This window comes from Carcharhinus amblyrhynchos, chromosome 15 (assembly GCF_965287045.1).
Source record: "Carcharhinus amblyrhynchos chromosome 15, sCarAmb.v2.hapA, whole genome shotgun sequence".
NCBI classification, from domain to species: Eukaryota; Metazoa; Chordata; class Chondrichthyes; order Carcharhiniformes; family Carcharhinidae; genus Carcharhinus; species Carcharhinus amblyrhynchos.
Window position 1 is genome coordinate 27,555,521 of NC_137338.1, and position 72,089 is coordinate 27,627,609.

The 72,089-nt window shown below is 44.5% G+C and overlaps 1 protein-coding gene and 2 long non-coding RNA genes across 3 annotated transcripts; 1 reads left to right on the forward strand and 2 right to left on the reverse strand.

The window, feature by feature from the left end:
* Positions 1-16,881: 16,881 nt before the first annotated feature.
* LOC145352940 (potassium voltage-gated channel subfamily E member 2-like) lies at positions 16,882-24,528 on the reverse strand. The gene is made up of 3 exons (XM_080203246.1): positions 23,171-24,528; positions 20,279-20,399; positions 16,882-17,442 (listed from the first exon to the last, which is right to left on the reverse strand). The coding sequence occupies exons 2-3, from the start codon at positions 20,293-20,295 to the stop codon at positions 17,034-17,036; spliced, it is 426 nt and encodes a 141-aa protein (XP_080059372.1). The 5' UTR covers positions 20,296-20,399; positions 23,171-24,528; the 3' UTR covers positions 16,882-17,033.
* Positions 24,529-29,587: 5,059 nt separating this feature from the next.
* LOC145353180 (uncharacterized) lies at positions 29,588-52,978 on the reverse strand. The gene is made up of 3 exons (XR_013888656.1): positions 52,736-52,978; positions 33,143-33,227; positions 29,588-30,255 (listed from the first exon to the last, which is right to left on the reverse strand). It is a non-coding gene; the product is annotated as an uncharacterized LOC145353180 (long non-coding RNA).
* Positions 34,996-46,413, forward strand: LOC145353181 (uncharacterized). Its single transcript, XR_013888657.1, has 3 exons — positions 34,996-35,684; positions 37,675-37,750; positions 41,838-46,413. It is a non-coding gene; the product is annotated as an uncharacterized LOC145353181 (long non-coding RNA).
* Positions 52,979-72,089: the final 19,111 nt, after the last annotated feature.

Sequence of the window (72,089 nt, forward strand, 5' to 3'; positions counted from 1 at the left end):
ACGGAGGTTGAGGGGCGACCTGATAGAAGTCTGCAAGATTATGAGAGGCATGAAGAGAGTGAAGCTTTTTTCCCAAGTGGAAGAGTCAATTACTAGGAGGCATCGGTTTAAGGTGTTGTGGGGTGGGGGGAAGCAATGTTTAAAGGAGATGTGCGAGGGAAGTTTTTTACACAGAGGGTGTGGGTGCCTGGAACTCGCTGCTGGGGGAGGTAGTGGAAGCAAACACGATAGTGAGTTTTAAGGGGCATCTTGACAAATGCATGAATAGGATGGGAATAGAGGGGTACGGTCCCCGGAAGGGTAGGAGGTTTCAGTTCAGTCGGACAGCATGGTCGGTGCAGGCTTGGAGGGCCTGTTCCTGTGCTGTAATTTTCTTTGCTCTTTGAAATACCAGGGCAGAGAAAGAGGTCCCAGTTTCACAAATGTGCCACTGGAGAAGAGGACTCAGTCATCGAGGTGGACAGAAAGACAGATGCCATGGTTCCCTGAAGGATCAGAAGACCTTCAGGACCACGGCCAGAAGAGATTGGGGGTAAAAGGAGTTTGGCTCCAATGAGATAGCAGCAATGCCATGAAGAATCTCATGACTTCAGCTATGTGCTGAGGATAGGTGAATGCACCTCCTACCCACCACACCACCAAGCTCAAATTGCTGTTCCACGCAGTTCACACCCATAACAATACCTGGTGCTGAGTACCTACCGCACCCCCCCCACCACCCCTCCATCTACCTCATTCTCACACACATTCCAAAGGTGGCAGCCTCACACCAAGTTCCCCTGCCTCTACACTCCTTGGGCTATTCAGCTATCACAGGCATACCGTGCATATAAAGTGCAAAGCAATCACTGAGCAGCCTTCAAGCTCTATAGCGAGACAAGATAGTTCACAACAGGAGGGTATGAGTAGAGTCATTGGAGTAGAGGAGGAAGATGGGCTGAAGGTTGCCTGCAACTCCTGATCCGTATGGAGGAGGGACCTTTGCATGATGAGGCTGTGATTGAGTCTATGGTGGCAGTATGTTCCTGCCTTTCTGGAGTTCCCAACTCATCCTAAAAAAGTTAATTTATTCATCACAAGTAAGGCTGTCATTAACATTGCAATGAAGTTACTGTGAAAATTCCCTAGCCGCCAAATTCTGGCACTTGTTTGGGTCAATGCATCTAACCAGCACGTCTTTCAGATTGTAGGAGGAAACCAGAGCACCCGGAGGAAACCCACATGTACACAGGGAGAAGGTGCAGACTCCACACAGACAGTGACTCAAGCCGGGAATCAAACCCTGGTCCCTGGCACTGTGACACCGTGCAGCCCTATCCTGCTATCTGGTGTGATGAACAATTGTTGCTGATGGTGCGACTGTGGAGCTTTTCTTTTCCATTCAATCCATCCTCCATTCACCCACCCTGATGAAGGAGGACAACACCACAGCGTTGACAAAGAGGGCCCTTCACTTGAACTCCCAGCCACCTGCTCTGGACTTGGAATCAGCATGCGGTGAATCACCAAGTGTGAATGGGCAACAGTCAAACCAGAGAGAATTAAGACAATTTGTGAGCCCTCTCCCTGGGAGGGCGAGATCTCAGACAAGTTCTGCTACAGAGGGTCCAATGAGAACTGACAACATACAGGAGAACGCTGCTGGGAAGGAATATCAGAATGTTTGGTGCATTGGTCATCCAGCCAGACATCCTTCTGCCACCAACATGGACCATGGAGATGTCCAGCTCCAAGTTGGTAGAGGATATCACACAGAGCCTCACCTCTATGCACCCTCTGCTCCATCTCCTTGATCTGCTGCTGACTCAGAGGCCCGTACTGAAGGTGCTGTTCCATACCTGCTGTAGCCTCCATGTGTACAGAACAGGACAGCAAATCCTCTGCTGTTCACTCCTGTGAACAAGCAGCAAAATTGTCTGCTAAGAAATGAGGACCTCTCCATCAATACCTTCAAAACCACTCAAAAATACTTCCAAGAAACTTCACAATAGCAGGAGATCGCTAAATGACCTTACCTGCATTTAGGTAGCTGGCCCTTTAAATAGTTTTTAAAGTTTATTTATTAGTGTCATAAGTAGCCTTACAGGAGGAGGATATGAACCCCGAGTTTGCTGTCTCATTCACTTAGCTCATGACTATTCTGTACCTTTTTTTAAGTTTATTTATTAGTGTTACAAGTTGGCTTACGTTAACACCACTGTGAAAATCCCCCAGTTGCAACACTCTGGCGCAGTGTTCAGATACACTGAGGGAGAATTTAGTATGACCGATGCACCTAATCAGCACGTTTTTCAGACTGCGGGAGGAAACTGGAGCACCCACAAATCACAGGAAGAACATGCAGATTCCACATAGACAGTGGCCCAAGCTGGGAATTGAACCTGGACCCCTGGCACCGTGAGGCAGCAGTGTTAACCACTGTGCCACCCCACAAACACAAGTAAAGGGAATCGCCTGCAACATGACCTTTGGTGAGTGATAAGGGGATAATACACTTAATGGTTTGAAAGTTCCAAGATTGTGAATGGAGCATCAAATCCACAGTGACCTCTGAGCAATGTCATGGCAGTTCATAGAGATACACATGTGGGCTCTCTTCCCAGATTGAAGTGACAGGTTGCATGCCACTCTTAGAATACCCTCACCAGTGGCAATATGGAAGTCAATGACACACTCTTTATATTTGGCATTCCGCAAAGTACGTTTGAGCAGGAATTTGAGTTGTAATTTCATTTCGAGAAACAAACACAAGTTTGAGCACAGAATGATTGCGAATTGCATCCAAAACAGAAACTCTAGCCTGTTAAACTAATCACTGAAGAACGTTCAAGGGGAAAAAAAACCAAAGCTCTCGCACTTGCTATTTAATTCTTCAAGACAGGTCCTTATACAAACTCAGCTCTGCCCAAGTTCCTGTAATTACTTGGAATGAAATGGGAAGCTATGAATTAAAATGTATGTGCAAAGCAAGTGGTTCTCTGGCTAAGTAGAAGTCTAAGGATAAACACTAAAGAAAGCAAATGAGATAAAGATTTTTGCTTTGTATAGATATTGGATGCTGTTGAACCCAGAGAGACACATACCTTTTGTCCCATGTCCTGACTCATAAGGATTGTCCTTTCAGGAATTTATTGCCTGCAGTAACTTGGAAACTCACAATCAGATAGACAAATTTATGGAAACTTGCTGTTTTAATAAACAGAAGTACATCACTGTGCCTTTGTTAACAACTGCATCTCTGTTTATGTTAACAGTGCTAAGTGGTAAGAACACCACACCCTATAAGGTACAAAAGATAAAACCATTCAAAATAGGAAAATAATTCTTCCAATGAATGAACGATGTTAATGGGTCCAGTTCCCCCAGGGGTTTTTGTTTTAGTTCACCATTAATACATTCACATAAATTCCTGTTTTGTGCTGCGTGTGTGGCACGGTGATTAGCACTGCTGCCTCACAGCGCCAGGGACCTGGGTTCAATTCCTTGCTTGGGTCACTCTCTATGTGGATTCTGCACCTTCTCCCCATGTCTGTGTGGGTTTCCTCCCACAGTCTGAAAGATGTGCTGGTTAGGTGTACTGGCCATGCTAAATTCTCCCTCAATGTACCATACAAGCATCAGAGTGTGGCGACTAGGGAATTTTCACAGTAACTTCATTGCAGTATTAATATAAGCCTAATTGTTGCACTAATAAATAAACTTCAATATCATCTTTTAGCTTAGGTTTAAAACCTATATTCAAATATTCCTTGCAAATGTTTCGAGACAATTACAGTTTAAACACTATTAAAAGATTTTGAAGCATTAAACTGCACAGTAAAAACTGCAACAGAGTGTTGCAAAATACATAGGGTGAGCCAGCATTCCCACCTTATTTAAAACACACCCTGATGACCAAGAGAATGAGACAAAATCCCCCAAGCAATTCACAAGCAAGAGGTGGAGAATAGCTCAGGAGCAGTAGCTAACTGTGGTGAATGCCTCATCTGTTGCACAAATGCAGTGTTAATTTATTCCAAACTTCTCGCATAATTAAGGACCCCATGCAGCTTGGACATTCTGTCTTTCACCTTCTTCTGTAGGGAAAAAGATACAAAAGTCTGACGTCACATGCCAATCAACTCAAGAACAGCTTCTTCTCTGTTGCTGTCAGAATAAAAAGTCTGACAACACCAAGTTTAAGTCCAACCGATTTATTTGATAGTAAACTCACAAGCTTTCGGGGTTGGTCCCTTCGTCAGGTGAGGCCAGAACTCTCCATTCACCTGACGAAGGGACCAACCCCGAAAGCTTGTGAGTTTACTATCAAATAAATCGGTTGGATTTAAACCTAGTGTTGTCAGACTTTTTACTGTGTTTACCCCAGTCCAACGCCGGCATATCCACATCATGACTGCTGTCAGAATGGACTTACCTTGTATTAAGTTGATCTTTCTCTACACCCTAGCAATGACTGTAACACTACATTCTGCACTCTCTTGTTTCCTTCTCTATGAACGGTATGTTTTGTCTGTATGGCGCACAGGAAACAATACTTTTCACTGTATGCTAATACATGTGACAATAATACATCAAATCACTTGGGGGCTACATTTCCATTTTGTTCCCAATTGAGGGACGGATGACCAAATTTCAGAAAGATAACTTTATACAATTTCCAGACTCCCCAGCGTCAAATCTGGAGGGTACCCCAAAAATTGCTCTGGGGATTCCCACCTAAGGGTTTACATGGTAATTGTCCAGAAGTGCAAACCTCCTCTGGACAATTTAAATCGCTAACTTTGGATGGTTCTGCCATCTGTTGGTGTCATGCTAGTAGTTACACTGAAAACAAATTACAAAAAATAAAACACACACAAACACATAGACACACACACTCACTCACTCTGTGTGGAGTTTGCACATTCTCCTTGTGTCTGCATGGGTTTCCTCCGGGTGCTCCGGCTTCCTCCCACAGTCCAAAGATGTGCGGGTTAGGTTGAGTGGCCATACTAAGACATTGTCCCTTAATGTCCTAAGATGTGTAGGTTAGAGGGATTAATGGGTAAAATATGTAGGGATATGGGAGTAGGGCCTGGGTGGGATTGTGGTTGGTGCAGACTCAATGGGCCGAAAGGCCTCTTTCTGTACAGTAGGGTTTCTATGATTTCTAAAACCTTTTCTAACATCAGCATAGCGAGTTTAAGCACCCAGGCCCATCCCTGCATGAGACTCTTTCCAACACCCCAAATCGCAGGCCCAATTCTCATCCCCAATCCCCCAATCTGACGGGGACCCCACCCCCCAACCCGTTTCCTGATCCACCTGGGATCCCCCCAACCCAACACCCAACTTGACTGGAACCAACCTCCCCCCCCAACCTGATCCCCAATCATAATAAAAATGATTGTTAGAGTATGAGAGGGTCAGAATGTATGATTCCAGCTCACTCCCAGTTTCAGGGTCCTTACTTGCTCACCCTCACACATTTTGTGAATGGATGTGGGTGTGAATATGTCTTGGTGTTTGAGTCTGAGTGAGAAACCTAAGACTGGGAGTAATGCTGACACAAGCTCACACTCTCTCTCTCACACACAAACACACACACACACACACACACACACACTCTCTGTCTCTCCCAAAAGACACACACATACACATACACACACAGACACACACACTCTCTGTCTCTCCCAAAAGACACACACATACACATACACACACAGGCACACACACTCTCTGTCTCTCCCAAAAGACACACACATACACATACACACACAGACACACACACCCATTCACATACACTTACATGCACACATGGCTGAAAGGAAGGGCAGTGGACAGGCAGTGGCAAGGAATGAGTAGGCGAACTCTGGAACTTTTAAAATCCTATTTGGTGCAAGAGTGGACACGGAAATGTGGCCAAACCATGTCTTATAATGGAAATTAGAGATAGTATTAGATTCAAAGAAGAAACATACAAATTGGCAAGAGCATGAAACAGGCCTAAGGATTTGGAGCAGTTTAAAATTCAGTAAAGGCAAACCAAGGGATTGATTAAAGAAAGGGAAAATAGAGTATGAAAGTAAGCTAATGGGAAACATAAAAAACTGAAGGTAAGAGGTGCTATAGGTATATAAAGAGAAAATGATTGATAAAAACTGATATAGGCCCCTTACAGTCAGAAACAGGAGAATTCATAACAGGGAATAAAGAAATGACCAAGGAACTAAGTTCATACTTTGCTCCTGTCTTCACAAAGGAAGGCTTGAGTAGTGTATCAGAAGTTCTGAGAAACATAAGTTTTAGTGAGGAGCTGGAGGAAATCAGTATTAGTGGAGAAATAGTTTGGGGAAAATTAATGGAATTGAAGGTGAATGATGATCCCAGGGCCTGATGATCTACATCCCCGAGTACTTAACAAAGTCACTCTGGATAGTCCGCACAATTGGTGGTCATTTTTCAAAATTCTTTGGGCTCTGGACTGGTTCCTACAGATGGGAGGGTCGCTAATATAAGGCCACTATTCAAAAAGAAAGATAGAGAGAAAACAGGAGCCTACCGTCAGTATTGGGGAAGTTTCTACAATCATGAGTTCTATCTAAGAGGAGTGAATGAGAAAGGATTTGCAACATTCTACATTTGGATCTTGTATGCTTTTTAATGGACGAGATTTCACAACTCAGCATGTAGAAAACGGTGGTATAATCAGACAAAGTCAGCATAGATTCACAAAGGGGAAATCATGCATGACAAAGCTATTGTAATTTTTTGAGGATATAACTAGTAGAGTTGACCAAGGAGAACTGGTGGATGTGGTTTATTTAAATTTTCAGAAGGCTTTCGGCAAGGTGTCATATAGCAGACTACAATGTAAAGTCAAAGCGCATGGGATTACGGGTGGTGTCTTGTGATGGATAGAAAGCTGGTTTAGCAGACAGGAAACAAAGATTTGATATAAATGGGTGGTTTTCCAATTAGAAGGCAGTTATTAGTGGAGTATCACAGGGATCTGTGCTAGGACCCCAACTGCTCACATTATGTATTAATGATTTGGACAAGGGAATTAACTATATTATCTCCAAAATTGAAGAAGATATAAAGTTGGGTGGGAGGGTGAGCTGTGAGGATTTTGCAGAGATGCTCCAGTGTGATTTGGAGAGGCTGAGTGAAAGGACATATGCACGGCCAGTGCAGTATAATGAGGATAAATGTGAGGAAATCCACTTCAGTAGCAAAATTAGGAAGGTATTGAGAGAGGTGGATACTCAGCGAGACCTTGGTGCCCTTGTGTGTCAGTCGCTGAACTGATTGCAAACAGTAAAGAAGGCAAATAGTGAAAGGATTTGAGAATAGCAAAAAGGATGTTTTATTACAATTGTATAAGGCGCTATTTGTAAGATGAGGTAAATCCACCTTAATGGACATTAATACAATATGTGGGAATACAAACAAAACTGGCTGAAATCCAGACAAACTTAAAATTCTGTATTTCAAAACACATGGACTTAAAATGGCTGCAAACGAGAGAACAAGACATTGACAGACAAAGAGATACACAGCTTTATCAAATCCATCTAGGAGATGCTTGAGCAGACAAAGGACAATGAGTCACGGCAAAAGTCAACCAGCAAAGAAAGAAATTCAACAAATATTTGCCAGCAAAGATCCAGGACACAAGGAACTGCATTTTCAAGCCCAATCCCAGACTGAAGGCCTGGGTTGCACAACAAAGATTTTTATACGTACCTGACCACACGATCAAGGTGTGTGTCCCTTGAAAGCAAGACAGCCCTGACCTTTTCTTAAAGATAGCACTGCCTCTTTGACCCCAGGTCTAGAGTCCCCGGAAATCCGCAATTCGGGAATTGTATAAAATTGTGTAAACCTAAAAATATCCATTTTGTCGTCATAGTTTCTTCCTTCCACAGCACAGTAACTGGTTATGTCTACATATTAGCAGGTTTGATTAATTTCATTCCTTCCTGAATAAAATTTGTGCTTTTGTGTCACCCAGTCGTCTCTCTTTCCATTCTAGTGGATCACAGCGCTAGAACATAATTCCAAAGTCTAGAACCATAGGATTCGGGCGCCTTGAAAATGCTCACGCAAGTAAGTTCACTGGTCAGGTATAAACAGTGGCTCACTTTCTCTCTCTCCTGCAAAATCATCCCAGTGTGACACTCCACCACTTCCTCCACCTGCAGGAGAGGCACACATGTCCAAGAGTGGTAGTGAAGACCACCGCATGTGGAGTAAAAGACCCCCTGCACAGTGAGGCCACATCTGCAGGATTGTGTGGACTTTTGGTGTCCTTATCTGAGGAAGGATGTCCTTGCTATGGAGGCAGTGCAGCAAAGGTTTACCAGGCTGATTCTTGGGATGGTGGGACTGTCAAATGAGGAGAGATTAAATTGGTTGGGATTATAGTCATTGGAGTTTGAAAGAGTGAGAGGGATCTCATAGAAACTTAATTCCAACAGGATTAGGCAGAGTAGATTCCAAAAGAATGTTCCTGATGGTGGGGGAGTCCAGAACACACATAGTTGAGGATAAGGGGTTAATCTTTTAGTACTGAGGTGAGGAGAAGTTTCTTCATCCAGAGAGTGGTGAATGTGTGGAATTCATTACCACAGAAAGTAGTTGAGGCCAAAACGTTGTCTGATTTCAAGAAGAAATTTGATATAGCTCGTAGGGCTAAAGGGATCATGGGATATGGGGGAAAGGGGGATCAGGATATTGAATTTGATGATCGGCAACCTTTGGGAATAGGAATAGATCATCCTATAATTTATTGGAAAATTTCAATCCAGCTCCGATGAACATTCTAGGGGAAAGTTAGGACCATATGGTTAATAATTGTAGTTTGCTTGCTTTCTTTTGGAGATGTTTGTATCCTTCCCATGAACCTTTTACGTTAACTGCCTTTGATAGGCTGGCCACTGTCCAAGTCATCTAGACCACGCAGAACGAGATAAGCAAATATCATCAGATAGACGCAACTTGACCTTTCAATGTGATTATGTAGAAGTCCAAGAACGGCTAAATGGAATGTGTTGCATATTATTGGGAAACGCCTGTTTGTGTGTGTGTATGTGTGTGTGTGTGTGTGTGTGTATCTGTGTGTGCATATCTGTGTGTGCATGTGTGTGTGTTGTTACATATGAAGTAACAGACATATGGGTATTCATGATAAATCTGCAGAGCAGCAAGACACAGACATGCTTATCTGTTTGATGACACTACAAGATGAATTGGTTAATGTGGCCAGCAGAGCGAGACATGTTAAATCAACAGGTAAATGACACATAAAGAAATCAACTTCCAAACAATCCGGATGGAGTGAAACACATTGATATCTGTTAGAGGGCCATATCTGGATTACAAAATAGAGTTTCACAACACCAGGTTAAAGTCCAGCAGGTTTATTTGGAACCACAAGCTTTCAGAGCGCTGTTCCTTCATCAGCTGAAAGCTTGTGATTCCAAATAAACCTGTTGGACTTCAACCCAGTGTTATGAGACTTCTTACTCTGCCCAGCCATGTAAGCTTGAAGCTGAAAGAGGACACACATTAATGCCATCTGAGCTTTAAGATAATGGCTCTCTCAATCAGATACAGTAAATAGTGCAAATTCATGAACGGGCTGAAGGCCACCATGTTCTGTCTGAAAAGTTCCCAATCTACCTTAGCTTATTCTGGTAGGGTAAGGTGACTCAGAGATTTTAGCGACAGGTGAAACTAGCCATTTCACACTGCTGTTACACAGCAGCAGTGGCCACTCACCACTAACAGGATGTTCTGACAAGACAAAAATAAATCCTGCCTACCACACAAATGAAAAATGTGCTCCGTGAATTTCAATACCGGTGTGATGTCAAGTATATAGGTTATACACTCCAAAAACTGGTGGATCATATCAAATAGCAGAGTAACTAGGGAGAGAGAAGGATTAACTAGGCCATCTAAGTGCAGATCCACAAGAGATGGGTGAATCCTAAATGAATATTTCTCATCAGTATTTACTGTTGAGAAAGACATGGATGCTAGGGAACTTGGGGAAATAAATAGTGATGTCTGGAGGAGTGTACACATTACAGAGAAGGATGTGCTGAAAATCTTAAAGTACATCAAGATAGATAAATCCATAGAACCAGATGAACTGTATCCCAGGATGTTGTGGGAGGCTAGGGAGGAAATTGTGGGGTCCCCTAGCAGAGATACTTGAATCATCCACAGCCACAGGTGAGATGTCTGAAGATTGGAGGGTGGCAAATGTTGTGCCTTTGTTTAAGAATGGCTTCAAGGAAAAACCTGGGAACTACAGGCCGGTGAGCCTAATGTCTGACGTGGATAAGTTGTGAGAAGGTATTCTGAGAGACAGGATCTACAGGCACTTAGAGAAGCAAGGACTAATTAGAAACTTTCAGCATGGCTTTGTGAGTAGAAAATCATGTCTCACGAATTTGATTGAATTTTTTGAAGGGGCAACTAAGAAAACAGATGAGGGCAGTGCAATCAATGTTGCCTACATGGACTTTAGCATGGCCTGTGACAAGGTAGATTGTTGCATCAAGTTAAAAGTTTATTTATTAGTCACAAGTATGGCTTACATTAATGTTGCAGTGAAGTTATTGTGAAATTTCCCTAGTCGCCACACTCTAGTGCCTGTTGGGCCAATGCACCTAACCAGCATGTCTTTCAGAATGTGGGAGGAAACTGGAGCACCCAGAGTAAACCCACGCAGACACAGGGAGAATGTGCAAACTCCACACGAACAGTGACCCAAGCTGGGAATCGAACATGGGTCCATGGCACTGCAGTGGCAGCAGTGCTAACCACTGTGCCAATATGCCAAGGTTAAATCTCATGGGAAGAGGTAGCCAATTTGATACAAAATTAGCTTGATGACAGAAGGCAGAGGGTGATTGTAGATGGTTGTTTTTCAAACTGGAGGCCTGTGACTAGTGGTGTGTTCAGGGGTCAGCGATGGATCCACTGTTATTTGAAATTTATATTAATGATTTGGATGAGAATGTAGAAGGCATGGTTAGTAAGTTTGCAGCTGACACCAAGATTGGTGGCATAGTGGATAGTGAATAAGAAAATAGATGATTATAGAAAGGATATTATTAAACTAGAAAGAGTGCAGCAGAGATTTACTAGGATGTTCCTGGGACTTGATGGTTTGAATTATAAGGAGAGGCTGAATAGATTGGGACTTCTTCCCTGAAGTGTAGGAGATTTAGGGGTGATCTTATAGAGGTCTATTATGAGGGGCATAGATAAGTAGATAGTCAGCATCTTTCCCCAAAGATAGGGGAGTTGAAACCAGAAGTCATAGGTTTAAGGTGAGAGAGGAGAGGTACAAAACGGTCCAGAGGGGCAATTTTTTCACACAGAGGGTGGTGAATGGCTGAAATGAGCTGACAGATAATAGTAGAGTGGGTACAATTTTGTCTTTTAAAAATCATTTAGACGACAACATGGGTTAGAGTGGTATAGAGGGATATGGTCCAAACACAGCCAATTGGGAACAACTTAATGATAAAAAAATTGGGTGGCATGGACAAGTTGGGCCAAAGGGCCTGCTTCCATGCTATAAACCTCTATGGCTCAATGTTTCTTCAGCTATTTGCGCAGAGTACTGACTCTACTCAACCAGCTCCCACTCATAAAAGTCAGAATATAACGTCTAATATTGGATGTGATCCCATGACTGGGTAGCACTTACTGAATAATCCCGAATCTGCCAAGAATTATACTAATAACCAATTTAAGATTATATAATATTGGGTGTGCACAGCTCCCTTTCAATTAAACAAAAACTTGGAGGACAAATGTTCCCTGGCACATTCCCCATGACAATGCTTTGGCCAATCAACTTTCCAACTAATTGGCACTCTTTTCCTAATGTGATATAAATTGGTGTTCCCTTGAAATTTGATATTCTTGTATTTGTCCTAATGAGTGCAAGACTTCAGCAAAAGTCTCTCTTTTCACCAGTGCTCAAGTTCAGTGCTAACCAAATGACTGTGATAAAATAATCTTGGTCCATATCTAGAGCAACTGGTGAATCTTTTACACATCTCAGCACCCGCCTGCTCAAAAATGACCTGGGGGTAAAAATCAGGGCTGTATGCAGACTACAGCCGGAACTCTGCCACCTCACCCACCACTGATTCGGCGCAGGTGAGGGTCTGACAACAGAAATCTCCCTTGACTTCAGGCAGGAATTTCCAGTCTCACCCAAGCGAGGCTGTAAAACCCTACCCCACTTGTTGGCCATTATGCAGAAGGCCTTAACTCAATAGTGTTCTTTCTTCAGAACTTTCCTCTAACTGTCACATTACTTTCATCCTTCGCTGTGTTTAATTATGCATATCTGCGCTATGTTTAATTTTTCATGTGCAATTCTTTACACAGCAACCCCTGTCTAACTAAGTTAAGGTCACAGATCCAACTGAAAGCTTCACATATGAACTGTGGGCCAAAGCACTGTGTATAATTATCAAATGGATTTGTGTATTACTCTCAAGGAACTTTCAAAGTGACACATCAGGCTCAAGACCTTGGTAACAGTGTTTGTTGCAGTAAGTCAATGAATAACCCAGTTGCACAATTGACTGGTTGACATTGTAAAATTTATTTGGGCACCATGCTGACATTTTGACTCCTTATCTTGGTGCTGTGCACAAATACAAAAACAAAACTCCAGTGAGACTTTGACATGGGCTCCACAGCAGCTTTAACTATTTCATGCTATTAAAAATTTCTTTTGAACCTGTGCTTTAATGATTGCAAAACAGTGCAATGGTACAAATCAATCAAGCAAGGAGACTGTGAAGCATAAGATTCTTGCAGAATGAAAGACTTCCCTTTAAAAGAAGCCTGAGTAGAGAAAGTTCAATTTAGAATTGAGCATTTCGCTATCGGCTCATTGATTTATATGGCACTATTATTCAAACTTCTTTTGCTGCATCCCTATGAACTGAAGTGATCTTGCACCCTTTTATCCTGTGCACTGACTACATCATTCATCTCTAGAATAATTGCACTACTATTTTTAAAATTTACTGCACTTTATGGTAATCTAAAGGTGATTCTAGGTACAAACACATAGCTCTGGAATTATTTTATGAGTAATTCCTAGTAGTCGTCCTTTTCCTTATTCATTCACACGCCGTGGACATGGCTGGGTAGGACATCTTTTATTGTCCCTGCATAACTGCCCTTGAGGAGATGATATTGTGCCACCTTTTTGAACTAGGTGGCTTGCTAGGCCATGTCAGTAGGCAAGAGAGTCCAACATATTGCTGCAGGTCTGGAGTCAAGTGTAGGCTCGACCAGATAAGCACAGTGGGTTCTTTTCCTGATGGACATTAGAGAACGAGATGGATTTTTCTGACAACTCAGAAGTTTCATGACCACCATTACAGATACTAGCTTTTTATTCTGGGTTTTTATTACATAGAATTTTTGAATCCCTACAGTGTGGAAGGAGGCTGTTCAGCTCATCGAGCTTGCCCCAACAACAATCTCAACCAGGCCCTATTCCCATAACTCCTCACTATTTATCCTGCTAATCCCCTGACACTAGGGTTAATTTAGCATGGCTAATCAACCTAACCCACACACCTTTGGACTGCGGAAAGAAACCAGGGCACCCGGAGGAAGCCCACACAGGCAAGGAGACAACGTGCAAACTCCACACAATGACCTGAGGCCAGAATTGAACCTGGGTCCCTGGCGCTATGAGGCAGCAGTGCTAACCACTGTGCCGCCCAAATCACTTTAATTGATTTATTTTTTATTCACTCAGGGGATCTGAGCAATCCCTAATTGCCCTCCATTTCAGTGGGTTTTCTTAAGAGTCAACCACGTTGCTGTGGATCTGGAGCCATATGTAAGCCAGACCAGGTAAGGGTGACAGATTTCCTCCCCTAAAGTACTTCAGTGAACCAGGTGGGGTTTTTTTTAATGACAATCATTTCATGGTCATCTTTAAAACTTTAATTCCAGATTCATATCATTGCATTCAAATTACACCATCTGCTGTGGACTCTGGAACTTGTCCTGGGTCTCTGGATTATTAGTCCAGTGACAACACCACTGCTCCACTGCCTCCCCTTAAATGTTCCAATTGCTATGGCAGGATTTCAATCCATGTCCCTTACTTATTAACTCCCCAGAAGTATAAAGCAGTAAAATAAATGAACAGTAAAACTGGTTCAAATTGGTCTTGCGTATCTTAAAATAGAACTCCAGCAACGCTGGTATCCATGTTACGAGCAACACGATGGCACAGTGGTTAGTATTGCTGTCTCACAGCGCCAGGGACCTGGATTCAATTCCCGACTTGGACCACTGTCTGTGTGGAGCACCCTGTCTGCGTGCATTTCCTCCAGGTGCTCTAATTTCTTCCCACAACTTGAAAGATGTGCTGGTTAGGTGTATTGACCCAAACAGGCGCCAGAGTGTGGCGACTAGAGGAATTTCACAGTAACTTTGTTGCAATGTTAATGTGAGCCTTACTTGGGACGAACAAAATAACTTTACTGACTTTTACTGGGATTTGAAAATTTTGAGCTTTTCTTTCTTCCTCTGGGGGTCCAGTAAAATAACCTCTGCACTAGCCAGCCCACTTATTCTGGATTGGGGCATAGCTGGAACTGTTCAAAAGAAGACTATCAATCTCTCAGTCTTGAACTCTCCCCACCAGATTTCAGCTTTAAGACAAATAATTGGAGGCAACATTGGAAACAGACTCACTTTTTAAAAAGTCCTTTTCGGGACGTTGACATCGCTGGCTACGGCAGCATTATTGCCCATCTCTAAGTGGTGGTGAGCTGCCTTCTTGAACTGCTGCAGTCCATGTAATGTAGGTATGCCCACCGTGCTGTTAGGGAGGGAATTCCAGGCTTTTGAGCCAGTGGTAGTGAAGGAACGGTGATATATTTCCAAGTCAAGTGAGTGACTTGGAGGGGAATTTCCAGGAGGTGGTGTTCCCATGTATCTGTTGCCTTGTCCTTCTAGATGGAAGTGGTTGTGAGTTTGCAAGTTTCTGCTTAAAGTGGCCTGGGAAGTAGCAGAGACCGGAAACCTTACAGCCTTTAAAAAATACTTGGATGAGCACTTGAAGTATCATAGCATTCAAGGATCTGGGACAAGTTCAGGAAAATGGGATTAGCGTGCCTTAGTGGTAGTTATTGTCAATGCAGACTCAATGGGCCGAATGGCCTTTTTTGCGCTGTATGACTCTATGGGCAGGGTTTTACACTCTTGCTTGAATGAGACAAGAAATTACCGCCCGAGATCAGTGGAGATTTCCCATGCCGGACTCTTACCCAGTCCGATTCTGTGGTGGGCAATGTGGTACATTTCCGGCATGTAACTATGACTATCAGGAGCTTTACCTGGCGGGAACTGGGTGGCGGGACAGTTAATGACAGCTTCTTCATCAGTCAGACTTACCTAGTGCTGAACCGTGAGCTTGAAGAGACATTTAGGGCCCTATTTTACCATTTTGATTCTAAGTGCTGGGCGGACTTGAAACTGGGTGTGTTTCAGATGCTAATTTTAGACCCGTTCTCAGGCGCCCCCATACGCACTCTGCCTGCAAAAATATCAGCGATTCCGAATCGTGCTGCACAAGCCTGTGGGCGGGGCTTAACACGTCCGAATTCCTGCAGTTCCAATTGGAGTCTCTAACTGCGCACACGCAGAGAAAAATGATAGAATGTGACTCCCCTCCCACATTGCTCCCTGGCTGGAAAATGCATTCCTCTGGCCCCTACAGACATTGCCCCAACCCCCACAACATTACTAACCCCCTTACCCTCCCAGCCCCTTTGCCACCCAGACTGATCACGGGTCCGTCCCCCCTTCCCCCGACTGATCACAGGCAGAGTAGCAGCAGAACCCCACCCCCCCGCCAATCTCAAGCAGAGAGCTGTCGGACACTCGGCATCTACCTCCTCAGTAGCTGGAATGCCCAAATCGGATGGGCGACTGCAGTGGTAAAGGGGGAAGTGCTGGTAAGGTTGGGCATGAAGCACTATTAAGTCAATTTAAATGCATGGTCCCCATTGCGGTCCCCATTGCAGCCATTTTTGGGCCTTGGTAAAGGAGGAACTGGCGTGGAGGCGGGCGTGGATCACACCACTCCCCTCACGCCCGACTTTACCAAATTTTCATACCCGAAAATGGGCACAATGTGATGGTAAACTCGGGCCCTTTCAGGTTTCCTTGTAGGTCCAGAGGTGTAGGAATTCACTTCCAGGCCTCACAAGTAGGCCTTAGTCCTACCTTACTCCAGGCTGTCCCCCACCACCACTAGCTGAACTGCATTCAGAGGCCACCTCAGCACCTACATGAGATCCACCTGCAGCCTCCTCTTGCTAAACTCCCTCTCAGGCTTCTGACAGTATTTGAACTGGTCAGGAAGAACATTCATGGTGGTGAGGACCAACCCTTATCAGCTGAGCCTCTGCACTCCAGGCTTCCCATGTTCACTGCACACTTTAGGGTCTGTGTAAGCCGTACTTATCTTTCACTCACCCCCACACACCCTAAGTTATTAAAACAGTCTTGGAAATTCTCCTAGAAGGAGACTACAGAGTTTTCCCTCTATGATATTATGACTGGGGCAGTGAAGCCCTTTCTCCCATTGCCTGTGCAGCTCTCCTTCAATAATATTACAGGATCATATTCATGGTCACACTTTCTGGGTGTGGCAGCGGGCGTGGGGAGGGGGGGTGGTTCTACCCTCAATTTCCATTACATGACTGCCTCTAGCTGTCTGCTTTTTAAATGATAAATAATGCGGAGGGCTGTAAGTCAAGCTCAGGCCCCATTTATGATGGTTTAATATGTAATTGAGGTGTGGCAGTTCACATGAGAGAAGAGATTTGAAGAGATTTTATTTGAATGGAAAGGCTCAAATTGCGGAAACAAATAGACAAAAGAGCCCATCATCATTTCTCGTATTTTAGTTCCTCTTGCCATTGTCGGAGGGGTTATTCCTTCATCGAGTGGCATCTTGCTGCAAGCCATCATCTGCCCTGGATTGTCACAGTCTCATCTTGATCTGACAGACTTTGGAGAGCCTTAACCACATTCTCATTGATGTAGAAGTTGGAAAAATCTGAATTTTGCCCCTGGAATTTCCTTTCACCATTCACGATGTAGGTGTGGTAGGGGTCTTCTGTGTGCTCCTGTCTTCTTGATCTCACAGTGCTGGCCAGCATTGTAATAATAATGAAGGTGAAGATACCAAACATTACCAGGATGTACAAATAAGCAAACAGAAACTCTTCCTCCTGGAGCGTTTTATTCAAGGCCGCTGCCTGCTTTTTTTGAGCCATGTAGTCTTTGTAAAACTGGATGAAAAGCTTCTCAAACGTGAGGGTTAGGTTCAACAGCTCAGCACTGTCCGTGTTGACAGCTTCCATTGCACCAGTTCTATTGGGAGAGAAATTGAGAAGGAATTCAGGTTAGTAATACAGCTCCCTTCCCTTTGTTTCCTTTATGCTGGGTGGGATTTTATGGCCTCACTGGTCCCAAAACCACAAAATTCCTCCCGAGATCAATGGACATTTCTATTGTCCACCCCTCGCTTGCTCCGATTCCACGGCAAGCGGGGTGGTAAAATTCCAACCGCAATCTTTTCCCAGTAACCGTATGGCACAGAAGGACACCATTGCCTCCCAACATATTTTCTCTCTTGCCTTCACACCATTTTTCTCCAGCAAGAACAAATTCTCAGCCTTGACCTCGTCTTGTGATGACAGTGACTCTGCAGTGCACTGACTTGCTTCATGCAAATGGTGGGCAGAAATTTCCTCTCTCCCCCTCCCCACCCCTGCCGTGGGAGTCATAGCGACTGGGACACAGACCATGCAAAGGTCCCTTGATCTCAGGCAAGATTTTCTGATCTTGGGGCGAGCATAACCAGAAGATCCCACCAGGTTTTTTCCATCATTATGTGGAAACTATACCCAGATAAGCAGCATGATGTTACATACATCCAGCAGTGTCCTAATCGGTATCCAGTTCTATAAACTCAAAGGCAGGCAGGTTTGTAACCAGGAAACTGGCAGATTTCATACAAGTGAATAAGGTACTTGGTGCAATGCATTTATCTACACCATGCTATATTAACACGTTTTACAATTATGCATCACAGCCTTGGGGGTATTATCTGCCTGGTTCATGCTCTGTAACTACAAATCAGAAAGAAGGGGCATATTTTTTATTCAGCGCTTCCATCTCGCTGTGGAGGCTTCAAGCCAATTCAAATCCAGCAGCCTGCTCTGAAAACTCTGCTCACATTTTGTCAGCTGTGGCAGGTTCCACCACAGCGGCTGAGATAATACATAGCATTTTAAAACAATCACCAACTGTGATAGCCCTCATGAGGTCCACGGGGAACCACTGATTGACCTCCCTACGAGGCTCATTGAGTATGAGTTCCCCTGGTAACAGGCAGTGGCTTGCCCAGCTGGAACTCACTGCCCAAGCATTTTATAAGGCAGGCCTAGGACTGGGCCTGCTGAATTGTAGACCCAGGCAGGGACTAGTGTGTGTACACCACGGTAGTGGTTTATTTTGCAATTCCGTAATAAACTATGTTCCTTTCCAGTCGGATTCACTGAGTCATTATGCCAATATTCCAAATGAAATAACATTCTAAAAAAAATGCCACTTCACACTTTCTCCCATACTAACGGATCCTTTAAAATATTCTAGAATTTGTGTCCGCATCTTCACCAAAAATTAATCAGTTCTTCTTTGCCTCCTTTCCCTTTCCGGCCACTAAGTTCTTTGAGATCTGTCCATTCGGTTCAGAGGTAACTTGTTTTTAAACAGACTGACAAATGGGCAAAATATGACCTCTGACCTGCTTCACTGGCAGAGATAATAATTTATATAAAAAACAGAGTTGAGATGAGAAGAAATAGAGTGTACTCTTGTGATCTGGAGTGCAATGGGGAAGTAGAAAATTCAGGAAAAACCTCTTTACTCAGCGAGTGGAAAGCAGGGGAATGGGACACATCGCAAACATCACTCTCTCTACCACCAACGCTCAGTAGCAGCAGTATGTACTATCTACAAGATGCACTGCAGCAATTCACCAAAAATCCTTAGACAGCACCTTCCAAATCCACAACCACTTCCATCTAGAAGGACAAGGGCAGCAGTCACATGAGAACACCAACACCTGAAAGTTCCCTTCCAAACGACCCACCATCCTGACTTGCAAATATGTCACCATTTTCTCGCAATCATTGAGTCAAAATCCTGGAATTCCCTCCCTTATAGCATTGTGGGTCAACCCACAGCATGTGGATTGAAGCGATTCAAGAAGACAACTCATCACCACCTTCTCAAGGGAAACTAGAGGTGGGCAATAAATGCTGGCCAGCCATGAATAATTTTTTTTAAAAAGCTCGATATCTCTCTCAAAGGACTGGCATTGGCACAAAGGGGGCTGGACAGCTTCTTCCTATGCTGGATGTTTGTACAACAACTAAAGGAGTAGAAGCACTGATGCCAATCCCAAGTACATGGGTGGTACAGTGGTTAGCACTGCTGCCTCATAGCGCTAGGAACCCGGGTTCAATTCCCGGCTTGGGTCACTGGCTGTGCAAAGTCTGCATGTCCTCCCTGTGTCTGAGTGGGTTTCCTCCAGGCCCTCCTGTTTCCTCCCACAGTCCGAAAGACGTGTTGGTTAGGTACATTAGCCATGCTAAATCTCCATCAGTGTACCTGAACAGGCAACAGAGAGTGGCAACAAGGGGATTTACACAGTAACTTCATTGCAGTGTTAATGTAAGCCTACTTATGACAAATAAATAAACTAAACTAAACTAATGTTGTCTTCCTGACATGAGTAGACAGTCTTATTGTGATGTGAACCATGCACCCAGCTCAGCAGAATATGGCGATTGGAGCATGGTTATACAATATAAATTATATGTGTAAGATCAAACATACAGCAGATCTTCAGCAGTCAGTCATGAACTGTGGGGATGTGAGTGGGGTGGCATTGACCCTACATCTACTGGAATTTGAGGCGTGACTGTATGCAACTGTAAAATTAACAAGTGGAGAATTGCAATATTCAGAACGTTCAGGATAGTTTCCCCACCTCATGGAAACAGATGCTAATGTTATTTTTCTGACGATGGCTCTGATTGGAATGAGTGTTGGCGAGGGGTGTTCCTAGTTGTGTAACTCAGCATAACGCAGCACAGTTTAGTTATCCACAGAGCCATTGGGAAAGGCCATCACTTACATTTCTTCAATTGCCATGCGGTCCTAATCTTCCAAAAAGGGTGTTTTGAACACTAACGCAATGTTGCCATCATGAAGGATCCTTTCTGGCGATATTATTCCCTCTTTTTAAGAATCCACCTCTACAGAACAAGCAAAGCGAAACAGCAATTGAGAACATATGAATTAGCAGCAGGAGTAGGTTACTCAGCCCTTCAAGCCTACTCTGCCACTCAGTAAGATAATGGCTGATCTGATCAACCCCACATTCCCACCTACCCCTGATAATCTTTCACCCCCTTTATATCTATTTAGCTCAGTCTTAAACATATTCAAAGACACTGGGTTGGAATTTTCCTGGTCTCTCCCCCGGCAGGATCTTCTGGCTCTGCTAAAGGTAATGGACTTCTCAATATCCCACCAAATTTTCCAGTCCTGATCCCACAGTGATGGAGCCAGAACATTCTGCCTTCACCGCCTTTTGAGGGAGTGAATTCCAAAAACTCTGAATGAACAATAATTTTCCTCATCTCTGTCCTTGAGAGGTAACTCCTTATTTTTAGACAGTGGCCCCTTGTCCTAGATTCTCCCACATGAGGAACACACTGACACTGTCAATATCCCCTTGAGACTGGGGCCTCGAGTTATAGTGTATGAATGAAAAATAAATGTTTCAAATAAATTGTGTGTGAGTGGGGGAAGGAATATCGAGGAGAGAGGACTTAGAGTCATTGAGTTGAAGGTTAGGGTATTCTATTAACATCAGGGTGACCTGCTGGAACACTCTTGCCCCTGTGCTTTCAAACCCCCACCAACAATAATCTGGGATGATACTTCAGTGCGATATTGAAGGAGTGCTGCCCTGTTACAAGTTTCAGATTAATTGTTAAATTGAGGCTGTATCTTCTCTCTTGAGTGGATGTAACAGATTCCCCAGCACAGTTTGAAGGGCCACAGAGGAGTTCTCCTTATATCCCATCTCTCTGGTATGGTTCAAGCTAAATAAGGAATGTCAGGGTACTTGGCTCTGTGCTGTTTGTGAGACCCTGAAATATACAAATTAGAGGGCACTTCCACCTACATTACAACAATAACCCCACTTCACAGGCTGCAGAATGGAGTGTCCTGATGTCAGGAAAGGTGCTTTAGAAACAAAAGTTGTCTCTTTATACAGCATTCTGATTAACGTGTGACACATGGCCTATCCCTGAACTACAAAAAAACACAATGTTCCCCCTTCGGGTAACATGTCCTAAGGGGGCATTGGGGACCTCGGTCTTCCATTGGATTGGCCTATGGTTATGCTTTGCAAAGTATTGTAATGGTTTGCCATTGTTTCCTGCAGTATAGCTACAGGAAATTCTCCTGCTCTTACTGCCTATCATCAGACCAGTTGGAAGCATTTGCAGACTGATAATCAATCTATTAGGCCACAGAACAAACACACATTCCATGTTCTTCAAGTTCTGAACTAGGGTTTGAAGGTAAGAATGCTACATGCTGTGCCCTAAGAAGTAAAAGTTTATTTATTAGTCACAAATAGGCTTACATTCACACTGCAATGAAGTTACTGTGAAAATCCCCTAGTCGTACACTCTGGCCCCTGCTCAGGTACACTGAGGGAGAATTTAGCATGGCCAATGCACCTAACCTGCGCATCTTTGGGCTGTGGGAGGAAACCAGAGCACCTGGAGGAAACCCACACAGACACAAGGAGAACATGCAGATTCCGCACAGACAGTGACCCAAGTCAGGAATCAAACACGGGTCCCTGGCGCTGTGAAGCAACAGTGCTAACCACTGTGCCACCGTGCCACCCCACCCTCCCTATAATCTCCCTATGCAATGCTATGTATAACAAAACACAATTTTCTAATTTAGGATTTATCCATCAATGAAATAGTCTTCTTTCTTCCTTCCCACACCTAGCGGTGCACAAGGCAGATTTTCCCATATTGAGTGTTTTCCCTCGAAAGTCGATAGTTTGAGGAGCACCGCTCCATATCAAACGTGGCTGATCAGGAGTCTCTCCTGCTTTTACCGCCAGACATCCAAGAGTGGTGGAAGGATTTTACAGGTTGACACTCAACCTACTTGGTCTCATTATGAATGTATTTCCCTTGGCCATTGAGTATTGGATTGGGATTCAAACCTGGCTCAGAAGCAGGGACACTGCCCACTGCACCTCAGGACCTCATTATGTAATGCTGTGTATAACAAAACACGATTTTCTAATTTTGAATTTACCCACCAGTGAAACAGTAGCACTAAAAAACAATTTGCAACCTCCATGTACAAGGAGTTCCATATGCTAAATTGCTCCTTAGCTTTAAGGGATTGGAAGGGTAAATACATGGGGTTATGGGGATAGAACCTTGTGGGATTGTGGTTGGTGCATACTCAATGGGCTGAATGGCCTTCTTCTGCACTGTAGGGATTCTATGGATCCTAGAGAAGATGAATCGGGCAGCAGGAAATATAAACATCGATAGAACTTCATTCTCTGGGCTTCACTGCCTGAGTTTGAGGGCTAGATATGGTCCACAGACACTGGTTTGAAGATAAGATAATTCTTTCCGAAATCATACTACTTCAATAACAGCACAGATATTTTGCCCCAAATAATAAAATGTTAATACAGTCAATGCTTATATACTTGCATTATAATCTGGTAAAACATCTTGTTTGCTAAGCAGGTTTATAATGGTTGAACAGTCAGATTACTGATTCAGAGGTTTTTTGTATCTTATATTTTGATAGCTAAATTCATAAAACAATTCCTTCTAGAAATATTAAGTAATAGACTTACAACTAACAACAAATGTAATGAAAGCTACAACAGACAATGGCCGCACTTGACTTCAAATGTACCAAATCTTTTTGATATAGAATATCTATTATACTGTACACTCACCAGTTTTCAAGCTGTTTCTTGTAAAGTAACCATGAAGACCTGAATGTTTAACAGCTGGAGTGACATCGAATTTGCTAGGCACTGTGGTATATAAGTGAGCTGTTCCACCAAGCGACCTTGAATGAAAAGGAATGATAAGCCCGTTTATAAACAGATGAAAAATTTCTTACTGCATTATAAACATATCTTAGTTATATCTAATCTGCTGCTCACTGGATAATTAATTATTACATAAGCTCGAAAACAAGGCTGACGTGCTACTGAGGAATGTTGGCCAAAGAGGCCCCAGCCTCTGGTTTCTTAGTAAGGGAAGCTGTTGACCTCAGAATTGCTTCACTAAGGAGAGGCAAAACCTCATCCAGAGTTCCCATTGGTGCATGCACCTAGTGTCATGGGAATGTCCCTGGGCTAGTAATAGAAGTGAATGCTCTGGGGACCTGGGTTCAAATCTCAACATAGCGGGTGGATGTTCAGTGAATGGATAAATCTTGAATTAAAAGCTAATCTTTGATAACAGTGACTTTGGAAGTGTCATCATTTGCTGTAAAAACCCATCTGGTTCACTAACGTCCCACTAGGGAAGGAAATCTACCATCTTTACCTGGCCTGGCCTATATGTGACTGCAGATCCACAGTGATGTGATTTCCTCTGAAATAACCTAGCAAACCACTCGGCTTGAGAGCAATTAGGAACGGGCAACAAATGCTGGCCTTATTAATGACACCCACTTCCCATGAAAGGTCATCTGCAAATCTATTTCTTCTACCAAAATGGTTTACTTCACATTTTTCCACATTATATTCCATCTGCCAGGTTCTTGTCCACTCATTAAGTCTACCCAGATCCCCCTGTTTATATCTTTCTCACAACACGTATTCCCACCTAGCTTTGAATTATCTACAGACTTGGAAATATTACAGTTGGCCTCCAAATCGTTGCTATTTACTGTGTACAGCAAGGGGCCCAAGTACCGATCCTTGTTCCCTGTTAGCAGAACCCCTGCCCGTTTATTGCCTCCTCTCCCCATGTGCTTTTATTTTGCTCATTATCTCTGAAATTCTTACACAATTAGTCTCAAATCACTATCTTTTTCCTGGGCCCAGTAAGACTTTTACTTTTGAGTTTTTACATAGAATTAAAAGATAATCATTATTAGTCCGGGTGCCTGGATTACTAAGTCCAGTAATGTAACCATTACACTAGCTGTGTAGGGGCAACACGGTGGTACAGTGGTTAATACTGCTGCCTCATAATGTCAGGGACCTGCATTCTATTCCTGGCTTGGTTCACTGTCTGTGCGGAATCTGCACATTCTTCCCATGTCTGCGTGGGTTTCCTCTGGAAGCTCCGGTTTTCTCCCACAGTCTGAAAGACATGCTGGTTAGGTGCATTAGCCGTGCTAAATTCTCCCTCAGTGTGCCCAAACAGGCGCCAGAGTGCGCAGACTCGGGGATTTTCATAGTAACTTTATTGCAGCGTCAGTGTAAGCCTACTTGCAACACTAATAAATAAACTAAACTAAATTAGTTAAATATTACAGAACCATTTGAATAGTGGGAGGATTGAAGCCATTGTTTTCAGTCCCTGCACCAAGCTATAGATACCAGCTCCACTCTGGCAGCAGTCTGAGACTAAACATTCTGTTCACAACCTTGTCACACCTGACCCAAGATGTGATTCTGACTTCAAATTTGTGCCATTACTAAGACCATCTCTGTAACATCCCCTGATTCTGCCCATCTCACCTCATCTGTTGCTGAAACACCCAATACCTTTAGATTTAATCATCTCAGGTCACCGCTAGGTGGTCTCACACTTTCTTCCCTGTGTAAACTTGATACATAGAAAGTAGGAACAGCAGCGGGCAATCCAGCCCTTCAAACATGCTACACCAATCAATATGATTGTGGCTAATGCCATATTCCCACTCTCACCTCATATCCTCTGATGCCATTAAAATCTAAAAGAATTCCACCTCTTTCTTGATTCTATATTCTCTGATAGATAGTGCATGGTGGTACAATGGTTAGCACTACTACTTCACAGCACCGGGGATCTAGTTTCAATTCCAGCCTTGGGGGACTGTCTGTTTGGAGTTTGCAGGTTCTGCTCATGTCTGCGTGCGTTTCCTCTGGGTGCTCCAGTTTCCTCACACAGTCCAAAGATGTGCAGGTTAGATGGATTGGTCATGTGTAGGTTAGGGAGATTAGTGGGTTAAATAGTGGGGCTGCAGGGATAAAGCAGTGGGGCGGGGGGGTGCCTGTGTAAGATGGTTTGCCAGAGAGTTAGTGCAGACCCAAATGGGCCAAATGGCCTCCTCTGCACTGTAGGGATTCTACGATTTGGTCTCTACAGCCTTTCGTGGTAGACAATTTCACAGGTTTGCTACCTTCCGAGTGAAGAAATGGTTCCTCATCTCAGTCCTAAATGATCCATTAATATCCTCCGACTTTGATCCATGGTTCTAGATTCCCCAACCAGGGAAAACGTCCTCCCTGCATCCAGTGTGTCCGGTCCTGTTAGAAAGTGATACATTTCAATCAGATCACCTCTCATTCTTCTAAATTCTAGTGAACAAAGGCCTAGTCGCACCAATCCCTCCTCATAGGACATTCCTGCCAATCCCAGTATCAGACTAATGAACTGCTGTGCTGTCCTCTGGTTTCTTAGAGGAACCAACTAGAGAGGAGGTTATATTGTATTGTGTAACATGTCAGGATTGATTAATGGCTTCTGAGTAAATACACCCCTTGGCAGCAGTGATGACAACGTGATTGAATTTTACATCTAGTTTGAAAGAGAGAAGAGTGGTTCCAAGACTAGTATTTTGAATTTAAATAAGCTGAGATAGCTGAAACGAACTGGGATACAAGGCTGGAGGTTAGGTCAATAGAACAGTTACAGGCACTTAAGGGACTATTTCAGAACACTCAGAATATTCTTACTATAAAGCAACATTCCATGGGGAGGATTCACCATCCATGATTAACTAAAGAAGCCTAGGAAGTGTTAAACTTAAGGAAATAGCATCTAACTGCACAAAGATGAGTGGCAAGTCAGATGATCCGTCAGAACAGAAATAACAGCAAAATGTGACTAAAATATTAATCAGGAGAAAGAAAGAGTATGAGGGGAAGCTAGTTAGTTATGTAAAAATGGATTGTTAGAGTTTCTACAGATCTTTAAAAAAGAAAATAGTAAGTAAAGTGAGTGTTTATTTATTAATGTCACGAGCAGGCTTAGATTAACACTGCAATGAAGTTACTGTGAAAATCCCCTAGTCGCCACTGTCCGGCCCCTGTTCGGATACACTGAAGGAGAATGGCCAATACACTTAACCAGCACGTCTTTGGACTGTAGGAGGAAACTGGAGCATCCAGAGGAAACCCTGCAGACATGGGGAGAACATGCACACCCTGAACAGCCAGTGATACAAGCCAGGAATCGAACCATGGTCCCTGATATTGTGTGGCAGCAGTGCTAACTACTGTGCCACCCTGAAAAGGGTGTGAGGGAGTGAGAATAGAGAGTTAATAGTAGATAATAAGTAAACGATGGATGAAATAGAAACATAGGAGGTAAGAACGAGCGGAGGCCATTTGGCCCTTCAAACCTGCTCCATTATTCATTACGACCATAGCTGATCGGCAAACTCAATGGCCTAATCCCCATAAATTTTGATCTCATACGCCCCAAAAGCTATATCAAGCCGCTTCTTGAAGACATTCAATGTTTTGGCATCAACTACTTCCTGTGGTGATGAATTCTGCAAATATTTGTGGGACAAATGGAAACAAATCGCAGAACAAATATTTTGCTTCTGTCTTCACTTTAGCCATACAGGAAATATTCCAGTAATTGCTGTAAATTGGGAGATGGAGAGGAGAGAGGAGCCTGGTGAAATTGTAACCACTAGGAGAACGGTACTGAGCAAACTGATGGAGATATATGCTGACAAGTCTCCAGGCGCAGGTGGACTTTACCCTAGGTGGCAAATGAGGTAGTAGATGTGTTGGTGTTAATTTTCCAAAATTACTAGATTTTGCAAAAGGTTCCATCAGACTGCAGAGGAGTAAATAGAACCCAAGGTAGGGAGGCAGAAAGCAGCGAATTATAGGCAAGTTAGCTTGATGTCTGTCATGGGGAAGGCATTAAAATCAATCATCAAAGAGCAGAGTACTTAGAAGACTCAGGGTAATTACAGAGAGTTAGCGTGGTTTTATGAAAGGGGAATCATGCTGAACCTAATTCATTTGAGTTCTTTAGAAGGAATAACATGTACAATGGAAGGTATAGATGTACTTAGTGTACCTGGATTTCCAGAAAGCATTTGATAAGGTGCCAGTCTGAACGGTCTTGACAAGGTGAAAGTAGAAAGGATGTTTCTTCTGGTAGGTGAGTACAGAACTGTTGGGCACTATTTAAAAATCAGTGATCGCCTTTATAGATTAGAGATAAGGAGAATTTTTTTTCTCTCTCTGAAGGTTGTGTGACCTTGGAACTGCCTGTCTCAGAGGCAGTGGAAGTGGGGTCACTAAATATTTTTAAGGTGGCTATGGATAGAATTGTATCAGGTAAAGGAATCGCTGAATAAATCCTCACAGTGCCAGGGACCCAGGTTCGATTCCCAGCTTGGGACACTATCTATGTGGGGTTTACACACTCTCCCCGTGTCTGCATGGGTTTCTTCCCCCATCCAAAGATGTGCAGATTAGGTGGATTGGCCATGCTAAATTGCCCCTTAGAGTCAGGGGACTAACTGGGGGAAATGCATGGGATTATGGGGATAGGGCCTAGGTGGGATTGTGGTCAGTACAGACTCCATGGACGGAATGGCCTCCTCCTGCACTGTGGGGTTCTATGATTCTCTGAATCAAAGGTTATTGGGGATAGATGTGGAGCTTTAAACACAAACAGATCTGCCAAGATCTTATCGAACATTAGGGCAAATTTGAGTGGCCGAATGGTCTACTTCTGATCCTATTTCCAATGTTTGTTGAGTTCCCCTGACAAGCTACATTTTCCACTCTTCCTCTTCCAACTGCAGGGTGCTCAGTATGAAGTGCTCCCTCTAGTGGTACAGTTAAGAGCCAGCAACACTAATATTTAACAAGCTGAGGCCAGGTGTGGAATCTTGCCGACATTTGTCTAAACATGGTTAAGTCCATTTCTGAGTCCTCACCCCGCTGGTGTCTGAGATCCACCAGCCTGCACAATCTTCCCGATGGCAGCCTCCAGGAGCACTGCCCTCCGAGGGTGGTGAGGTGAGTTGCACAAGTAGTGAGAGGGCCCATGGGAGCACCCAAGATTCTGGGTGACCAACTGTCCCACCTGGAGAGTGTTCACTCAATAGAGTTTAAAATGCAGGGAGATTGGATTTTGCCAATAATATAGCCTGGCAGTCCAGTGCAGTGCTGAGGGAATGCTGCTATGTCAAAGGATGAAACAGATTAAATGTCTGCCCACTCAGCTGCACATAATAGATTCTAGGGCATCATTTAAAAGAACAGACATATTCTCCTTGGTGGCCTGGTCAATATTTATTCCTCAATAATCTCTCCCTCAATGTCAGTAAAACAAAGGAGATAGTCATCGCCTTTGGGAAGTGCAGTGGAGGACATGCTTCTGTTTGCACCTATTGGCATGAAGTGGAAATGGTCGAGAGCTTCAAGTTTCTAGGTGACCAGATCACCAACAACCTGTCTTGGTTCTTCCACACTGACGCGACAGTTAAGAAAGCTCACCAACACCTCTACTTTCTCAGGAGGGTAAGGAAATTCGGCATATCTGCTAAGACTCTCACCAGTTTTTGCAGATGGATATGTAACAGCTTGGTATGGCTCCTGCTCTGACCAAGATCACAAAAAATACAAAGAGTTGCGAACTTAGCCCAGTCCATCATAAAAACCAACCTCCCATCTATTGACTTCATCTACATTTCCCACAGCCAGTATAACCAGGGACCTCCATGCACCCTGGACATTCTCTCTTCACTTTCTCCCACTGGTAAAAAGATACAAAAGTCTGAGATCTTGCACCAGCTGACTCAAGAACAGCTTCTTCTCTGCTGCCATCTGATTTTTGAATGGACCTACCTCATACTAAGATGATCTTTCTCTATACCCTAACTATGACTGTAACACTACATTCCGCACCCTTCCCTTCTCCCCTATGAACTCTATGAACAGTATGCTTTGTCTACATAGCATGCAAGAGACAATATTTTTCGCTGTATTCCAGTACATGTAACAATAATAAATCAAATCAAATTAAAATCTTTCAACTGTTGATAATGGCCCACGCAATCTCACCATGCCCAGCTCTTCCTCCAACCTTGATTCTGCCAACTGAACGGCTCCAGTCACATGTTGAAAGTTCCAGAACCTTCTTCTCCAGCAGGGCCAAGTTGGCTGCTCCTTTCCCTGGTATTGTGGGCCCATTTGTCCTGCAATGAGGTGTGACGATGTAATGAATTAGATTCTCAGGTACAGTCATTCCTTCACACACAAGCGGCGTGAGAACTCTACAGTCTGCACAATAACTAGTAGCCAATACCCTGTGTGCCTTTCGTACTCCACACCACCACCACCACCCTCAACAACGGCTCTGCAGAGGCCTCTGAGCCGCAAACAGTGTCATTTGTACATCATCTTATCTCACACTCCTCAGCAGTACTCAGATGGAGCCTTGTCATAACTTCCTGTGTCTGTTCATGTCTACTACTAACCCTTATGGGTCTTAAGAGATCATGGAGCCTCTTTTGGCTTTACCTTGATATTCTCAGTACCATGCCAACATCACTGCGCCCACAGCTGCTCCAATCATACTGAGAGGTCTTCTCTTCCTATTGGCAGGCATCAATACCTCCTCCTTCTTACTCATAGCCTTGAGGGGGGCTTGCTGGATCAAACTTTGGGAATAATTCTGGACCTCCTCTCCTCTTTATCATCTCATTCCCTCCTCTTTGCCATCCATAGAGGAGGGAAGACAGTTATGAGTTGGCGAGTGACTAGCCTCTGAGTCCCATTCCTTTTCAAGCCATCGAGCGTGCTATTCTGTCCAAGGTCAAAGGTCATCAATGTTCCTGACAAGAAAAATAATTTTTAAAATTTAGTCAGAAGATTCATGCCTTCAAAGTGGCAATGCTGCTACTCAAAAAGCCAACAGCAATGAGAAACAGATACATCCCAACAATATTGCAAAGATGTTTTTTTTAACAGTAAGTTGCTAATTCAATGATGCTCTCTCATAAGTACAATTTTAATAAAAGTTTAAAAGAAGTAAGACAAGCCATTGCATTAGTATAAAAACGGTTTTGACCAGTCAAGGCCAGGAGCTGACGGAGACCTTAATGAGGTGAGTGTGTCTCAGGAGCCACAGGTTATAGGCCCCTGGTCAAAGGAACATAGGCTAAAAATCAGAGCTAGGCCTTTCCAGATTAAAATTAGGGAAGACTTCTACACACCATGTTTGGACTTTTCTTGTGTAAACAGTAATTGATGCTAGACCAATCCTTAATTTTAAATCTGACATCAATAGATTTTTGTTAATTAAAGGTATTGGAAGATGTCATAGAATCCCTACAGTACGGAAGAGGCCATTTGGCCCATCAAGTCTGCACTGACTCTCTGATTGTGAATCATACCCAGACCTTATCCCCATAATCCTACCCATTTACCCATAACCTATGCACCTTGGGACACTACGGAGCAATTTAGCCTGTCAATCCACCTAACCTGCTGACCTTTGGACTGTGGGAGGAAACTGGAGCACCTGGAGGAAACCCACAAAGACATGGAGAGAATGCGCAAATTCCACACAGATAGTGACCCAAGCCGAGAATCGAACCTGGATCACTGGAACTGTGAGACAGCATTGCCAACCACTGCGCCACTGTGCCGTCCTGGTACGGACATGGAGCTGGGGCAGTATCTGCACTTGTACTGCAGATCAGCCATGATCTCATTGGATGTCAGAGGAATGTGCTCAAGGAATTAAATGGCCTAACAAGTTATTTAGCTATAAAACTGTCAAATAGCCCATTGCTCGCTGGGCTCGTTAGGAAGCATGTTTGGGGTGTTCTGGGCAGAAGAACCCAGCATTTGGGATTCCCCAGCATGCTGTGCAGGTTTACCTCCCGTGGGTTAGTGACCATCAGTGATTGGTTGGTTGTCTACCCAGAGGTCCAGCCTGGCAGACAGCTAGGCCCTCGGTTTGGCATGGAGTTTGCCTGTCACCGTCAGTTGATGCACCAGGTAACTCCATCCCAGGAACAGAGGCTTAACCGGAGCAGTGAGTCGGAGTAGCTGGAGAAGTAGGGGTGATTGGGACAGGCAAGATCGATGGAAAGCAGGATGATGGGGAGATGGTAGAGTGTTGAGGATGATGGGTGCAGGGGGTAGGTGGTGGACCAATTGGGCAGGGTAATTGTAGAGGGCACTGCGGTGATTGGTTGGAAGAAGTGGGAGGGACTGAACCAGGCAGAATTTAACATTTTTAAAGTTTATCTATTTATTAGTGTCACAAGTAGGCTTACATTAACACTGCAATGAAGTTACTGTGAAAATCCCCTAGTCGCCACACTCCGGCACCTGTTCAGGTATACTGAGGGAGAACTTAACATGGCCAATGCACCTAACCAGCATGCCTTTGGAGTGTGGGAGGAAACTGGGGCACCCAGAAGAAACCGAAGGTGCAGACTCCGTACAGACAGTGACCCAAGCTGGGAATCGAACCTAGGTCCCTGGCACTGTGAGGCAGCATTGCTAACCACTGTGCCACCCCCTGCTGTGCGCTGAGGGGGAAGTCGCAGGCCTCAGGTGTCCCTGATGACAGAAGGTCTTCAGGCAGGTAAGCATTTGAATCCACTAACTCCTTACTCCAGGGGGAGCTGCTGGCGGAGTACTCAATGCTTGGGAACCAAACCAACAATAGTTATATTTCAAAGGACAACAAGGTTCACGGCCTCATTTTCATATGCAAAGTTGAATCAGTCTGGTCACCTGTCCACCCACATAGGGCGGCATGGTGGTTAGCCCTATTGCCTCACAATGCCAGGGAACTGGGTTCGATTCCCAGCTTGGGCCACCGTCTCTGTGGAGTTTGCATGTTCTCCTTGTATCTGCGTGGGTTTCCTCCCACAGTCCAAAGATGTGCGGGTAAGGTGGATTGGCCAAACTCAGTTTTAGTTCAGTAATTTTGTTTATTAATGTCACGAGTAGGCTTACATTAACACTTTAATGAAGTTACTATGAAAATCTCCAAGTCACCATCAACACCTGTTCAGGTACACTGAGGGAGAATTTAGCATGGCCAATGCATCTAACCAGCACGTCTTTTGATCATGGGAGGAAACCAGAGCACCCAGAGGAAACCCACATAGACACAGGGAGAACGTGCAAACTCCACACAGACAGCAACCCAAGCCGGGAATTGAACCCGGGTCCTGAGCACTGTGAGGTAGCAGCAGGGCTAACCATTGTGTCACCGTGTACCCTGACAGGCGCCGGAGTGTGGTGACTAGGAGACTTTCACAGTAACTTCAATGCAGTGTTAACGTAAGCCTACTTGTGACACTAATAAATACATTGTTAACTTAAATCCTCAGTCAATGTAAATGGCGGTGGGAGAAGGTAGTGGCGGGGGAAATGGTGTAGATGGGTGGGTGTTGTTGGAGGCAGGTGTGGCTTAGGAAACAGGTTGCCGAAATTCTGAGATTCCATAACCCAGTCTACCCCAGGCCCCCTCCCCCCGCCCCCCGGTCCCACCTCCCCCAGCTACCACCCCCACTACCTGACCCATGTCTGACTCAGTCAGAACTGTGCTTCAAAATAGGCACCAGATCCCCCCCCCCAATGGTGTAGAATAGACCTGGCACTGTTTCCTCAGCCACTCTTTCCAAACGTGTTACGCATCACCTGTGAAGAGTAGTTGTGAAGCTGGTGCATATTGAATTTTATTCTCAATCTTACTGCTTGTGATGGTCAATATGACTTTCCAGCCACTGAAACGGCTGCTGTGTTCATCAGTACCATGAGATGGCGGTACTGCACCATCCTATCTAAAGATAAAACAACAGCAAGGTTAGAAAGAATTCTAAAGATCACTGAGGGAAAAATATCGATACATATCAACATGGCAATTTATTATTGGCGCTCTTTGTATCTCCTCAACATGTTTTAAATCTTAAGCCCTCAGAAAAATTTCTACCAAATTAAATATGTTTCAAAATGGTACAACTGCAAATGAAGGAAGGCGTGACTCCCTAATTCGATCCAGTTTTCCTTAATGGACTGTATGATCTCCACATGCATCCAATTCAGACCTCTTGAATATTCCCAATTTTAATCGCTCCGCCAGTCTGGGCCTCCTGCTGTCAAATTCCCTCTCTAATCCTCCCTGCCTTTCTTTGCTCCTTTTAGGGGCCTAGTGGTATTATCACTGGACTATTAATCCAAACATTCAACTAATGTTCTGGGGACCCGGGTTCAAATCCTGCCACAGCAGATAGTGGAATTGGAATTCAATAAAAAAATAAGAATCTATTGATGACAATGAAACCATTACCGATGGTTAGAAAAACCCATCTGGTTCACTAATGTCCTTTAGGGAAGGAAAGCTTTCCTGGCCTGGCCAATATGTGACTTGAAAGCCACAGCAATGTGGTTAACTCTCAATTATCCTTAGGCAACTAGGGCCGGACAATAAATACTGGCCAGCCAGTGACGCCCATGTCCAATGAATGAATAAAAAAGTCACTCCTATGACTAAGATTTTGGTAATTTGCCCTCATGTCTCCTTACGCGACACGGTAGCACAGCACTGCTGCCTCACAGTGCCAGGGACCCGGGTTTGATTCCCTGTTTGGGTCATTGTCTGTGTAGAGTTTACACATTCTCCCCATGTCTGCATGGGTTTCCTCCGGATGCTCCGGTTTCCTCCCACACTCCAAAGATGTGCAGGTTAGGTGCATTGGCTGTGTTAAATTGCCTTTTAGTGTTCTGGGATGTATAGGCTAGAGGGATTATTGGGGTAACTATGTGGTTTTACAGGGATTGGGCCTGGGTGGGATTGTTGTTGGTGCAGACAAGATGGGTTGAATAGCCTCCTTCTCCACTGTAGGGTTTCTAGTGTCAGATTTTGGTTGGTGACATTCCCACAGCGTGTCTTAGGTTTTTCTTTTAATTGCAAGGCACTATATAAATGCAATTTGTGTTTGTTATTAAATTAAATACCTGTTCAGAGTATCACCTGAGAACGTATAGGAACAGAGAGTACCAATAGAGTGCTGGAGCAAATATTATTCAGCCCATTGCCCCCCCCACCCCCGTTGCTTTCAGAGCTGGGATGCACCGTTATCCATGGAAACCCTACAGTACAGAAGAAGGCCATTCGGCCCATCGAGTCTGCACTGACCACAATCCCACCCAGGCCCTACCCCCACAACCCCATGCACTTACTCTAAAAAGTCCACCTGACAGCAAGGGGCAACTTAGCATGGCCAATCCACCTAACCTGCACATCAACCTAACCCGCACAGTCCAAAGATGTATGGGTTAGGTTGATTGGCCATGCTAAAAATTGCCCCTTAGAGGGATTAATGGGTAAACATGTAGGGATATGGGGGTAGGGCCTGGATGGGATTGTGGTCAGTGCAGACTTGATGGGCCGAATGGTCTCCTTTTGCATTGTAGGGTTTCTATGATTTCTACAATCTTTGGAATGTGGGAGGAAACCAGAGAACCCAGAGGAAGCCCACGCAGACACAGGGAGAACACGCAAGCTCCGCACAGACAGTGACCCGAAGCTGGGAATCAAACCAGGTCCCTGGCGCTGTGAGGCAGCAGTGCTAACCACTGTGCCACCATGCTGCCCGAATGAATGGGTTTCCCGAAGATCCTGTTGATTTTAACCTGTAGCTGCATTCTGCAGCTTCCCAATCCAAACACCGGCTGGACTGACAGACTGGCTGTCTGGGAACGCTTTGCAGATGTGGGGCAGGTCCAGCGGCAGTGAGGGGGTCATTGGAGGTCGCAGGATGGAGCGAGGGAGGAAGTCTCCCTCCCTGGTCAGGAGAAGTAGGCGTTGTTCAGGATGAGTGAGTGTGGGTGGGGGAGGGGGAGGGCAGGAGGTCACAGTGGGACAGAGATGGTTGAGGAGAAAGAGGTTAGTCAGTGGAAGTGGGATTGTGGATGCAGAGTGTGATGTTGGTCGAGGGACGTGAGGTGGCAGCACAGGAGTTGGGGAGTCTGATCATGGGATGGTGCATAAGATAGGTGGGGTGAGTACTTGGCATGCCAAAACATTCACGGCTCGGAGTCAAGTGCTGGCAAGTAGGATTAGTTGGGCTGGTCATGTGTCAGTGCAGACTTGCTGGGCTGAAAACCCTCTTCTGCACTGTAGTATTCTGAGATTTTACAGTCTCTCTCATCCCAAAACCATGAAATCCCGCCCATTGTCCACCCCTCGCCCACTCCAATTCCCATGGTGGTCGGGGCAGTAAAGTTCCAGTGGGTAAGTCTGTTGCGTCTGTGAAAATGTGTATGTGTGTGAGAGAATGTGTGTGTGTGTGTGTGTGTGTGTGTATGAGAGTGCGTGAATGAGTGTGTGTGTATGTGTATGTGTGGTGTATGTGAGTGCATGTGAGTGTGTGTGAATGAGTGTGTGTGAGTGTGTCTGTGTGTGACTGTGTGTATGCGTGTGTGTGTGTGTGAGAGTGAATGTGAGAGTATGAGTGTGCGTCTGTGAGTGTGAGTGTATGTGCGTGTGTGTGAGTGAGGGTGTATGAGTGTGAGTGTGTGTGTGTATGAATGAGTGTGTGTGTGTGAGTGTGTGTGAGTGTATGTGAATGTGTCTGAGTGTGAGCATGTGTGAGTGTGTGTGTGTGAGTGTATCTGTGTGTGAGTGTGTGTGAGTGTATGTGAATGAGTGTGTGTGAGTGTATCTGTGTGTGAGTGTGTGTGAGTGTATGTGAATGTGTCTGAGTGTGAGCATGTGTGAGTGTGTGTGTGTGAGTGTATCTGTGTGTGAGTGTGTGTGAGTGTATGTGAATGAGTGTGTGTGAGTGTATCTGTGTGTGAGTGTGTGTGAGTGTATGTGAATGTGTCTGAGTGTGAGCATGTGTGAGTGTGTGTGTGTGAGTGTGTGTGAGTGTGTGTGAATGTGTCTGAGTGTGAGCATGTGTGAGTGTGTGTGAATGAGTGTGTGTGAGTGTATCTGTGTGTGAGTGTGTGTGTGTGAGTGTATGTGAATGTGTCTGAGTGTGAGCATGTGTGAGTGTGTGTGTGTGAGTGTGTGTGAGTGAGTATATGTGTGTAAGTGTGTGTGGTGGACGGGGGTGTTGTGGGGGTATTGTGGTATGGGTGGGAATGTTGTGGGGGTGCAGTGCAGGACGGGGATGCGTGAAAACACCAGTGGTCGTTGAAGCTGCATTACAAAAGACACTTACCTTACAGACCCTCACATTCCAGCCTCCGGACCCAATGTTCATTAACCTGGCAAGCACAGGCTAGACAGAAAACACACTGTCTGAATAGTGGGCCCGCCTTGGAACATTTCAACAACTGACCCTCTTCGGACAGCTGCTTAGTCACCCTGCCCCTCAATTCCCCACTTACTCCCCTTCCCCAATTCTCTCCACATATGTGTCCCCCACCCCCACCACCCTATTAAAATCACAATGAGGTGACTATGATGCTGCTTTCAGAATTGTAACTTCAACTCAATTGGAGGGGCCCCTCACACTTGCGATATCCTACACACAAAGTCCCCTCATTGTGTGTAGATTTTCTAAGGCCACTATGTCCCTAACATATTAGAAAGACTTGCATTTACGGAGAGCCTTGGGGCCAATTAAACTTTGTGGAAAAAAAAACATCATTTATTTTGAAAAAAAGTATACTGTCCAAAATCTAAGGCAGATTCAACCAAATCCCAGTCAGTGGCAGGTTAATACACAAAACTTGTGACACTAATTGAATTGTTATGAATAATAACTCATTGGTTATGATGCAAGTAGGAACAGATCTCACATCACAAGACCATGACATAAGTGAAGTCTTTAACCGCTGCAACAATGTCCTTTTACAGAAGACAAGTTGTTAATGCACACTATTCTTTTATGCTGCATAAAAAACATTACTGAAATTCAGAAGTAGCTCGCATTGAGTTAACTTTGCAATGTCACCATGAACTACTTAAAGGGAATCACTTTCAAACTACTGTCAGAAAGCAGTTGTGTATTTCGAACGGCATGGTGGCACAGTGGTTAGCACTGCTGCCTCACAGCTGCAGGGTGCTGGGTTCACTTCCAGCCTCGGGTCACTGACTGTGTAGGGTTTGCACGTTCTCCCTGTGTCCGCGTGGATTTCCTCCAGGTTCCAACGCACACAAGTGGTGCAGATAAAGGCAATATGCTGCAGATACCGGAATTTGAAACAGAAAATGCAGGATCTGACGAAGGGTCATCCTGACTTGAAGTGTTGGCTCTATTCTCTCTCCACAGATACCGTCAGCCCTGCTGAGATTTTCCACCGAAGATGTGCAGATTCAGTGGATTGGTTGTGCTAAATTGTCCGAAGGTATGACTATTGCAATTAGCCATAGGAAAGGTGGAGGTGAGGGCCTGGGAGAGATATTCTGTCAGAATATCAGTGCAGACACGATAGACTGCATGACCTCTTCTGCATTGTAGGGATTCTATGAACCTTAGAAAAATATCTGAATATTTAACAAGTCGAAGGTTGAAAATGCAAAACAGTTCCTATGAATCTGACTGCAAAATGTACAAAGCTCTAGATCTGCTCTAGTTCTGTCTGAGTAGCAGTGAGCTGAAATTCTTCCCCTTCCGCTTCATATTTGAAGCTTGTATTATATTGGAATCATAGGCTTCTGGGGCACAGAGGAGGCCATTCGGGCCATCAGACCTGTGCTGGTGATTTGGTAGAGTTGTCCCTGAGTCACACTATTTCCCTGTAATTCCGCACGTTTTCGTTTCAAGTAATTATGCAATTCCCTTTTGAAAGTTGGGATTGAATTTGCTTCTGCCACCCTTTCAAACAACAAATTCCACATCATAACAATGCAATCACTCCCTCTGCTTAAATCTGTTTCTTCTCATTGACAATCCCCTGATAGCTATTTCTCCTTATTTACTCTGCCAAAACACATCATGATTTTTAACGCACTTATTAATTTTCCCCTTAACATAGTTACAACAGCAGTCTAACACTGCTATTTCTGTCCCACACTATGGGCACAATCTTACCAGCCATTAACACTGCTAAGATCGCACCCATAGGGTGGCACAGACTGCCAAATTTTCCACATACTGCACCGGGACCAGGGAATCCCATTGCCGTGAATGGCTGGAAAATTCCACCCCTATGTTCTTTATTATTTATTAATTAGTGTCACAAGAAGGTTTATATTAACACTGCAATGAAGTTACTGTGGAAAATTCCCTAGTCACCACACTCCAGTGCCTGTTCGGGTACACTGAGGGATAATTTAACATGGCCAACTCCCCTAATTGGCACACCTTTCAGACTGTGGGAGGAATTTGTGGGGTCCCACCTTAGTGGGACTTGGTTGGTACACTTTCAATGGGCTGAATGACCTCCTTCTGTACTGTAGGGATTCTATGATTCAGCGGATGATGAAATAATTGCTTGAAATTATGCATTCCATTTAATGTGAAGTTAGTGTCTGGATATATATATCCCCTTTAGCATCATCAGGGCATATAAATGCTTTGCAGCTAATTAAGTGCTCCAGCAGTGTGGTCACTGTTGTAATGAGGGAAACTTGGGAGCCAATTTGCTCACAGGAAGATCCCAAAACCACAATGAGATAATGGACATATGATCAGGTTAGGAGGCAACGAGCAGTTAAGATGGCCGTCCGACTTGACTGTCTTTAAATTTGTCCATTACTGTCACAAGTAGGCTTACATTAACCCTGCAATGAAGTTACTGTGAAAATCCCCAAGTCGCCTGTTCAGGTACACTGAGGGAGAATTTAGCATGGCCAATGCATCTAACCGACACATCTTTTGAAGTATGGGAGGAATCCAGAGCACCCGGAGCAAACTCACGCAGTCACGAGGCAAACGTGCAAATTCCATAATGACAGTGACCCAAGCCGGGAGTCAAATCCAGGTCCCTGGCGCTGTGAGGCAGCAGTGCTTCCCACTGTATCATTGTGCCGCCCTCTGTTCATAGACACATCTGTTTATAAAGATACTAAAACTCAACTTCCAATTTTCTGATGTCATATTTCAGTACACAATACATTATTGGGGGGGGGGAGTAGGGAATAAGCATTGGAAAAGAATGCTAATGCAATAATAAATGTTTAGTCAAAGATTAACCACATCAAGTCCAATGATGTACAGGTTAGGTTGATTGGCCATGCTAAATTAACCCTGGTGTTAGGGGATTAGCTGGGTAAATGTGAGGAGTTACGGGAATAGGCCCTGATTGGATATGGTTGATACAGACTCGATGGGCCAAATGGCCTCCTTTTGCACTGTAGGATTCTATGACGATGGCCAAACAAATTGAACAACTCAGAATCAATTCCTCCAGGTTCTTTAAGGATTGCTGTACTTCTTAAGAATCTCAAAACTTTTCCATGCAGATGTATGGAATGAAGGATGCTTTCACTGTTAAAGATCAATAATATCCATTAACAAAAGGATAAGGCGTTACTATAATTCATTGGCTAACTTAACGGACATTATGAAGGGAGGAAATACTTTATGTTCACAGTTGAACACAAATTCAATGGGGTTTGTGTTAGATGAGGTCACTTCAACCTAAAAATGTAAACCAAGGCCCATCTAGGTCAATGTGCTTTTTTTCCACATTACAATGCAGGTTTTCTTTTGAATGTACTATTTGCCTGGACGAATGCAGCTCCAACACTCAAGAAGCTCAATACAATCCAGGGTGAAGCAACCCACTTGATAGGCACCCTACATCCTTAAACATTCACTGTCTCCACCACTGATACACAGTGGCTGCACACCGTGTACAAGATGCACTGGAGCAACTCACCAAGCCTCCTTCAACAGTGCTTTCTGCAGTGGGCCCCCCCCACAACAGGCTAGAAAATCCAGGCCACTACCCCTTCTCTCTGGGCGTGCCTTTTTGGCCACGCTCACCCCATAACTGGAAAATCCTGCCCGAGGTCAATGAATCTTTACATGGTCCGTGTCCCATCCACTACGATTCCCATGGCGCCTGGGTTGGGAAGATTCTGTGCTCTCTTACTCTCTCTCCTTCTCCATTTTTGAGTCACCCCTTTGACCAAACTTTTAGCCCCTGTCCCAATATTTCTTTATGTGACATAAGGTTGCATCATTCGTGCCCCCACCGGGCTTGTTTTCAGTGAGGAGGCACATGTAAAAAGGCAGGTGCCCATCCATGGGTACCCACCCCACCACCTTCCCACTCACTCCCAAGTTCACCTAAAGGATTACAGAGGGCAGGGGGATGGGCACTGAAATTGAGTACCCATTCGCCATGTTGAAATAAATAATCACGGGGTGATTGGGCTGAGTAACAAACCAATTGACCCTGAGAATACATTGCCCATGGCATGAACCATGGGCCTTGGGCAGTGGGATGGCAATGGGCAGGTCACTTTTCTTATTAACAATTTTAGGGGTTGGGGTTCTATCTTGAGGAGCTGCCCTTTGCAGATCGGGGAACATGTCTCCTTGGAAAGATCACCCCCCCTTTCTTCCTACCCGCCTGCTCTAAAAAATATACCAACCCCCATCCAACTCCCACCCCTCTCTCCAAACACCTACCCAACCTGCACTCACCCCCCACACACACCTACCCAATCTGCCCTAACACCCCCCACATCCTTACCCAACTTGCACTAAACCCCCCCACACCCTTACCCAATCTGCCCTAATGCACCTACCTGTCCAAGACCCCAGGTTTATCCATTTCCAGGGACTAATGGGCTCTCTCCAGCTTCTCCATGGCAGCGCTCGCAGTGCCCACTAATGTGCACTTGTCGCAGCTGGGATTGATCGAGCTGATGTGGAGATGGCTGGCATTGGACTGGGGTAAACACAGTAAGAAGTCTCACAACACCAAGTTAAAGTCCAACAGGTTTATTTGATAGTAAATGCCACAAGCTTTTGGAACGCTGTTCCTTCGTCAGGTGAGTGGAAAATTCCGATCAGGGCATGTAAAGGCACACACAGTTTACAGAATACTGATCAGAATGCAAATCTTCACAGCTAATCTGCAATTCACATTGTCTGCACCTTTAAGACTTGAATTGCAGATTAGCTGTGAAGATTTGCATTCTGATCAGTATTCTGTAAACTGTGTGTGCCTTTACATGCCCTGATCGGAATTTTCCACTCACCTGACAAGGGAACAGCGTTCCAAAAGCTTGTGGGTTTACTATCAAATAAACCTGTTGGACTTTAACCTGGTGTTGTGAGACTTCTTCCTGTTGATAGAGCTGTCAGCCAATCAGTAAAATTAGTCTGGAGCGATAAGACGGACTTCCCGAGACTCTTATGGCCTTGACTGAATGAACAGATCTTTATTTAGGCTGTCTCAATTATACATTTTCAGACAGTTACATTCAGCAGTTATTGTTGCACACTTAAGCTAACTCTGAGATCTTTTCTTTAAGGTATTTCCTATGATATGATTCATCCCAACGAATACGGCCTCAGCAACAATCATGGCGTAGACACTGTTCTCCGTAACAGAGCGTGCCGGAATTCTACCGCCCCACCCACCACGGAATCGGAGCGGGCGAGGGGAGGACATTGGAAATATCCGTTTATATCAGGCTGAAGTTTTCAGTCTCGCTCGAGCGAAGCCGTAAAATCCCACCCCTCGTTCCAAGATTGTATTACCCACTCGGTGCCATGGTTCAGGACATCCCCTCACCGCTGGAGAGCTTCTGCAGTGGAAATTCGAGAAAATTAATTTCCAAGTCAAAAGTAGAACCTCAAGGGTAATATTCTCTGGATATTTTTCATTATTCATTTCCAGGATGAGGGAGTTGCTAAGTAGGCCAGCTTTTATTGCCTAATCTTCATTGCCCTTGAGAAGGTGGTGGTGAGCTGCCTTCTTTAAATTATGGGGGGGGGGAGATTTCCCGTCCCACCCACCAGGGAGTCATAGCAGGTGGGCGGCGGAACATGCAAAGGACCATTGGCCTCGGGTGGGATTTTTCCGTTTTGGGATGAGCACAGCTGGAGAGTCCCGCCCTCTGTTTCATAGCAGCCTGTGACTACTTGAGTAAAGTAGAATCATTGCAAGGAAATTGGGGCAGCACGGTAGCACAGTGGTTAGCACTGCTGCTTTACAGCTCCAGGGACCTGGGTTCGATTTCCGGCTCGGGTCACTGTCTGTGTGGAGTTTGCACATTCTCTTTGTGTCTGCGTGGGTTTCCTCTGGGTGCTCCAGTTTCCTCCCACAGTCCAAAGATGTGCGGGTTAGCTTAATTGACTATGCTACAATTGCCCCTTAGTGTCCTAAGATGCATGGGTTAAAGAGATTAGTGGGTAAAGTTAGTAGGGATATGGGGGTAGGGCCTGGGTGGGATTGTGGTCGGTGCAGACTCAATAGGCCAAAGGGCCTCTTACTGCACTGTATGATTCTATGAAACTGTAGACAAACATCAAGCCAGAAATACAAACACAGCAAGGTGACATAAAAACTGCCAAAGAAACTGGCCTAAAAGCAGGGCATGCTGGGATGACCTCAGTCTAACAGAGTGTGCCTGGACACAGGCCTTTATGAGATTTGAGCTCAGACAATTGAAAGCCAAAGATGCACCAGGTCACATTAGTATCTGTAAAAGGACAGTTATAGAGTTCCTGAGAGACAAATCTCCACTAGATACATGGGACAGACCTGCATCAGCAAAACAAAAAATTCAATACATATCAGAAGCTGAAACTAGACTAGTTATACAGGACACAAACACCACTGAAACCCATTAACATCCTTGGCCTAGCGGTATTATCACTAGACCATTAATCCAGAAACATCGGCTAATGTACTGGGGACCCAGGTTCAAATCCTGCCAGTAAAAAATACCTGGAATTAAGAATCTATTGATGGCCTTGTAACTATCGCTGCTTGTCAGAAAAATCTATCTGGTTCAGTAACGTCCTTTAGGGAAGGAAATTTGCCATCCTTACTTGGTCTGGCTGATTCCAGACACACAGCAATGTGGCTGACACTCAACTGCCCCCTGAAATGGCCTAGCAAGCTATTCAGTTCATGGGCAACTGGGGATGGGAAGTAAATGTTGGCCCAGCCAATGATGTCCGTGTCCAATGAATAAATAAAGAAACCCACCAACAATGAGGTGAAACCAATCAGACCTAAGCACCTGATAGGCCAAACCCTCGGAAGATTCCAAAAGATAGCTAGACAGATATAAGAAACTTATACTAGCAGCGTTCGAGAGAAACAACCTCTCCAGCCTTCCCAGAAGTATGTCAGGACACAACAGTGATAAGAACAGCTCATCTCCATACTAGAGAGAGAGAGAGAGAGACTTGAGAGTTCAACATACTGATGGGATCATGGGGATCCAGAGTAGTATAGGAATTTCTAAATGATCAATTAGCTAGTGAGAGAGAGAGAGTTATTAAAGTTGTAAAACTTAAGCCTTTTACTGTTTGGTAAATGACTTGGTTATTGACTGTTAGTTCATGTGTGTAGTCCATTTGCCTGATATATGCAAATGTGTTTGAATGAAATCCATTGTATGCAGTGCTGCTTGAGTGAGTCTGCAGGGTATTAGCAATACCCCGGACAACAGCTTCACCCCACACATTTCACCTGCCTTTGATCAAGGTTGTTGCGAACATATGAAGGTTGCCTGGCTGACTGGCCCATTCATCAACCATGAAAGTGGACAAGCCGTATAAAGGAGTGACCCCTAAATGGGTTTAATTGCCGGCAGGTTTACTGCTGAGTGTCGTGGGCTCCCGTCGAGCCGAATACTGCACCAGGGAATGATGACATCAGGAAACACATCCAACGTCTCCTCGTACAAGCTGTCGACTTAGGAGTACGACCTCTCAAACTCATGTCAAATTCTGGTCGGGGACAAGTTAACCGAGTGGGCAACAAAGTAACAGATGGAGAGTAATGTGGAAAAATCTAAGGTTAATCACTTTGGCCGTTATACAAAATACATTTTAAAAGGCAGGAAGCTCTCAAATGGAGACATTTGGAAAGGTTATCATATAGTCATAGAAAGAAAGCAGATAGTTAGCTGCAAGCAATTGGGAGGAATCTTGGCCTTTATTGCAAGAATATGGCAGTCTTACTCTATTTGTACAGCCTTTGATAAGATCACACTTGGATACAGTGCACAGTTTTGATCTCCATATCTAAGAAAGGATATACTTGCCTTACTGACGGAACAATGATTCATAGATTGGTTCCTGAGGTGAGAGATTTCTCCTGTGATGAGAGGCTGGGTAATTTGGACCTAAGTTATGCATATATATATATATATTTGACCTGTAGAGAAGATGTAATTGAAAACAAAAAAATCTTTTTTGTTATTCATTCGAGGGATATGTGCGTCGCTGGATGGCCAGCTTTTACTGCCCATCCCTAGTTCATTGTTCAGAGGACATTTGAGAATCAACCACATTGTTATCATTCTGGAGCCACAGGGCCTTATTTTACCATTTTTATTCTAAGTGCTGGGTGGACATGAAACTGGGAGTGTTTCTAATCCAACTTTTAGACCCGTTCTCAGGCGCCCCCATACGCACTCTGCCTGAAAAAATATCAGCGATCAGCGTGCTGCACAAGCCTCTGAGCGGGACTTAACACACCCGAAACCCTGCAGCTCCAATCGGCACCCCTAACTGCGCATGCGCAGAAAAATAATGATAGAATGTGGCTCCCCTGCCACATCCCTCCCGGGCTGGACAATGCCTCCCCCTGGCCCCCATAGGCATTGCCCCACCCGCACAACATTATTGACCCCCTTATCCCCCGCAGCCACCCAAACCGATCGCAGGTCCCTCACCACCATTCCACTTCACTAATCTCAGGCAGAGTGTCAGCGGACCCCCCTCCACTTTCCCCTCCACCGATCTCAAGCAGAGAGCCGTTGGACACTCAGCACCTACCTCCTCACTAACTGGAGCACCCAAATTGGGCTTTTGTGGAACATGTCTGTTTCACTCTGATTCTGTATGAGCGAACGCAGTGGTAAAAGGGGGGAGTACCAGTAAAGTTGGGTGTGCAGCTCAGTAAATCAATTGAAATGCATTCAACTACATTTAAATGGCCGTCGCGCCTGTTTTGGGCACGGTTCCAATCGTGACTATTTTCAAGTCTTGCTAAAGAGGCAACTGGTGCGGAGGCGAGCACAGATCACTCTATTCACCTCACACCCGATTCTACTAAGTTTTTGCAACTGAAAATGCGATGGTAAAATTGGGCCCATGGGTTGGCCAGACCCAGTAAAGATGGCAGATTTTCTTCCCAAAAGGGGCATTAGTGAACCAGATTGCTTTTTTTGACAATCGACAATAGTTTCATGGTCATCAGCAGATTCTTAATCCGAGATTGTTTTAATTGAATTCAAATTGCACCATCTGTTGTGGTGGGATTCGAACCCATGCCTCTCGAATATTAACTGAGTTTTTGGATTAATAATTTAGCAATAAAGCCATTAGGCCATTGCCTCCTCTCAAGCTGAAATCACTTGTCAGGGTAGGCTATGTGAGATTGTTTCCCCTGGTTGAGGAATGTAGAACACGGAGGCTAAGGCTCAGAGGTCAAACATTCAGGACTGAGATGAGGAGAACTTTTTTCATTTAGAAGATTGTGAATCTCTGAAGTTCTCTACCTTCATCACCTGATGGGGCTCCCTCATCCTGTAAATGGATACTATGTGGGGTATTGTGTGGATGCTCCACATTGGAGTATATTCAAGGATGACAGTAGTTCCAGGGAATTAAAGGAGGTGGGGAGCAACATGTTTGGTAGATCAGCCATGATTGCACTGAATGATGGAGCAGGGATTATGCATTCTACCACTTCTCCTATTTGTTATGTTTCTATTGATTTCCAACACTTTATTTTCTTGTTTACACTATGTTGTATAAGCCTAATTGCAAACATACAAAACAGATGAATTGGGAAGGACAAGGCTGTTTCCCACATGACAATAGCCGGACCATCACAGCTAAACACTTCACACCCCCACCCTCGCACCAACCCCCTGCAGCCCTGTGATCCCCCAGAGGAGGCAGAGAAGAACAAAGGAAAATAAGACAAAAAAAATCTCTCAAAAATTCCTCTTTGACCCATCAGACAATCAAAACCATTCCAGGCCAACAGTAGATTAAAACCATACCCGCATAGCTGCCGTGATGAATTTCCCAGCTCTCATATGGATACAAAGGGTGGGATTTTCCAATCATTCCCACTGGCGGGATCTTCCTGTTCTGCAAGCGGCAGACAATGCAAACAATGGGAAATCCTGATGTCGTCCAATGGCGGGTCACCGCCACAAAGCGTGCCACGCCAGGGTATTGCAATGCCCGCCAGATTGAACATTTTTGTTTTTTTTAACATTAACAATTTTTAGCTAATGATAACTTTCATTATCATTATTCTGTGTCCGTGAATTTTTAATTCTGTCAGTGTTTAACAGCTGTCCTATTTATTCATACCGTTATTAAATCATGGTGTGTGTTTTTCTCTCTATTGTGGTTAAATTGTTTATTATTTATTCATGTCACGAGTAGGTTTACGTTAACACTGCAAAGAAGTTGCTGTGAAAAATCCCCAGTCGCCACACTCCAGTGCCTATTCGGGTACACTGTGGGAGAATTTAGCACAGCCAATGCACCTAACAAGCACATCTGTGGGAGGAAACCGGAGCACCCAGAGGAAATACACACAGACATGGGGAGAACGTGCAGACTCCATGCAGACTGTCACCCAAAGCCGGGAATCGAACCCAGGTTCCTCGCAATGTGAGGCAGCAGTGTTAATCACTGTGCCACCATCAGCTTAGCTTCCGCCCTGTATAAATAATGCAGCATGTAAAACAGCATAATGTCTGAATACCAGAAACAATTTGATCCACACTTCAGGGTGGCTTTGCTTACAATTTTGGCTTTACATTCCACCTAAATTTAAATTCCTTTCAAGTAAACAGATTAATATTGGGTGGGGAGTAAAACTGATGCTCCATCCACTTAAAATGATCCTCTCTCCACCCACACCTCAGGAGAAAGCTGAATTATTTCTCTTCATTCCAATTGTTTCCTCATCTCTTTAGCTTGCTTCCACATGTGCCTGCCCTAATGATTACCACATGCTCGATCATCTCCATTCCCAGAGCCGATGACAATGAGTATCAGCACTAGAATAGCTCGAGCTTTCAATGAGGAGGCTGCTCACATTACATTGATTTATTCAACAACACAAAGTAGAACTCTATACTGACTGCAACACTAGTCTTCACATTTTAACTCCTGGGCTCACACACAGGATGGAATGTTCCCATCCCGACCTATCACGGGAATCGTAGTGGGTGGGACATGAACCATGCAAAAATCCGTTAACCTTGGACGGGGTCTTCCGGCCTTGGGGCGAACGCAGCCGGAAAACCCCCACCCACAATGGTTCCACAACCCCCCCACCACCACCCCCCCTCCCCCACACCCGCGGGGCCATGGGTTTCTCCACAATTAGCCGAGGTTTGCACACTTCCATACAATAGGCCTCAGGTGGGTCAGATAACTGCCCCTTAAAGGGGCCCCAATGACTGCCCCTTATAGGGGCTACACTACTACATCCCTCTCCCCTCAAGTTCTTCAATGCTATATACATAGCAGGATAATAATGAGTAACTATTTACAACAAGGGCTGAGTAACAACGGGTCTAGGGGAGGGGAGTGTTGGGGTAAAGCCTTTTATAAAGTTAGCCTATCAGGTGACTTCTGAGATCTGGAGGAGTGCCTCAGTTCTCTAACACTAACTTCCACTAACTGAATAGCAGTGTTTTTTTATATTCATTCATGGGACATGGGCGTCGCTAGTTGGTCAGTATTTATTGCCCATCCCTAGTTGCCAGAAGGCAGTTGAAAGTCAACTACATTGCTTTGGCTCTGGAATCACATGTAGGTCAGATCAGGTAAGGACGATAGATCTCCTTTAAAGGAGGGTTAGTGAACCGGATGGTTTTTCCTGCAATCAACAATGGTTTCAGGGTCATCAGTGGATCCTTAATTCCAAATATATTTTATTGAATTCAAATTCCACCATCTGCCGTGGCAGGATTTGAACCTGGGACCCCAAAACATTAGCTGAGTTTCTGGATTAATAGTCTAGTGATAATACACTAGGCTATCGCCTCTCTGTTTGTAGCAGATCATTGTTTTAAAGTTTCTGAAGGCACGTTAGTATAGACAGCCTCTCCAGTTCCCTCTGAAGGAGCAAGAGGGGCCTCTTCTGAAACAACCAGTTCCCTCATTTTTGCCTCTGGTGATGACGGAACATGAGTGACCACTGGTTCCTCTTGGTAGAGGTGACCCCATTACCCAAAATGGGGTGGCACGGTGGCACTGTGATTAGCACTGCTGCCTCACAGCGCCAGGGTCCCCGGTTCGCTTCCAGTCTCAGGTGACTGTCTATGCGGAGATTGCATGCTCTCTCCATGTCTGCGTGGGTTTCCCCCGGGTCCACTGGTTTCCTCCTACAGTCAAAGATGTGCGGGTTACATGGATTGACCATGCTAAATTGTCCTTTAGTGTCCCAAGATGTGTATGTTAGGGGTAATACTTGCAGTTATGGGGAACAGGTCTAGGTGGGATTGCCCCTTAGTATCTGGAGTTTATGAACGGCTACAAGGATAGGACTTGGGTGGGACTGTAGTCGGTGCAGACTTGATGCGTCAAATGACTTCCTTGTGCATTGTGGGATTCTATGGATTCTATGATTCTATAAACTCCAGAAGGCCTTATCTCACAAAAATCTGTCTTAATCTGTCAATGGTGGCTGCTGAAGTCATTGTATGCATTTCTTGGACATTTAACCACTTAGAGTGGGCATCCACCACTGCTCAGAATGCTGGCCCGATAGAGGACTGACAAATCTATATGTAATCTTGTCCAAGGGCAGCCTGGCCATTCCCAGGGATGTAGTTGATATGCAGGTAACGGGATCTGCCGCGGTTGGTAAAATGACCAACCAGATTTTCAATGTCTTTGTCCATACTCGGCCACCAGATGTAGATCCTGACCAATATCTTCAGTTTAGTTTGTCCAAAGATGCGCTGTATAGCTCCTCTGGAAGTGGCTCTCTGACTGGAAGTGGCACCATCACCCAAGACCCCAAAAGCAAAACCATACCTTCACAACTGAGTTGGTCTTTCCTCAGTTGGTAGAGCCAGTGCTGTTCCGATTTACCATAATGCCAACTAGATAAAACAATCTGCTTAACCTTGGATAGGACAATGTCCCTCTGAGTGCAATTTTAATGCGATTCGATGATACAGGTAAAGTATCCAAGAAATTTAAAGCAAGGTCAATCTCTTATGGCACTCCTTAATGCCATACTCAACCATTCTGCCTTGATATCAAGGGCTAACACTCTCACTTTGTCTCTAGAATTCAGCTCCTTGGTCCATGTTTGAACCAAGGCTGTAATGGGGTCTGCATGATGTTGTGTGGAGCCACAATGAAAGATGCAGGTTTAACTCATTGTTACACTGAAACCTCTACTTCATCTAACCCAATACGTATATCCTTCTATTTGTTTCTTGCTCACATACGCAACTGTCAATGAAGCAGACCAGATTGGGGCGTGATGAAGAATGTGCAGCAGTAGAAAGAAACAGACAAGTAGCAGAAGCAGCATGCCATTCTGAAGCTCGCAACTTTAGTTGGGCGGCACGTTGGCACAGCAGTTAGCACTGCTGCTTCACAGCTCCAAGGACCCGGATTCGATTCCCGGCTTGGGTCGCTGTCTGTGTGGAGTTTGCACATTCTCCCCGTGTCTGCATGGTTTTTTTCTGGGTGCTCCGGTTTCCTCCCATAGCCTGAAAGACATGCTGGTTAGGTGCATTGACCCAAACAGGCAGCAGACTGTGGCAACTAAGGGAATTTCACAGCAACTTCATTGCAGCATTAATGCAAGCCTTACTTGTGGCTAATAAATAAACTTATAAAAACTTTACAATTTATTCTCGTCACCAATGCAATAGTGCAAGGTACCCACAAGGGGGCTGCTTGAATCACAGTGGTGATTTATTCACCAACTATATACAGCAACAGCAATGATGACCTCGGTCTTCACTCTTTGACCTCTAGACTCACATGCAGGGTGTTGCTCGCTCCCCCGGATCGGTGCGTTTTCCCTCCCATTGGCTGAGGTTTGCGTGATTCCATAGACTCCAGGCAGGTCACTTGATCCGTGAACAATCGTCCCACAGAGGGGCCATGCTACCACAGGCTCACCAGTATGGGGATCAGAGCTGGGCTCGTTGCTGTCTCAGAACCCACACACATACCCATTCTAGCTGTGCTCCATGAACAGTAATCAGAGGTAGTAGCTCTAACTGATTTCTGCTCTAGTGCCTGAGACATGAAGACCAGAGCCATGCCACTGCGGCCACCACAGTTAAGATCAACTAATTCAACACACATTACATTTGGGCAAGTTGTGATAGTAAAAGACTGGATGCATTGATTAAAAGCATTCTTAAAATATTTTTTGGCCTTGAGGCTTAGCAGGATGCAGCAGAGAGCACAATAATCTTTTATACCAAAGAAGGCGCCTCTGATAGTTCAGAGAGGGAGGGCTTCTGAAATTGCCCTATAATTTGGAACAGCAATTGGGATGGTTTTTCGATTAGAAGAACGGTTTGTTCAGGAAACTAGGATGTAATAACATAGGGCTTCACCATATACGTTTGGGTAGAATGTTTCGGTTCATACTCAAGGTCACTGTAACTCTGCTGTAACAGTCACAGTATTGAAAAGAATAAACTGTGGCAGCTGGATTTAATGGAGGCTCGTGGAGAGGAGAGTTAGTTTTAATCTTGGGCTCCAAAGTGTCGGGCACCAGATAACATGTCTCACCGGACATTGGCGCTCCATATGTTTCAGGTCAACCCAGAGCTTTTTAAAGTTTATTTATTAGTGTCACAAATAGGCTAGTGTCACAAATAAGCTTACATTAACACTGCAATGAAGTTACTGTGACAATCCCCTATTGCTACACTCCAGCATCTGTTCGAGTACACTGAGGGAGAATTTAGCTTGGCCAATGCACCTAACTAGACTGTTGGGGGGGAGCTGGAGGAAACCCACATAGACACGGGGAGAACGTGCAGACACCGCACCAACAGTGACCCAAGCTGGGAATAGAACCCAGGTCCCTATCACTGTGAGGTAGCAGTGCTAACCATTGTGCCACCGTGCCGCTTGTGAATACTGTGCCTGGGCACCTTGATCCTGCATTCAGATCCTGCTGTGGCATTTTAAGCGAATCTGAGGTAATAAGAAATGTCAGCAGGTGTAGGCCATTTGTCTTCTCACGCCTGCCCCACAAGGCAATATGGCTGCTCTGATTATGGCCTTCACTCCAAGCCACTCAACAACCTGACTTGAAACACATGGCTGTTCCTCACTGTCATTGGGACAAAAACTTGGAATTCCTTCCCTAACCGCACTGTGGGCATATCTACACCTCAAGGACTGCAGTATTTCAAGAAGGCAGCTCACCACCACCTTCATGAGGGCAATTAGGGATGGGCAATAAATGCTGCCCTGTTAAACAACGCCCACATCCCATGAATTATAAAAAATTTTCTCCTCCACCTTGGACAGGATGGGTCCAATTTTACCATTGCATCGCTCCCGCTTCTGGGCTCAAAAACTTGATAAAGTCAGGCGTGAGGCAAATAGCATGATTCATGCCCGCGTCCACGCAGATGCCTACTTTTCTAAGGCCCGAAAATGGCCATGGTCCAAATACGCCCAAAACGAGCACAACGACACTTTGAGTGCATTTGCATGCATTTAAATTGAATTAATGGACTGCCACCCACTTTACCAGCATTTCCCCCTTGACCATCGCGTTCGTACATGCAGATTTGGCACGAAACAGACATGCTCAGCAAAGGTGTTTTCAGGCGCTCCTGCTTCTGATGAAGTAAGTTCAGAGCTTCCAATGTCAGCTTCTCTGACTCAGATCAGTGGTGGGAGGGAGGGAAAGAGGCAGGCCAGATCATTCTCTGGTGGAGTGGGGGGGGTGGGGTTGGTCTGGTGGGGAGAGAGGAGGAGGAGGAAAGCCAGATGGATCTCTTGAGTGATGGGGGAGGGGTGAAAGGCCCGATCATTCTCTGGTGGTGGGGGGTAGAAGGAGGGGGAAGGTGGGCCAGATGAATCTCTCGTGGGTTTGCAGGGGCCAGGTGCAGGGTGTGTCCACTGGCAGTTCAACCACAGGTCAAAGCAGTACCAATGAAGAAACAATGAAAATTCTGCAAGGGTATTGCTTTTAAATTTTGTTCCTTACCTCCAGTAGCTCACATAGATGTTTCATTAGTTACACTCTAAATCTATTGAATATCGCCTGTTGCAAATCTTCTCTGGGTCGTCCAGATTGGTTTCTCTTTGTACTAGAAAGTAATGAACAAGCAGTAAATGGCAATAATGTGTGAGTTCTTTGCTGCAAATGGACCAGTCTTTAGATAATAGAATCCTACAGTGCAGAAGGAGGCCATTTGGCCCAGCACTGACCACAATCCCACCCTAACCCCATAACCCCATGCATTTACCCTAGCTAGTCCCTCTGACACTAAGTGGCAATTTAGTGTGGTCAATCTACCTAGCTCACACATCTTTGGACTGTGGGAGGAAACGGGGGCACCCAGAGGAAAGCCACACAGGGAATGTGCAAACTCCACACAGACCTGAGGCCGGGAATCGAACCTGTGTCTCTGGCACTATGAGGCAGCGATGCTAACCACTGTGCCACTGTGCTGCCCAATGAAACATTGAGCACCAATGGCTTACTGGACATTAACAGTAGTGTAGAATACACTGTCTTGTCAATGCACCTGGATATATGGTTCATTTCACTCACTGCTGTTTTATACTCTTGTTTGGCAAGGATATGTTGCTGTCAGAAAATCTTGTGGCACAATGGGTAGCACACCTCCGTCTGAGTCAGAAGCTCTTGGTTTCAAGTTGTATTCCAGGAGTTGAAGGCGTCTTCATAACTTAGTCAAACAGGTTGAGCATCAAATTGAAAATCCTTTTAACACATGTGAATGGTAGCCATAGCAGTGGGAGAGATTTCTGGTCAGCCAGATAAATGGAAAGGGAATTGGACACTCCACTATCCATAGCTCTGGTCTACCACATGCGTGTAAAAACGTACGTTGCCACAGCAACCCATACTGCTTAGTTGACTGGATGATGATTCAATGTGGTGTTCTGGCTGGGGTGGAGATTGTGGCATTGTGACTCAGACCTGCAGAGAACTGAAGGTGAAAGCTGCTGTCATGGTTTCACATGAACTGCAGTGACAGAGAGTAACACTGGTCTCCAAGGAGACATCAGCTTTTCAGTTTTCTTTCTGGGTCTATTAGTGGGTAATCTGCAATTGCCTTATAAGACAAGCTCCAAGGCTGCTGACAAATGGTCACAGATAAACTGAGGGTCTGGAAACCCTCATAATAAAAACATAGAAGCATAGAAATTAGAAGAAGGAATAGGCCATTTGGCTCTTTGAGCCTGCTCCACTATTCAGTTTGATTATAGCTGATCACTAAATTCGACATCCCGATCCTGCCTTCCCCCATATCCTTTGATCCTTTTATCCCAAGAGCTATATCAAATTCCTTCTGAAATCACACAAAGTTTTAGTCTCACCTACTTTTTGTGGTAGTGAATTCCACAATAGCCCTCTATTCCCTGCATATTCATGTATCTATCCAGATGCTTCTTGAATGTTGTGACTCCTTTAGCAGCGCATTGCAGGCATTCACCGCTCTCTGGCTGGAACTTTACCGACATGCCAGCCCTGATTCCAGAGGCGGGCTCGGCTCGGAGAATAGCATTCTCCGTTGGCCTCAGGTGGGATCATGCGAAACTTGGGCAGACATGCCCGTAAAATTCCGCCCTCTGTGTGAAAAACTTGCCCCTTACATCTCTTTTAAACTTCCCCCTCTCACTCACAACCTATGTCCCTGAATAATTGGCCTTTTGACCCTGGGAAAAAGACTCTGACTATCCATTCTATCAAACCTATTATAATCTTGTAAACCTCTATCAGTCCCCTCTCATTTTCCGACACTCCGATGAAAACAATCCAAGTTTGTTCAACCTTTCTTCATAGCTCATGTCATCCAAACCAGGCAACATCCTGGTAAATCTCTTCTGCACCCTTTCTAAAGCATCAACATCCTTCCAGTAGTGTGGCAAGCAGAATTGTACACAATACTCCAAATGTGGCCTAAACAAACACTTATACAGCGGCAACATGATTTTCCAATTCCTCTGTACTCTAATATTTCTAAGGGCTGTAACATTTACTGTATACTTTCATTCTGCAGCAGACTTCCACATCACATCACTTCTTATTTGTCCAGGTTAAATTCCAACTGTCATCCTTCAGCCCAGGCCTCCCAATTTATATCTTGCTGTATCCGTTGACAATCCTCCTCACTGTCTGCTACATCACAATTTTTGTATCATCTACAAATTTACTAATCAGACCACCTACATTTTCCTCTAAATCATTTATATATATTATGAACAACAGAGGCCCCAGTACTGATCGTTGTGGAACATCACTTGTCACAGACCTCCAGTTAGAATAGTACCCTCCCACTGCTACTCTCTGCTTTCTATGCCAAAGTAAAAAGTCTGACAACACCAGGTTTAAGTCCAACCGATTTATTTGACAGTAAACTCACTAGCTTTCAGGGTTAGTCCCTTCGTCAGGTGAATGGAGAGTTCTGGCCTCAGACAGAGCACATAAAGCACAGACAGTTTACAGATTACTGATTAGAATGCGGATCTTTACACCTAACCTGCTGTTCAAGTCTTAAAGTGGCCGACAATGTGAGTGGAAGGAGCACTGATCACAGGTTAAAGAGATGTGTACTGTGTCCAGACAGCACAGTGAGTGAGGTTTTGCAAACCTCTCTTGGGTTCATGTTGCACTATCTGTAACCCCCGTGACTTGCCTGGTTTGCAAAACCTCACTTACTGTACTGTCTGGAGACAATACACATCTCTTTAGCCTGTGATCAGTGCTCCTTCCACTCACATTGTCGGCCACTTTAAGACTTGAACAGCAGGTTAGGTGTAAAGATTCGCATTCTAATCAGTAATCTGTAAACTGTCTGTGCTTTATGTGCTCTGTCTGAGGCCAGAACTCTCCATTCACCTGACGAAGGGACTAACCCCGAAAGCTTGTGAGTTTACTATCAAATAAATCGGTTGGACTTAAGCCTGGTGTTGTCAGACTTTTTACTGTGTTTACCCCAGTCCAACGCCGGCACATCCACATCATGACTTCTATGCCAAAGCCAGTTTGTATCCATCATATCAACTCATATGATTTCACCTTCTGTATCAGCCTGCCATGAGGAACCTTATTGAAGGCTTTACGAAAGTCCACACATATGTCTTCATTTCGGTCCTAAAAGTTCTACCCCTTATCCTCAAACTGTGACCTCTAGTTCTGGACTCACCCCATCAGGGGGAACATTCTTTCAGAATCTAGCCTGTTTAATCCTGTTACAATGTTATGGTCAATATACCACTGAAGTAAGCATTCAGTAACTGAGATCCTTTATTTAGGAAATCCCACGATGTGAGTAAAACCCAGCACCCCTTTCTGATTATGTGGATTGCCCATCAGGAAAAGCAGTGAAGGCCTTAGCTCTGGAAACTTGGTCAGCCACTTCATAAACTTGTGGACTGCAGAATGATAGACATCTGTGCTGCGCTTTGTAAAAACTTGCAATGAACCTGAGGTAAAAAAATAAATCAAAACTGAATGCCTGAAGAGATCTTGGCAACTGAGGCAACACAAAATTGCGGAAGCTAGCTGGAGGTTAGCCTACAGGTACACTGAGCAATGTTATCTCAGCCATCTGTGGTGAATCATACTTTGCATATATGTTGCCTTTTTAAATTATACATTTTTTTCATTCATGGGATCTGGGTGTTGTCAGCCAGGCCAGCATTTATTGCCCATCCCTAAGGTGGTGGTGATGAGCTGCCTTCTTGAACCGCTGCAGTTTAGGAGGCGTGGGTGCATCCACTGTATTGTTAGGGAGGGGAAGTTCCAGGATTCATCACTAGATGTGGGCGTCATCGACATGGCCAGAATTTGTTGCTCACCCTTAAATTGGCCCGGTGGCACAGTGGTTAACTCTGCTGCCTTACAGCTCCAGGGACTCGGGTTCGATTCCCAGCTTGGGTCACTCTCTGTGTGGAGTTTACCCGTTCTCCTCGTGTCCGCATGGATTTCGCCCAGGTGCTCTGGTTTCCTCTCACAGTCTAAAGATGTGCAGGTTAGGTTGAATGGCCATGCTAAATTGCCCCTTAGTGTCCCAGGATGTGTACATTAGAGGAAGTAGCAGTGTAAATGTGTAGGGCAATGGGGGTAGGGCCTGGGTGGGATTGTTGTCAGTGCAGACCCGATGAGCCAAATGGCCTCTTTCTGCACTGTAGGGATTCTATGATTTCAATGGAATTTCCTGGAAATTGAGTGGCATGATGGACTATTTCAAGGAGCAGTTAAGAGTCACCCACATTGCAGTCACATGTAGGCCAGACCAGGTAAACATGGCAGATTTCCTTCCTGAAAGGAGATTAGTGAACTTTTAGCAACAGTTGTTGATAGTTTCATGATCACCATTATTGAGAATAACTTTACATTCTAGACGTGTCTACTGGAAACATCCCACGAGCCGCACCTGAGCTGGGATTCTCCAGTCCCACTGGGAACAGACAGTGGCAGATTAACCATTCAGCTGAGTAGGCGTAAGCCTAGGGGGCCGGAAGGGAGGGGGGCCCAAGAGCGAAAGAAAATTGATTTAACTCTTTTAAGGTGAATTTTCATAACTATACCCCATGGGTGAATTAATATAACAAATACCTATAAATAGAGGAGCTTCACTTGCGGACTTGTACTACATGCAAATAAATACAAAATAAATGCAACAAAGAGTTTATTGTCATGCTATAACATGTATACACACTTATTTTAGTGCATACTTAGTTACATATAGTACTTTTTTCAACATTCACCCTTACATAGTATTAGTCCCACAGCATAATGACTATCACCACTGCCTCCAGTGTTATTAACATATCTACAAATTCACAATCATTATCTGATAATTCACCAATATCAACATCAAAATCCTCAGCATCTAAATCGCTCCCACTATCATCAATGCATAATCCATCATCAAAACTGTTGCTAAGTACATTTACCGCCTGTAAAAACGTCAAAACAGACTTTTGTTTGGGCGCCATCATTGTTCTTTACAACGCGACAAATGACTCGCTGTCACCACTCACCAATGAATAGCGGTAGCCATGTATACCATCTACAAGATGTAAAACAAATGCAAAAGAAATGAATAAAGGGGCTGTAATTGATTCATATAACTTTATGATATTATACATGTAGTACTTTATACATAGTTCAACGATATAAGTTATCTAACGTCACTTAACATCACTTTATTCTATTCAATGAAGGATGGGGCAGGGGGCAGGGGGCAAGGTCTGGGGGCCTTACTAAAGCTCAGCCTAGGGGTCCGAGTGGTAGTTAATTCACCACTGGAGACAGAGCACCAAATTCTCTGGTTTTTGCCAGGAATGGTTGTGGGCAAACGAGATCGGAGAATCCTGGCCACCAACTGAATTTAAACTCCATCAGCTGCCATGGTGGGATTTGAGATCATGTCCCTAGAGATTTAGTATCTGTATTCCCAGCTAAGTGACATTATCGCAATTTCCCCCAGAGCCAGTGCCCAAATCGAGCTCAGCTAAGTTCCACCATTGTGTTTATATATGCAGTTAGTAAGGCAACCATCAATGATTTCTCCTACCTCATATCAATCCATTCTTCTTCTCTTTCTCCTAATAGTCCAAGACTGTTTTTCTGTATTCATTTGTGAGGCCTGAGTGTCACTGGCTGGCCAGTATTTATTGCCTATCCTTAGTTGCTCTTGTTCAGAAGGTAGCTGAGAGTCAACCACATTGCTATGACTCTGTAGGCCTGACCAGGTAAGGATGGTAGATTTCCTTCTCTAAAGAACGTTGTGAACCAGATGGGTTTTTCCGACAATTGGCAGTGATTTCAAGGTCATCAATAAATTCTTAATTCCAGATTTTCGTTTTGAATTTAAATTCTACCATCTGCCATGATGGGATTCGAACCAGGTCCCCAGAACATTAGCCAAGTTTCTGGATTAATTTTCTAGCGATAATACCTCCCCATCTATTAGTCATATGATACAATGATAAGGGAACGATTGGCTAATCATAGCAATCAATCTCCATCACTTAGTCTACAGCAGACCCAACAATTACGGTAGAAAAATTCCCTAGGCCCTAGGTCACCTGTTCTGCAAACATTTCACACAGAACACAAAGACAGAGAGATATTCCAAGCTGGACACCCATTGTCCTAAACAAAACACCCTCAACAAAAAAAATTTAATGTACAAAGCCATGTGTTATAAGCATGCCCAGAAAACAATGAGGAAACAACAAAGCTCAGGAAAGCGTTTATTCATTTCCCAGACCTCACTGCCCAGAGAAGGCCTTCCAACATCTGTACAGAGAGAATAGTGCCAACAGGCCAAATTTTACCATCGCGTTGTGCCCGTTTTTCAGGTGCAAAAAATTGTTAAAGTCAGGCATAAGACACAAAGCACAATCCACACCCAGCTCTGTGCTGGGTCCCCCTTTGTCAAACCCCTAAAATGAATGCGATCGGCACTGCACCTGGAGCAGGCACGATGGCCATTTAAATGCATGGGGGAATAAGGGGGTCAGTAATGTTGTGGGGGTGGGGCAATGTCTGCGGTGGCCAGAGGGAGGCATTATCCATCCCAGGAGGGATACGGTGGGAGAACTGCATTCTATCATTTTTTCTGCGCATGCGCAGTTGGGGGCGCCGATTGGAGCTGCAGGATTTTGGGCATATTAAACCCCACCCACAGGCTTGTGCAGCACAATTCGGAATCACTGATATTTTTCAGGCAGAGTGCGTATGGGGGTACCTAAGAACGGTCTAAAAATCAGAGCTGAAACACTCCCAGTTTCAAGTCCGCCCAACACTTAGAATCAAAATGGTAAAATAGGGCCCAACTTTTCAGACCTGCTGAGATTTTCCAGCATTTTCTGTTTTGTCCCACAGTAATTTGCTTTTATAAATAGAAACAGGATATCAGCTCATTATCACATTGCTATTATTGGAAAGTTGCAGTGCTGAAATGTGTTTCCTCCATCACACCATTGATACTTGAGTTGCTGTTGACAATATGGGAATATTATTAACATTTTTGGGTGGTCACTTGTAAAGAGGATCATAACTTCTCATTTCCCGTCTCATCCATCATAGAGGTTACATGGGAAACAGTGTAAACGTCCAGTAATTGTGAACTACATTACAGAGACAAAACTCAGCCCAACTTATTTGAAAAAATGTAATATGCAACTTGGAGCATCATGAATCTTTGAAATATATGCAGAACATCATGTAATGAGAAAACTAGAAAGGCACCTTGAAGGATTACTACTTTTTGGGGAGAAAGAAATTAGATCAAACTTGCTGTTTAGGGGTGGCACGGTGGCACATTGGTTAGCATTGCTGCCTGCCAGGGACTTAGGTTTGATTGCAGGCTTGGGTCACTGTCTGTGTGGAGTTGGCACATTCTCCCTGTGTCTGCGTGGGTTTCCTCCAGGTGCTCCAGTTTCCTCCCACAGACAAACGGTAAAGTTAATGCTTTATTTATTCGTCACAAGTAAGGCTTACATTAACACTGCAATGAAGTTACTGTGAAATTCCCCCAGTTGCCACACTCCAGCGCCTAACCAGCACATCTTTCAGACTGTGGGAGGAAACTGGAGCACCCAGAGGAAACCCGTGCAGACAGGGGGAGAATGTGCAAACTCCACACAGACAGTGACTTAAACCGGGAATCAAACCCAGGTCCCTGGCATTGTAAGGCAGCAGTGCTAACCACTGTGCAACTGTGTCACTCAGTCAAAACACTAACCGTAAAGCTGTCAAGCCAGTTTTAACAAGCCATTAATCAGAATAAATTATTGACTTTAAAAAAAAACATTGGTTCTCACACAATCTGGAAAGATAAATATAAGAACATAAGAAATAGGAGCAGGAGTAGGCCATCTAGCCCTTCGAGACTGCCCCGCCATTCAATAAGATCATGGCTGATCTGTCGTGGCTCAGTTCCACTTTCCCGCCCTCTCCCCATAACCCTTAATCCCCTCGCTTATCAAAAACCCATAAGAGGGCAAATGATCGCATGTAAATGTTTGTGATGTTTCCATTTAACGAAAACCTATTCATGGAAAGTAGCAAGCCACAGTAAAAACATATGGTAAAGAAACATTTATATATCACACCTTCCACAGTCTCAGCATGCCCAAGTGCACTTCACTACAATTCAGCACTTTTTCTACAGTAGTGCAAACCCTGAAATTCAGGAAACAGTTGTCAATTTGCATACAGACAGCTCCCACAAGCAGCCACGTAATCTGTTTTAGTATTCTTGGCTAAGGGATGAACGTTGGCCGAGTGGCCAAGGACAACCTTTCTCTTGAGCTACTGCCAAGTGGCCTTTGACGTTCACCTGAGAGGTCAGAATATATAATGGTTAAAATTCTCATTGCAAGATCAACACATCCTCAGTCCTGCTCTGGAGCATCAACTGAGATTTTGAGACCAAGGGGCTGGATTTTCCCGTGGGCTTCAGGACCCCGATGTCAGGAGCAAGTGGGGGTCGCAAATGCGCATTTGCTAACTTGGGGATTGGCTGACCTATCTTCCCAGAGAACCTAAGAGATCTTAATTTGCTGGCTCGGGTCTAACTGTCTAGTTAAGGATGGTGGTTGGTATATAGGTACTGCTGGTCCGATCACAGGACTAGTAGGTGCTGCTGGACCGATCACAGGGCTGGTAGCTGTACACACTCAGCTGGAGAAGTGGGCATTGTTAGGTCAGGGGTCAATGTGACGCCCAATATGGAGGCATCTTTGGAAAACAAAGTAACAAATTAGAAATCAGACGGATCAGGCTGATAGACCCCATGGGATGACCCAGTCCAGCCACTGGCATGGCCTTGCCTGTTTGTGGGTACAGGCAAGGATAATGGAATGTCCAGCCCCAATAACCTACTGGACAGCAGCATGGAAGTCAACTACATGAAGTTGGAGAGCAGTGGAGGGCCAGGGGGGGTGGGGGATGGGGGGGGATGGCTTGGGGGGGGGGGGGGCGGTGACTATATAGTGGGAGACTGCTCTGCCAAAGGCAAAATACTGGGAGGCTGGAAAAATGACCATTTAATGACCCTGCCTACACCGTTCTAAAGATTTGCAACCCTCTGAGAGAAAAAAATCTTCTCATCTCCATTTTAAATAGGAGACCCCTTTCTTTTCAACAGTGTACCCAGTGCTCTCACAAGAGGAAATATCCTTTCAGCATCCACCCTGTCAAGTTCCCTCAGGATCTTATACGTTTCAATAAGATCACCTCTTCGAAGCTGCAATCAATACAGTCTGACTAACCTTTCTTTGTAAGATCATCCTCTCCCAGTGTCCCAAGTTTCAGTCGAGTGAATCTTCTCTGAAATGCTTGCAATGCATTTGTATCTTTTCTTAAATAAAGAGACTAAAAGCTGCACGCAGTACTCTAGATGTGACTTCACCAATACCCTGTATAACTGCGGCAAAACATCCTTATTTTCATAAAAGTAAAATACTGCAGATGCTGGAATCTGAAACAAAGACAGAGGATGCTGAAAAATCTCAGCAGGTCTGACAGCATCTATGGAGAGAGAATAGAGCCAAAGTTTCAAGTCTGGGTGACCCTTTAGTGATCCTTACTTTTATACTCCATTGCCCTTGCAATAGATTACAACAGTCCTTTTGCATTTCCAATTACTTATCAGTATTCTAACTTTTCCTGATTCATGTCCCATTACACTCAAATCCCTCTGTAGCTCAGAGTTCTGCAACCTCTCTATGAGTTTTTTTAGTTCTTCCTGCCAAAGTGGACAAGTTACATTTTCCACAATTATATTTCATGTGCCGAATGTTTGTCCATTCACCTATCTGTGTCCCTTCGCGGACTCCTGAAGTCCTCTTCACAACTTACTTTCCTAATTGTCTTTGAGTCATTAGTAAATATAGTAACCGTATATGGGGTTCAGTTATCTAAGCCATTGATGTAAATTGCAAAAGGTTGACATCACTTTCAAAACCTTCGATCTCTACCACCTAGAAGGGCAAGAGCAGCACATTCATGGGAGCACCATCACCTGCAAGTTCCGCTCCATGCCACATCCTATCCTGATGTGGAATATATCCTTCACTGGCGTTGGATTAAAATCCCAGAACTCCTTCTGCTGGAGGAGTGGGTGCATTCATATCATTAGGGATGGAAAGTAAATGCTGACCTTCGCAACGATATCAACATCCTGCGCACAAATATGAAACATGCAGGCTGGCTCAAATTAATGCTAACTGGGCCCCCTGCTCCTGCGTGCAGTCAATGAAGAGCGTGGTCAGCACAGACCACATGCACAATTGAGCAGGCAGCAGGAAATTGGCAGGACACTTTGCATCACGTTGAAATGTTAGAGTTAATCTCACATGCTGATCCCCATGACCATTTTCAGTGACTATGCAATTTATCCCCATCCTCCAGGGTTTTGCCTGGCGTTTTGGAATCTCAGGCAGTGATTCTGATTATTTTCATGAAACCACAAAGCAGCGGCCTTGGTCTTATTTGGACACAGTATTAAAATGAAAGACCACAAATATCCGAGAACTCAAAATAAAAGCAAGGACTCCTGGCAATGTTCAGCTTCTCCCACCAACATCTGGAAGCAAAACACCCTTTTCAATGTTTATGAAAAAATATCGATATCTGCATTTATTAGGTCCTTTTTTTAAACTCAGGTTCACAAAGGCCCACTTTAGTGAGCTAACTCAGCAACATTCAGAAACCCAGCCCTCTAATTCTGTTCTGGCTGCAGGAACATTCCCTTTTTTCCTTCATCTACAGTGAGTCCAGCAAAGAAGCTGTTTTTTAAGTTTCTGATGTTGCTGTTTACAACCTCCTGAAAGACTTTCTTTACCATCAGGAGATTGATGCTAATTCTATGGAGACTCCCAGCAATTGGCCAGATAATGTCACTGGTAGTGGGAGGGGAGGCCTAGTGGTACTATCGCTAGACTATTAATCCAGAAACTCAGCTAATGTTCTGGGGACTCGGCTTTGAATCCCGTCACAATTCAGATGGCAGAGGTTGAATTCAATAAAAAATACCTGGAAATAAGAATCTACTGATGACTATGAAATTGGTGGAAAACCCCATCTGGTTCACTAATGTCCTTTAAGGAAGGAAATCTGCCATCCTTACTTAGTCTGGCCTACATGTGACTTCAGAGCCACAGCAATGTGTTTGGTTCTCAACTGCCCTCTGAATAAGGGCAACTAGAGATGGGCAATAAATGTTGGCCAGCCAACGATGCCCTTGTACTGTGAATGAATAAAAATAACTCATTTTAGAAAGCTGATGAATTAGATCACAAGGCATCCCATCTTCAAAAGAATTCTCACATGAACATCAGGCATGTGTTTAGCCATTGGCAACACTCCTTGACAGTCCATTGTGCATCAACTGGAGGACTTTACTCTTCACGGTGGCAGCACCTTTCTGGGCCTTATTGTAAACTGCTCTGGAGCGCAGGACAGCTCCGGACTGATCTAAAGCAGGAACCACCTTACCCACCGCTTACCCCCGAACACATGGGTAGAAGCCCTAAACAACAACATGTTTTGGACAGAGCTGAGGAGAATTATTTCCTTTCAGAGGTCTGTGCAACTTTGAAACTCCCTGCCTCAGAAGTCAGTGGAGATGGGGGTCACTGAATACTTTGATGACAGATAGATTCTTGTTGCGCAAGGGATTCAAAGGTTAGAGGGGGTAGATGGGGAAGGTGGAACTCAAAATACAAAGTGATCAGCCATGATTTTATGAAATGGAGGAGCAGGCTTGAACTGCCTACCTTTGCTCCCTTCTTATATTTTCATAACATCTTATTTGGGTGCTCAGACAGTTGCCAGAGGTCTTCAACAGATTAGTGTAAGGCTCTGATTCTTCTTATCTCCAAATAGTTGAAGCTAACAAGATCCTCTGAGGATCTCAATGATCCCATTTATATGCACAAACCTGTGCTTGTGCAAAGGCAACCTAGAACCACTAAGGAATTAGTGGTTCTAAAGCCTGAAAGGGCTGGAGAGAAGAAAACAGAAGATTCTTATGCACCAAATTTATCTGGGACAGATATTAAAGTTTATTTATTAGTGTCACAAATAGGCTTGCATTCACACTGTAATGAATTTAATGTGAAAATTCCCTGGTTGCCACGCTCTAGCACCCGTTCGTGTACATTGAGGGAGAATTCAGCATGGCCAATGTTTTTGGACTGTGGGACGAAACTGGACCATTCAGAGGAAACCCATGCAAGCACAAGGAGAACATACAAACTCCACACTGATAGTGACCCAAAGTAGGAATCGAACTCAGGTCCCTGGAGCTGTGAGGCAGCAGTGCTAATCACTGTGCCACTGTGCCACCCCATCACCCAGAGGGGCGATGCCAGCTAGTCAACTAAGTTAATTAGTCAACAAGTGATTAAGATTCCAACCACCTCCTGTTTCCAATTCTTTTATAAATAGCAAATGAAAGTGTTCAAAGTAATTGATAAAGGGAAATGTTATTAATTATTTAATTCCTTTATAATATTTTCGTTCTTCCAGGCAACAGCATTCAGGAGATTAATTCTCAATTCCTGGAGATTCCAAGGAAATTCTGATGGTTTATCAACCGTCACATCGGGGGGAGTTGTTTCAAGATAAATGGTAAATGGATGTTGTTTAATTCCCACAAAAACGTCACAATTAATTTGTGAAGCTCTTTCTTAGCATTAGCCTCCTCCATAAAAGTCTCAGCACACTTTCTGCGACCATGGGCTGGATTCTCCGATCACATCTGCGCCCGGCCCACTGCGAGTGAGAACGGAGAATTTGGCATTCCAGCCAAAATTCCATTCAGACCCAGCAGCACCGTAAAATCCCAGCCATGAACGAGGATAGGGATTTTCAGTACTTGTCAGTAGTTTGAAGAAATGTGAGATCCTGAAGCAAAATGCTGCACATTGCTGAGTGGTGTAGTGGTATTGTCACTGGATTAGTAATCCAGGATAGTGCTCTGGGGGTCAGGGCTCGAATCCCAACACTACAGCTAGTGGAATTTGAATTGAATAAAAATCTGGAATTAAAAGTCCAATGACGACCATGAAGCCATCGTTAACTTTCCTAAAAACCCATCTAGTTTACTAATGTCCTTTAGGAAAGGAAATCTGTTGTCCTTAGCTGGTCTGGCTCACATGTGACTCCAGACTCATAACAATATGGTTGACTCTTAACTGCCCTCTGAAATGGCCTAGCAAGCCTCCCATTTCAATAGCAATTAGAGATGGTTAATAGATACTGACCCAGCCAGTGATACTCACATGAAAGAATAGAAAAAACACTTCCCTTCTTTGAACTAAGTGGTGAACTAACTCAACAAATCAGAGGGCTATCACGTGACTTTGGGGATTGGCATTGCTAAATAAAGCATCTGAGCTATCAATCTGCACTCAATCCAATGTTTAATGCAACTTGCTTCTTTAGGTGGTAGTTGAGTGTGTGTCCATTAATAGTTTATCCTTCAAGCAATGGTGGCATGCACTTTAACTTGACCACAGGCTGTGAATTCAGTGTATTCTCCCATTAAGAAAAAGGTTATTCTACTGTTTGCCCATTCAGTAGTTTCTCTACCAGGAACTGGCTCTTCTCTTGCTGCACTTGATGACAGGCGAGGCTTTCGTACATTTGCTTCGAATCAGGCCATTTGCACAGGGCAAGTATTTAATAATTATAGGCAAATTCAGTAAATTCCCAGAAACCTTGCGGCTAACATCTGAATAAAAGCCTTTACCTTGTGCCAACAGCATGACAGAAAACAGGGAATCTCAGTGTGGGGCATGATTGGTTCCTGTTCACCCTGCGCTGTTAAACTGCCTTAATGTTTGCCAGTCCAGAAATAGTTCTTTTGAAGATTATTAGCAAATAGCTCAATGCTAAGAATTCTTATAGGAGACTGAGTAACAATGCTGTTTGATCCTTATTGCCAAAACTATGCAAATAACAAAGTCCAGTGCAACCTAACAGACGTTGGTAGTGCATTGGGTAATAAAATCTTCAATGAACTTGGCTAGTTTAACTCTTAGTTCACCAAGAGCCTGTTTATTGAGTCAGGTCAGCAATTCAACACTGCATTCACTTACCCACTTGTAATGACTTCAATCAGGCCATTGAGGTTGGCCTATTGGAGTATGAACTCCCTGATTAAGGATCCACTTGATGGGCCAATCAGGGAGTCATGACCTTGTACTTAACCTGGAGTGTCAGTTCCTCTGGCACCCCCAGAGGTAGACTGCTAACTGCTAGCGCTCTGTGTACTGCTGTTAGAATTTGTAAATAAAGGGATTTTGGTGATGGGACTTCTGCTTCCAAAGACTTATTACACCACTGATGCCCCTTTGCATCTTGACATAATTTAAAACAGGTCATATTTATTAGCTAACAGCAGCAAGACGAATCCCAAGTGTAAAGGAAATAGATGAGAAGTTGGGATTGTTAGTGCCCATTCTTGTTCCAACCACTACCATCTAGAGGGACAGGGAAACAGACATATGGGGACCCCACCAGCTGGTCACTCACTGTCCTCACTTGAAAATATATTGCTGTTCTGGCACTGTCACTGGGTCAAAATCAGGAAGCACCTTCCCTAACAGCACTGTGTGCTATAATGTAACTAATGGTAATATTCTGTGTTACCATTGTGTGGGCTGCCTCGCAGAACTAAGGACCCAGGTTCAATTTCTGGCTTGGGTCACCGCCTGTGTGGCATTTGCACATTGTCCTCGTGTCTGCGTGAGTTTCCTCCGGGTGCAACGGTTTCCTCCCACAGTCTGAAAGATGTGCTGGTTAGGTGCATTGGCCACGCTAAATTCTCCCTCAATGTACCTGAACGCATTGGGCAACTAGGAGATTTTCACAGTAGCTTCATTGCAGTGTTAATGTAAGCCTACTTGTGACACTAATAAATAAGCTTTAAAACTTTAAACTTTAACGGCGAGGGTCAGCTGGTCAGCTGACCCGGTATAAATAGAAAGTCGGTGAGTCTGTGGGGAGCATTTATGGCCCAGGGTGTGGCACAACTGTTGGTGTGATCGTGTTTCTTTTTTAAACCTCTACTTTGATTTACTTTGCAAAGTCTTTTGTTTTTGTTTGCTACTGGAGTATCCTTACTGCCAGATGAACAGTGTGGGTGTACCTACACCACATGGACTGCAATGGTTCAAGTTCACCATCACTTTCTCAAGGGCAATTAGGAGCAGCCAATAAATGCTAGCCTAGCAAGTGACGCCCGCATCTCATGAATGAATTAAAAAAAGCTCAAAAATGATGCCTGCAGTACTTTATTTATTTATAAATAAAAAGTATATTTAATTTATTTATTAGTCACAAGTAAGGCTTACATTAACACTGCAATGAAGTTACTGTGAAATTTCCCTAATCACCACAATCCGGCGCCTGTTCGGGTAAGTGTACCTAACCAGCACATTTTTAAGACTGTGGAAGAAACAGGAGCACATGGAGGAGACACTGCAGACACGGGGAGAATCTGCAGACTCCGTACAGATCTAAGCCAGGAATTGAACCTGGGCCCCTGGCACTACGATGCAGCAGTGCTAACCACTGTGCCACCATGCCGCCCTACATACATTTGTGGAGAAAGTCAGGCTGGGTGGACGTGAAAAGGATGTTTCCACTTTTAGGAAAAACTAGAACCAGAGGTCACAACTTCAGACTAAAGGGATGATCCTTTAAAACAGAGATCATAAAGAATTCTTTTCAACCAGAGAGTGGTGAAACTTTGGAACTCTTTGCCACAGAAGGCTGTGGAGGTCAGGTCACTGATTGTCTTTAAGACAGTGATAGATAGGCTCTTGATTAATAAGGAGGTCAAGGGTTATGGGGGGAAGGCTGGAAAATGGGGATGAGAAAAATATCAGCCACGATTGAACGGCAAAGCAGACTCGATGGTCCGAGTGGCCTAATTCTGCTCCTATGTCTTATGGTCTTATGGTGCCATGTTCACTTGGATGTTGGTGTGCATTAGTGTGCAGGTCGTGACAACAATCAATGTGCAATGCTGATTCAATGCCAACAATGCGTTTCTGGAGTATTTTGGTGCAGCTAATTCATTGCCTTAATCTCCCAAGACTGAACACACAATCAGCAGCAAGAACCAGACGTGGTCTATTTTAAAGGATGATCTACCACTTCCAGGTTAGTTTCAGCTTGATTTCTCCTGGCTGCTGCTCTGATTCTAGAATAGTTTAATTCTGTTTTTGCAAATGTCTACAGGGACTGGTGTGGGAGATGCTGAATGAGTTTTTGCTGATTTCAAGGCTTCTGCACAAGCTAACTGTCATCAAACCTGTGTGCACTACTAGGAATTTCCTTCGGAATGCTGTGTGATGTGTTAAACAGAGGCTTCACAGAGCAGGACAAACAGCTGGAAGAGGAGGAGGGTGGAAAAAAATCTCAGCAAGACAGCGTAACAATCCAAGGGATTCAAGATGTAATTCTTCCAGCTGGACCATAGCAAGGAATAATGTTTACAACTTCTGCACTTCAAGGTTTTCACTGAAGTCATATCTATAACCTCAGTAGACAGCGAAGACCCTGTTGCCAACAACTGTGACTTTGACAATGACCCTCCATGCATCTGGCTCCTTGAAGGCTGGAACTGAAGGTATTTGAAAATCTCACGGTTTGCCATGCTTTTTTGCAAAGGCGATGTCACTGGGATTCAAAGTCAAAGATTGCATTTCATTCACCCGTATCAGAGGCCAGTAGACAGATAGAGCAGGCTTTCACATAATGCAGGATACCACTAACTCCATGCACACTCCTTTGTGGGTGCCGTACATAAATTCTGCCGTATACCAGAACTAAAAAAGATTCCATCCCCTGAACATCCACCGTGTTACAGAGGCCAACGCCCAGCACTCTGACAGCAATCATCAATGTCTAACAACCCAACAGCCCCTTTCTACTCAGGCTGTCTGCGAGGAATTCATTTGCGGGCAAACACCAGCAACCAAGTGTCAGTCTTAGAATCCCTACAATGCAGAAGGAGGCCATTCAGCCCATCAAGTCTGCACCAACCACAATCCCACCCAGGCCCTATTCCCGTAACCCACATATTTACCCTGTTAATCCCCCTGGCACAAGGGGCATTTCAGCATGGCCAATCAATATAATCCATACATCTTTGGACTGTGGGAAGAAACCGTAGCACACGGAGGAAACCCAAGCAGACATGGAAAGAATGTGCAAACTCCACACGAACAGTGACCTGAGGCTGAGTCCCTAGTGTTGAGAGGCAGCAGTGTAAACCACAGTGCTAGTGTCTCGATATGTCAACAGTCCCACATCTTCCCTCTGTCTCAGTGTTGACTTGCTCACAAAACTGCTTGCTATTCCAGGATCATCCTGGATTACCAAGATAATGAGTGGTTTCTCTGAACTGCTTCTAATGCAGGAGACCAAATTTGTACAAGTTCTCCAGATGGGATCTCGCCAATATCCTGAAATATCAGGTAAAAATCAAATGCTGGCCGGGAGTTTGACGTGGACCATAAAAACTAGTTAGACCAATACTCTGTTTCTGCTGTATATTCCAGTTAATTCTGAACATCAGTCTGCACCAACATGTTAGCCTTGATGGTTTCCGGTATTTTTAACCTTCATCTTGGCTTGTCAACAATAACAAGAACCTTCAGGGAAAAACACAGTCTTTCCAGGTCATTTTTAACCCAGTATCAATCATCAAAACCCAGCTTTTTGCAAGTCGCTCCCCCCACAGCTGCATTCCAAATGACAAGCAGAGATATGTTAGAAAAATGTTCTAGCATCCACAAGATAAGTTATTACTGTTGTTCTTTTACAATGGCAGCAAGAAGCTCCCAGCAATGTATTAGTACTGAATAATAGTTAAATGAATCACTTGTCAAGTCACACAGAAAAACCTTGTACACCACCATGAGACACTTAATACATAACCTCAAGTAATTATACACTTGCTGTCACATGCTGTCTCATGCAAAAGTGTTATAACTGGCTAGATCTGTTTTTATATAGTGTAAAGTTTAAGGAGAATGATTCAGTTCAAACCAGTCTTTCATAATGTGATGCTACATTTTTAGAAGTGAATGATTGAATAGTTTTGTTTTTCCAAAACAGTAATTAAATGCTCCTCAACATCTTAACCAACTGCGTTACATGTAGAGACTTCAATAAGCAATAAAGTTGCATGGAATAATGCTGACTGAATTCTTTTCTAGTCAGGTGCAAACAGGACAGTACAGTGACACAGAGGTTAGCACTGTTGCTTCACAGCTCCAGAGACCTGGGTTCGATTCCCAGCTTGGGTCACTGTCTGTGTGGAGGCTGCACATTCTCCTGGGGCGGAATTTTACAGACACATCCAACTGAGATTCATACGATCCAGCCCGAGGCCAACAGAGAATGCTGTTCTGAGCGTCACCTTCCTGAAGCGAGATGGGCATGCCGGTAAAATTCCGGCCCCTGTGTCTGCGTGGGTTTCCTCTGGGTGTTCCGGCTTCCTCCCACATTCCAAAAGATGCGCTGGTTAGATGCTAAATTCTCCCTCAGTGTTCTTGAGCAAGTGCTGGAGTGTGACGGCTAGGGAATTTTCACAGTAACATCATTGCAGTCTTAATGTAAGTGGAAGTGAAATATTTATTCATCACTAGTAAGGCTTACATTAACATTGCAATGAATTTACTGCAAATTTCCCCTAGTCGCCACACTCCGGCGCCTGTTCGGTCAATGCACCTACCAGTACATCTTTCAGACTGTGGGAGGAAACTGGAGCACCCGGAGGAAACCCTTGCAGACACAGGGAGAACATGCAAACTCTACTGTAATAACTCCACGGAGACGAAAGTCCCATCACCAAGTTACTTTATTTACACTGTACATCTGTACACTGCTCTCCAGTTGTTCTCTGCTGAATGCAGCCTGGGAGCCTGACACACCTGCTTTAAATGGGGAGCATGAAGCTCCCTGATTTAACCATCGATTAGGACTCATCAGGTATCTCTTTTTTATACCAACCAAATAAAGTAATTCAAATTAATTTAGGGACAAATTAAATGGGGCATCTCCCCAGAAGGAGGGGGAACAGCCCAAACAAAAAACAAAGTACAAAGGAAACTTAAAACATTAAATCATAAAGTGATTATCGATGTTGATAATACTCCTGCCTCTGCGGTGCCCAGCATCCACAGAAGGCGTCAACTGCACTCCTGGGCACTGCATGCTCCCTTTCCAGGGACGCCTGGCTGCGAATGTAGCCGTGGTAAAGGGGCAGATAGTCGGGATGGATGACCCCATCGATCACCCACTGCCTGGACCCATTGATGCC